A 72,089-nucleotide genomic window follows, 5' to 3' on the forward strand; every position below is an offset into this window, starting at 1 on the left:
TGTATAGCCAAAAGATATGTTCTTCTTTAAAACACTTATCAATGTCAGACCCTGCATAAAAGATTCACATATGTGGTAAAAAGCAATTAAATCAACAGCTGTTTCTTCTCTCACTCATTCTCACTGCCATCTTGTCCTTGATATGATGTAGCTATTGCAACAATACTGTTTTCCAAATGTCATGTTTTAAGGAATTACTTAAGTCAATTATGAACTCTGAAATTCATTTCTTCCTAAAATAACATACCTGTAGCCTTCACTATACAATGCAATGATCCAATAGTTCTTTCTCTATGAAATCTAAGAAATTCTCAGAAATTAGTGTTTCACCTTGTTTCAAAATTAGTCTTTTATGTTGCTTCAAACATGCTGCCTGAATTGATGTATGAGGGATTTCCCATAAGGAAAGCTTTACCTCACATCAACAGGTAATGCCAGGTGCTCATAGCTGGATAATGGACTGATCGTGCCTGTTTAACAAAAAAAGACATATAGAGAATATAACTTTTCTTTTGTTTGTAACTAAGATAAAGAGATATGCACAATATGAAAACTTCAAATGCAGATACTATTTTTAGCACATGAAAACGTGGCAACACTGAGAGCTATGTACAAATGCAGGTTGTGAAATAAAAATGCAAAACAATCAAAAAACCCCTAACACATCCCAATTCATTTTCAAAGAATTCGAATTGCATGCAATCAGAACTTAGTGAAAGTATTTGTATTAGATTTATTTGGTGTTTAGGGGTAGCATTCACTTACTAGTTTAGTTTCCAGAAAAATGCTAGACTATGGAAGGGGGAGTGAGATAATTTTCTCCATTTTCAGATGTGAAAGGAAAAATTTAATTGAAAAAGTCTTGAGAAAAATGTATGGCTAGCTTAAAATATCGATATGTATGGCTTAAAACATAGCTAAGTGTTCATAGTAATCATAAAAAATGGGATATGTGTTCATTGGGATCCTGAGCTGTGAAGGAAAGACTTTAAACATTTGGTTGGTTTTATCTGGACTTTTGGCCCAGTTCATTTTATTAAAAGGATCATTTTGACCAGTCACACTAAAATCTAAATTTGGTTAATAAAATCATTCAATTGCAGAACTTCAGACTCGATGCATCTGTATCTTGAGATGTCTGTATCCTGAACTGCCAAGTTCAGGAACATTTTCAGAATTAATAAATTTCAGTGAAAAGTATGAAAAAAAAAAATTTCCTTGATATAAGAGCCATTGCAGAATAGGCTTGTGGCACTACAAAAAATATTCAGATATGCATGAAGGTCTTCACAGCCCAGCACAGATGTATTTTGCCTACTGGTTAAACAGGAAAGATGTATGAAAGCTGAAGCTCTGCATTCTCAGTGGAGGAAAAAAAATATCAGTAGTTTCAGGGGTGCTTTATACTATAAGGGAGTTCTTTCAAGCATAAGGCAAATTATTACAATCATCATCTAAGAACTGGAAAATATCACAATAAAATTACCCAATTTTATTGCTTCGTTACATCTCTTTTGAGTGTCATTTAAAGACTACTGTTATTTATAATCTGAGTAGTATTCAATGTATTACCTGAAATGCTTTTCCTTGTTTCCTATCTGTCCATTTTCCATAGTGAGCAAATCAATCTGATTTAAATTCTGGGTTGTGCTTCCATGTTGTGCTCTCAGTAAAATGCAGGCAGCTATTTATACTGTAATAAACAGAACAATTTTTTTTCCCCCAATATTTAATGTCATAGCTAAATTGTAAGTTGCATCAAGCAAAGGAAGTATGTTGGTCTACATTAAAAGAAGCTGAAAACGTTCATTTAGATATGTTAAATTTTGCTTTCAATTCCAAAGTATTATAAATTCTCCATAACAGTGCTGAGTTCAGTGAGAGTTTTATATATCTAACTGTAATAGGAATAGCTTACTTACATTATTAAGCCTATCAGAGGTAAATTCAAATTTTCAATTGCTTCTTAAAGAGAGGCCATCAGAAGAAGGTGTCCAGAGGAGGTTTTGCACCATTATTTACTGTGCAATGAAAGAAAATGGTAACTCAGGGACAAAATGTCTCATTTGCTTCACAGAAATAATTTTCAACCATATTGTTATACCTGAGTTCCGATTACAGATTAGTGCCTTTTAGAAGTTTTTATTATGGCAGTAATGAGCCAGCAATTGAATTAAATCTGTAATCAAAAATCAGAAAGTTATGTTATCATAATCAAGATTATACAAATTCTTTCTCCACTGGAACAACAGCCACAGGCCACAGGAAACATGTTTTACAAGGCAACTGAGCATTTTCACTAGTGTGTTCACTGTAAAACCTACTTTACAGTCACTTTCACAAGTGTGAATGAGAGAAAAGACATCGCAAAATAAGGTCCTTTGTTTTCAGACCTATGTTACGTGCTACCACACTTGGTGTTATGTGAAGCCAACATATCGCTTCATTACATAAAAAACAAAAGTACAAATGCAAAGATTTTTACTTCTTTATTAGATTTGGAGTTTATCAGCATTTTCCCAGAAGCAGTCAGAAAACAATGGATTTGACAAGATCAAAGCATTCTGCAGGGATATGCCAATTATGTTGCAACCTTTGAGGAAAATCTACTCATTTTTGGCCACTATGCCCCCCGTCCATCTCCTGGGTGCTTGGCTGCTAAAGCCCTTTATCTAGCCAACTCCTGCATTGCTTAATCTCTTGAGCTCTTTGGGGTTTTTATAAACAGTCTGGCTGGCAGAGTTCTCAGCCACCATTCAAGCTCATAAAGGAGCTGGTAAGGTTTACCAGTTCCCTGGGCAGCTGGAAATCAAGATAATACAACAACAACGATGAACTCTCTAGAGATACTGCCCCACTCTGCAGCCAGCTGGCTCCAGTGTGCCACAGACATGCTACCTCAACAGTCTCTGAAGTCATCTGAGCTACATGGCTAACACGTTCCTTAATAACTCAGCTCTCTTGACGTTCCCAGCAGCTACCTTTCTCAGCTCTTCTCTTCCTGGCGACACTGCTTTCCAGAACCTGTTTTACTAGGGAGTTGGTAAAGCTGTCCATGAGATGGACAAAAATTTGAAAAATGCATTTTAATATTCCTTTTTTTTCTCCTAGAAATCCTGCCTCATACTAATTGTTGTGCTTCTGAAATTTTGTCCCAGTGTTAGATTTGTTATTTAAATGCAAAAAAAGTTCATTGCAAGGCCTTTCCATTCCTCTGGCCATCTGGAGGTTGGCTTTGATCTTGATAATTGTCAAATTTCATTTTTAATTTCATTTTCACCTCACAAATCTCAAATAATGTGCCTGCATTCCAAAATATACTAACACTTTTCCTTGTCCAAAGAATAAGGATCCTGCTGAAACACTGTCATTATCAAAAACAAAGGGGGATGTAGGAGCAAGAATACCAGCATGGTTTAAATAATTAACACATCCTCTACTGAAATTTGCTCCCCACAGTCTGCTTAGTTTGAGAGTTGAAGTGAGCAGTGAAGGAATAGAGGTTAAATGTTCCTAAACTTTCACACCATCTACCATTTCAAAGACTTGACTGTCATATTGGTCATCATTTATACATCTTATTGGTCCACCCTCTAGAGCCATTCATTCTTCCTTTATGTACATAATCGCTGGATTTTCTTTGGGAAACTTGCTTCTTGACATATCGGATGACAACTAGAGGTTCCAAGCTTGCAGTGGAGCTCCAGGATTACACATAATCTTCAGGTGAGGGACACAGTTTATCTTACCTCTGTTATATGCAATGAATATGCAGAGTTCAATCCATCTCACCTAGAGAGCTGAGATCCAAGAATAATGATCATGAGAGGTAATTTCCTAAAATCCTAAAATTTATTGTACAATTGCCAAATTCTATGTAATAGCAACAGGAAAGTAGACACATGAACTACCTATTTGTTTATGCATGTTATAATCACTTTTTGTCTCCTCCAATCCACTGGTTTTGTTTTTTATAACATGCAAACTCTCCAGTCTTGGGCAAGCTGAGCATCAGCCTACTGTATCTTTAATAGATTTTCTGATGGAGCAAAAAGCTCACCTGTTGTAAACAATATCTATTAAAAAGAAGAATCCAGAAATTTAATACTTTGTGAAAACTTGTATGTCAAAAAAAAAAAAAAGCACCTACACATCAGTCTCTTTTCACAACCAAGCACTTTCTCCTTTAAAAAAAATAACGTTTTTAGTCCCGTGTTCTTGATCTATAAAAGTGAACTACTCCTGAAGAGCACATAAAAAAAACCCTCCATTAAATCAGCTTACATAGGAAATGTTAATGTCTTCCAGTGCACATGCATAGCCATATGTAATGTTAACCTCACTTTGAGCAGGGGTTTGGACCGGGTGACCTCCAAAGGTCAGTCCAACCTCCTCTTAATTCTGCATCTTACTGCCAAGAACACACAGTGCATAGCATGTCTGCCATTGCAAAACCAGCCTGCCTGATAGCTTGTGTAATGGGGCCCTTGAAGAAAAAGGGGGGTGAAATGGCCTCTGATCTCCAGACCGAATGATGGGCTGGTAAGAACATTATCAGTCAGGCTCTTCCCCTGTTTCTCTGACAGAAACTGCTGTTATTATCCCAGCAGCAAGAGAGCTGGATGCGTGTCCACACTTCAGTCACCCCATTTCAGTCTATTAACCCCATCCACTGTGAAGAGAGAATTGTGTTAATATGCAAGGTGTGACCAGGGACTCCTGCTGAAATGCAGCAACCTGTCCCACTTTGCCTTTTCTGCTAAGTGGAGGCAACCCTTGTCAGAAAAATAGGGCAGGCAGGAGAAGTAACATTTGAAATTGCTGCAGCTAAATCTGTCAAAGCCTTTTCACAGGTTTTTGAATATAGATAGGAAGGGTAATTTCTAGCCTGCGGTCTCAAAGCCGCATGTTTTCTCATGGTCATCAACTTCTGTATGTGTAATTCCTACTTCTAATATTTTCAGTTATTGCACATGACATTTGCAAGCAGTTCAGTTCCAAGATACACATCTGCCTATAACAGCAGCCACCTGCCCTTTCTCTGGCAGATACTGGCTAGTTTGAGTTCTCCCCCTTTTGATTTATAAATGATTCAGTAATGTACCATAAAAACAACCTTTTAATTACAACTGGTTTTAAAGAATATCGTCTCTCTCAGGCAAAGGGTGTAAGTGTGAGGTTTCATAACACGAAAAAATTCTGCAGGATATTTTTTCATTTTTTCATTAATAATGTCTCTCACAGTACCTAACTCCATTTATTCCAAAGGCACCCAGAAAAACAGATTATGCTACTGACCTAGAGTTTATGGTGAAGCATAGGGAGGAGAGGGTTTTACCAAACAAAAACTTTCTTTTTATGAGCTCTGCTGTAGACTGCCTGTGTCCACCCTCAGAAGACAAGAGCCTCATTTCCAAAGCTTTCAAAAGATGCAATACATATTTCAATGACTCATATTAGTAGAATTTCAACCTGTACATCTACTAAGACTCCTGAGATCCACTACTTTTAGGAGAGAACTTTAATTAAAGCAAAAGACTATGCTGAAGAGTTTCAGGTTTTATTCTGATCTTTATCGCAGGCCTGCAATGATATGGTTCATAAATCTGATGATTTCTTTGTGCCTTGGTTTCTCCCACATGTAAAATTAGATCATTACCTAATGTGCAGGGATGATGAGAACCTTAATTTTTAGAGTCTGTAAGCCACTTTTTGATCTTCATCTAGAAACAGACGTTTATTTTTCCTGTATCTTCACATGCTAAGTCATTCAGATACAGAAAGTCAGATAAATACTGAGTTCCTTCTGCTTTGGGGTGAGTGCAACATTAAAGATAATTTCTTTAGCATGTTCAAAATTTTTTCTCTGCCCTTTCAGCAGCCAAGAAAGCTAATATACCTGGAATTAATTATTAGTTTCAAAGTACATGTGTAGTCAGGACACTTTTACTATCTACATATTTTACAATAGGCACATACTGAAAAACGTAAAAGACATGTATTAGGTGTCACAGAATTGTAGAATTTAAGTTTTAAAAAGTTATATTTCCCTCAAGGATGTAAGGCCAATATATACTTACATTTTTATTGCTGAGTCATATTATCAAAATATATATTTACCGCAATCGTAATTTTTGCTAGTAAGGGTGACTCCCAGAGGCCTTGACTGGATAGGAAGAACTGTGCTAGGGCTACACAGCAAACAGGGGGTCTTGATCCATGTCCTGCATAGCTTAGACTTTAAGATGGCCCAAGTTTATTCTAGAAAGTGGTTTTGTGCTGGTGTAGGACATTGTCTGCATCAGAGACACAAGCAATAGATACAGGGAACTGCTGTGATCTTTCTTCAGTCAGAGATTTAGTAAGTTACTTCCAGGGTTTACAGCATCAATTGTCAGAATACTCTTTTGGAGGACAACGTAAAAGTAAAGTGATGAGCACGGGGAGGTCTGTGTGGAGGTTGTGGAGCCCACTAAGCCTTCTAAGAAAAAAGTATCCTGTCTTACCTCTCTCTATTCTTTTGGTTGAGTCCAACAGTTGATGCCGTCCGTCACTTACTTCCTAAGCAGGAGGAAATATGGTAGAGTGGGAAAAGGAGTAGGGCATCAGCAAGAGGAAATAAAAATTATAATCCTAGTCACAGTCCTGAAACAGGAGAGCAACATCTAAATAGACTAGGAAGAGGACTGAGTTGCAGTAGAGATCTGTGGATTTGTGAGGAGCACATGCAGTATGGAAAGAACTGACTATTCATGGTCTCTTCCCATACAAGTACCAACATCTATCAGATAAAGCTAATGGGAGTCATGCTCAGTACAAGCAAATGTTGTGAAATACTACTTGAAACATTTACAAAATTTATTTGAAATTACTTTAGAAAAAAAATATTTAAGTTGGAACAATTAATTCTAGTGGAAATACCCTATATTTCTGTGAAATGTAATTTAGCCTCTCAAAAATATTACTTAGGAACCTTCAAAAAAAAATTATGCCTGTTTTCATTCCAGTATACACTAGAGACAGTTAAGAGATCAAAATATCATAGAAAACCCAAAGCAAAAGTATACATCTGAGCAGCAAGAAATCAGTGGATTTAATAGTGATTCTAAAAGACCAAACATTAACAGTCTATGTGTCCTTATTTTGGAATGATGTTGTGTGTGGGGGGGTGTAATTCTTTTTGCAGTGTAAACACATATGGCCATTTATATCTTAATACTGAAGAAGTCAGCCTAACATGCTCACAGCAAGATTTCATTTGGGGCACATTTTCCTGGCTGCCTTTGGCCTGTGTTGCACCATGCCAGGAGCACAGTGCAGCACTAGCATTTGCATTACCAGCCACAGGAGACTCACCCTGTTATTACTTGATTTGCCCTTGGTGCTGAGCCAGCCCAAAGGTGCCTGAGATACAAACAAGAGCTGCAAGGGATTTGGATAGGAAAATCAACAAATTCCTCACAGCTACTGGAAGACAGCGTAATCGTGCATCCTTGACGCCGGGCAGGCATAGGAAGGCAGCTAGATCAGCGTACAGCTGACTGAGAAGATGACTCAAAATCCATTTTACACAGTTCTGCTTCACACTCATTATCAAGCTCTGTCTGTGTCATGCTACACTCTGCCAGGAAAAGAAGTCATAGCATCATGACAGCACAGACATATGGGCCTGAAGGGGCCAGACAAACTCTTATGGGCCTTTTGTGTTCCCAGTCACCACTGCTGGAAGTGTCAATTAAGAGGCAAGCAGAAGACAGCAGCAACGTAGGCTGGTGTGGGGGTGGCAGAACAGCAGCAAAAAGGAAAGAGCAGGGGCTGGGAGGCAGGCAGGGGAGCAGCAGGAGCCAGAAGTGGTAAGCCACAGAAGAGGCAAAAGCAGCATCAGGGAAGTTTAGGTACAGCAGTATTAGGAATCCCTAGTGCAGTCCATACCTTTGCACAGGGGCCGAATCTAGTTTATCTTGCTTTTAAAACAAGCTCAAAATAATTTTTTGCATTTAATGTGAAAATATTTACACTGAAATACATGGAAATACTTTAATAATAACAATAATAACAACAACAATAATAAAGACACTATTGCTTTCACTAGGAAACCTGGTTTAGAGCTTAACTGCCCCTTTTGCTAGATTTTCTCCTGGTATCTCAACCAAACTTGTTGGCTTCACATTTAACCTGTTTTTTCATGCCATGTCATCAGTGGGCATTGGAAATGATCAGTTATAATCTCCTTTATAAAGAGCCTTTACATCTTGCACCATACACTTCCTTACTTAACTCTTTTCTAGATTAAATGCAGCTCTGAATCTTACTTTACAGGTCACATCTTCCAACTGTTGATCAGTGTTGTTGCTTCCCCTTTGGATTCTCTACATTTTGTCTATATTCAGTGTTCAGAAGTGAGCCCAATAGTCCAGCTGAGACCCCACCTACACAGAGAAAAGAACATAACTCCCTTCCATGTCTTTATATATGAGAACATCCCAGAATGAAATTACTTCATAAACCATAAAATCTTCAAATCTTTTGCGGTTTAGGACTGATGTTAACCCTGAAACCTCCCAGTCTTTTCTGCCTTTCACATATTTTGGGGCATTTGGTCACTTTTTCTTATGTACAATACTTTTCCCTTTCTGTTACCATATTTCATTGGTTGATATCAGGCATTTTTCCACTGAGTAAAAATCCTGTCACCCACAGTTCTTGAAATCTTCCCTACTCTTTCATTATATCATTCAAAACTTCAGTATAAATACTGAGTAGAACTGTGTTCAAGATAAACCTGACAGAGCTCTGACTTAAAATGCCCTCTCATTTTCACCTCAAAGCACTAATAACGTTCCTTCGACAGCAGTTTTTTAAGCAGTGCACTCACTTTCTGGGAACTAATCAAAGCTATTCCCCATTTGGCATGTGAGCATCAAGAAATACCACATCTTACTGGTTCTCTACATCTACCAGACCAGCAAAGAAGGCAAAAATATAAAGGTGGATTTGACATGTTTTGTTCTTGACAAATCCACAATGACTGTCTCCATCCCTTTATTATCTTCTTGGTGCCTTTACTTAATTGTTTAACCATGTGTTCTGCTATCTCAGTTAAGCTGCCAGACCTGTTACTTTTTTTTTTTTTTTTTTTTTCTTTAAACACAGATACTATGTGAAAGCTTCTCTAGGGCTCTGAGACCTCTTGATCCTCCATAAGCATCTGAAGACAATCACTAATAGTCCAGCAATTGCTGTGGCAACTTTCTTAAGTATTCAGTACCAAATTTCACCTGACCCTGCTGACTGAACATTTCTAACTCATCTAAATATTCTTTAACCTGCCCTTTCTCTCTTCAAGCCTGTGATTCTCTTCCCCTGTTAAAATTAATTGCACCAAAGATCTGATTGCAATTAACCTTGAGACAGTAAATCTTTCAACTTTTGCTATTTCATCACAGCAGACAAAAGCTTTTCCCATCAAATTAAAAAGAAATACGTTGCCTATATAGTACCAGCACCTCAGTAAAGCATTTTCATGATGCACCACCAGGCATTTGTCCTCTGGATAGTCCAAATGCAGTCGTGCTCTTCAATGATGCTGCTGGACTTGCAGGACTGACCCCTCTCTCTGTTGGCTGGTGCTGACTGTTGTGCCAGGACCACACAATGCCTTCACAACTCTCCACAATGACATTTTGCCCCAGCAGACACTTGAAAGGGCAGAGATACCACACACACAGTGTGTTGTAGGGGATTCTTTGCAGCATACGCCTCCCCTGGCAGCACAAACCCTTTCAGAAAGGCCACCAAACCCAGATTTTGTTTCACAAAAAAAGGTATGAGTTTTTATCTCTTTTGTTTTAAAAAGTTGTTTATGTTATTATATAAACACATTCATGCTCTGAACATACCTTTCACTAAGGAAAGGACCCCTGGGGACTTCCTGTCTGAAAGAGAAACAGCACTATCCTTGCAAGACCTTCTGCCATAAGCACACCATAACTCTTCCAGAGAACATTTGGTCAGTATTCTCCTTTTCTTTTCACCCCCATCAGCCATCATGTCCTAAGAGCCTCAGGCTTGCCCTCAGATCTTTCCATCTCCCCGTCTGACTTTTTGCACTCTCCATTCAAAAGAAACTTCTTTCTTTTTCCTCTGTTTCCGAGCTCACAGATTTAGAGGAAGGGTTGAGGACGAGTTTATAAAAACCCATTACAGTCCTAGCTAGAGCTGGATTACTGGAAGACGTTTGATTTTACATTTACAAGGAGGAAGCCTGTAACCTTTTTAACACATTCAGTACAGTATGTTCCCATCTGAGTTACAGAGCACACCCACAGTGCTCCTCTGTAAAACTTTTGCTGCTGAAACTAGTCAAGCAAGACACTCTGTGCATGGAAGTCACTGAAATGGTCTCTGCCACAGCTGTGCTTGTGGTTTCTTCTTTCTGCTGCCCATTGTCTCTCTTGGAGGTGCTATTTATTGATTTGCAGAGCAGACTAGGAAAGGCAACGACACACATCACAGGTGGCAGGGAAGGAGAAACAATGCCAGGCAACCATTACTCTCTCTCATGCAAGAAAGAGAGGTAAGAAGAAATTCAGCTTGCCTCTCACATAGTGATCATAACAGCCAGTTTGGGAAAGGGAGAAAGGAGAGTTATTTTCTGCAAGCAGAGCACTGATTTTTTTTCCTTGAGTATGACTCATGAGTCAGTACCACACTGGGCTGCGTGATAGAAGGGGCATCTGGATCCACCGTGTGACAAAAAGTCACCCGTGGCAGGTCATACTGTTCTAGTGGAGGTCACACCTCCTTCACAACCCCTCTTCATAAACTTAGATGGCAAGCACAGCTGGTCACCAAGGGAACTATCTGAGTGGCAGCTCTATGTAATGGCGGTTTTGGGGTGCAAGCTCCTTGATGGGTGGGATTCAGCAGATCACACAGAAGTGTCTGCATTTTAGCTTGTCACCTTGATCTCACCTTAGGGCAATGGAAAGAAATGAGGAGTCGGAACAAGGAACATTCCCATCCCGATTTAGACATCTAAAATAGGACAGATGAATCATACCCTGAATGCACTTATTTCTCCCCATAGACTATAAAGAGAGACAGTGTGACTAGCTCAGATGCAGATATCTACAGTGCTGATGTTTAAAACTAAAGGAGACAACTCCCATCCAGCAAACTTGAGCCAAGTGTTCTGGCAAAACAGGAGCAGTAGGGAGAGCAAGGGGATCTGACACCTCCATTTAAAAGTCTCCATTTAGGTGTTGGCCTATGTGCATGGAGCATAAGCTCTCACAGCCAGCAGAAATCTCTTGTCAAAGCTAACAGCGGTAATTAGCAGGAGGCTAAACTGGTCATCGTGATGGGCTCAATTCAGCTGCCTCACACAGAGGCACCAGCGCTCTTTGAGGCACCTCAAGACATCCAAGACAGTCAGCAAATTTATCTTCTGTCCTCTGTTCAAGGAATGCAAAAATTTGACCTTATCTAGGCAAAACATCTACCAGCCTAGCTGTCTACTGTAGTGGTGCTCCCAGCACAGTAAACCCTGCACACTGTCACTTACAGCAGGTGAACCATCCTCTCTAGGCAACGAAGTCAAGGATTGAGAACATGCATAGAAACCTGTAAGACTAAGCTAAAAACCAGTGCCTAAGCCTAAGAAACCTGTTTTAAAAATCACTGCAGGCTAATTAATGGTAAAATAGGCTCACCAATAGCCACAGAAGTAAGGAACTGCCTGGGTAATTATGCCCCATGATTTCTTTCCTTCAATCTTTTTTACATGAAATATTACTTTCTTCTTTTCTACACTAATTTAATACATAATACCTTAGTTAATATTGATTTCCACTGTGTGTTTGTCTTTGATTTCTTTTCATTTTCATTACATACTTAGCAATAAACCTAGTCTGCATAATCATTCTCATACTCCTTAAGATCTTTAAAAATTTCATAACAGGTTTAAATATTCCTCTCTGTAATCTTATGAAAAATGATTTCTCTCTGTCTGATCACTATTAAAAATTGATTTCTGTGAAATCTACATTTATCTGTAGCCTCCAATCACACATATACATTACTTGTTTAAACAGCAGAGAAGGCCATTTTTTTTGCCTATATCCCATCTCAGCATAAATGAGGTAAAGAGTAAGGGAAGCAAAATACAGCCAGCAGGAAAAGACATAAAACATTGTATAAATGCAAACATAAAAGCGTGCAGCATGCACCCAGCAGGAAAGGTGAGATGCACAGGACTCTATATTGCCCAGCTCTGTCAATGTCTGTTCTTGTTCCCCGGAGAGCCAGGACAATGTTGAGTGGTTCTGAAAATTCTGTCTTCATCCCTGGTTAGTGATCTCAACAAGTGGGGAAAAGGCATGGGATCAGTGTCGGATTAAGTAAAAAAGTGATCAACTATAATTTACACTCATATCAAAGCGAAGCTGATTCAGAGAAATGTATGCAAAATATTCTCTTCCAGGCTAAGAGGTGAACTAATTGTCCCTTTACACTGTGGCCAGCACACCATCAATTGGACATCATAGAACAGATGAGTTGTTCTGAAGGCAGTCGGATTGAGAATGGCTGGTTTCTCATAGTGTCCACCATTATTATCTGAAGTCTTCAGTGCCAAAAAAGGACAATTTCTAATCAAATCTCTTCCTGCAGTTAGGATTTTGTGTAGTTTGTCTCCAAGATGACTCTTTGGTGTTTAACAACAGATGAGTTCACAGTGCAGCCATTTCCTGAGGAGGGACTGAGAGAAAACTTTATTCATTACCCACTTACATCTTTACACAAAATGTTTAAAAACTTCAGATCCCTGAGACCTTCTGTCACACCTGGTTGAAAATGGCTAAAAGGTTCAAAAGTTATTAGGAAGAAATACAGCATGCAGTCGCATTAGCCTTGTTCTTCAAAAACGGAGCTAACACTGATGATAGGAGCAGCCAGAACCTGAGGCAGGCACTGCTCGATAATGATCTGCAAATGGCACCAGAAAAAGATGATTTGGGCCTGTGTAAAACTGGACAAATGTAAGGCCCACAAACCACCAGAGCATGTATCCCTGGTGTCAGCTAACAGTGGACGTGCCACAGTACAGTCTGGTGTCAGCAAACTCAGTCCCTGATTTATCTGAACTCCAAGGTTGACAGACACCGACTTCTCATCTGTTAACAACCAGCCCATTTTGGTTTAATATAAAATCATGGAGCAGATTTGTCTCATCAGTTAAATTTGTTGATCTTCTATTTACTCTAAAGCAAAACCTGTCTAAACTTAGAGAAGATTCTTCTTAGTTAATAGCATAAACCACATTTTCAAATAATCCATTTTAAATTGCTTATGATTCAAAACAACTGCACAGGCAAATCAATTTCCAAGATAATACTGTATGGAAGATATAATAAAAGTATATAATTAACTTCCCTTGTGAGTCTGAGGAGATGCAAAAGGAAGAGAAGCCTTAAGAAGAAAACTGAGGACACTTTGGAGGCCAGGACAGTAGTCTCAAAGAGTATTATTTAAAAAGAAATGTTATCACTGAGTATTAGACATGGTGTCAACACATCAGCTGTAATGCATTTATGCTTTTGCACTGCAACGTTAAGAGATCCAGAATTTATCTCTCACTTTCAGAAGCTTCTGAATGGTAAGATGTAGCCAAATATCAGCACGAAAAAGGAATTGCCTACATCAAGGTCAACTATACACTCTTCTGCTAATCCACCTGGGGATATTTAGAAGAGATACTGAACTTTACCTAAATAAGTCTCAAGTTACTGTATTAGATTTTTTTAATCTAGAGAAGTGATGCTGGGGAAGAAAAAGGGAATGGGCTTAAATAAAACAAGGTGATATGTATACATGTGGGGCACTTTGTAATAAGGAAGTTAGTATTTTGCATTTTTATACCTTCTTTTATTTTAGCATGTGCTACAAATACAGTGAACTGAACATATTATTCAATTTCCCTCTTCCAAAATGTTTGTCTGTCCTTATCATTCTGTTCATACTAAAGAATGAAAAAGAAACAAAGTTGGATTTGTGGGTCTTTAGAAATGCAACAAATCTTTTCTTCACTAGATGGCACCCGTCTACTCCTATGAATCAATGTTGAGCATGGCAGAAGCGAAGGTTTAATTTTCATAAAATAATATAAAATGATAAAGGCCTTTCTTTATGTTGAATGCTTTTACTGTTTCTTTGTGTTCTGCATCATATCCCTTTCAGGATAAAGTTTCACAACATCTACTTCAACTATTTTACGTTCAATGTTTATGTCACAACCAATTATAGCCCAGAAATTTACATGAGAGATGTATCCGTTACACTGGCTTAGACTTTGAATAACAGTGGTCAGAATAAATTATAAACATCGAAATACATCTCTCTCTCTTTTTCTGAAATAAACATAAATCTAGCTTATATGAAGGTACTGTGCCAAATCCTCAGCATGTATAAATCAATTTGTCTTCTGTGAAGTTGATTGATGCTAGGTGAATTGCACCTGCAATTTAGATGCTGGCCTGCAGAGCACAGCTTGACTTGTTTTCTTTTTCTTAACTCCAAGCCATGATAACTGAACTCATTTTGGCACACTTCTCACTTCTTATTCAAAACTCCCACCTGAGCATTGGAATTAAAATCAGTGTACATCCCTTTGTTATAAATCAAAATAATCTCTTCACAGGGAAGAGAAGAAAGCTGACTAAAGACTGCAGATCTCGGAAATCAGTTGTTCAATACCACATCAGTGGTTGCACTGAATAACATGGTAACCCTGATGTAAGTAGAAGCAAACTACGAACTACTGCTCAGCTCCTTCGTTTTGCCTCTTACTGCCAGTAGATGATAGTATGGTAACACATGTATGGTTCAGCTGCACACCAGACCTTCTGTTGCTGAATTCTTGGCATTATTCACACTTTCATATGTAAAGAATATACAGAAACTCATCAATACTACATAGCTAGCCTTTGAATAGCAGTGCTTAATTATATCCCCAGTGATTTCATACATTAATATACCCAGAGAGTAGTGGATGCCATCATTTGGCCATAGATCCAAACTAGGCTTTATTTAGACACAGACATTACACTAAACTGGTCACCTCCCTCTATTTTTGTAGCTACCCATCCAGAGCTATAGTGAGATGTTTTGACAGAAAGGGCAAGATAATTACATTTCCCTAGCAGGAAGCAGGAGAATGGCTGGAGTTAACATTTACATTCTGCCTCATGGGCATCCCACTCACTGCTGGTTCTGCACATCCACTCACTGCTTCTCCCACCTTTTCCATTTCATGCTCTCCCTCTTGAGAGAACTCCCCTCCTCACCCAATTGAAAAGCGCCAAGCTAGGAGGAAACACACATCCAGAAAAACACCCTGAGCACACAGCTCTCATCCTCTCCACAAACCCTTTCTCTCCCAATTCACATAGTCTGTACTTTCCTAACAGCAAAATTAAAAACAAACTGTTCTTTCTCTCAGCTACTCTGTAATGTAAATAGTCAAAACCCTTTACTGCACATTTTTTTTTCCCTAAGGAAATCTTAAGACTCTGGTTTCTTTTTACCCACAATAACAAGGTCAGTTCTTCTCTCAGTAGGCTGGACTGCCCCTCCCCAACCAGGAATATGCACGCCAGGGAACAGGTGAGTGGCCAGCTCCAGTCCTGCACAACACCTCTCACACCACAGGCAGTTTCACAGACACACTTTAATTTCATTTCCAGCCCTCCCTGGTGGACAAAAAACTGTTGGTCCATAATCTGTGACAGACAGAATGAGTGATGTGGACCTGTTGGCACCACAGGGCAAGGCAAAAATCCAAATCCAGAACCTCCAGTGAAATGAGATTGACCCTTGGAAAAAAACTCATGCGCACATTTATATACAGAGATAAGAGAGCAGAATGCTTGAAAACAAAGGCTAGGGGGAAAGACTCCAGAAGGTGCAAGGGGTAGAGTCATATATAATCAGTGTTTGCATTGTAGGCTAATTTTTTACTCTAGGATTTGATCCAACCACCATCATCACAAGTCACTGAGCTTCCCATAAAAACTAGATCTGGATATAGACCTAGGGGGAACCCTGAATTTCTGTTTTACTGGAAATTTTGTTACTTTGACATCTTTTTGTTTTAATTCAGGATGAAAGTATATTTCTAAGATTTTCATATTTTAAAATGAAAAATGGTTGTATTTGTCCTATCATTTAATGATTGGACACTTGTAATAGTGCATAAACTGCTATTTATATGACATAAATTAATCATTTTCATAATCAGTAAGAATATCTTCTACTTAATATTGGTTGAATTATCTATTGCGTTGAGTTCAGAGTGTTTACAGTGTCATAGCAGTCCCAGAAGGAGAAACTGATTCAAATGTCAAACACTTTCATTATGGCAAACAACAGAACTCTCAAAAATTTCCTATTGGAAATAAGGACATAAAGAATAAAGTAAAATATTTCAAGCATTATACTGAACGCTGTTACTGACAGGTATAAAACATATTAACAGTTATATAAAAATCAAATCTCTTTATGAGTCAAAATGAAACTACAGACTCAGAAATGAAATTCTGATAAAATTGCAGAAGGAAACATCTTTAACACTGTCTACTTCAGAACTTCCTTGTTCATTCTGAAACTTCATCATATTTTACAATGAAAATTGTTTTAATTTCATCTTATTTCACTTTTAATCAAAAACTGTAACAAAAAAAAGTCCAACCAGCTGCTATTTTGTAATGCATATTTGAACTGGCATTTCCTGAGCTTACAAAAAATGAAGCACTCTGTTTTACTTATATGAATAAGGATGCTCTATATTCCATGTATAAATATTAATTTTTTTACAGTTCTCTGTAACATAAGACAGTTTAAAACTCACAGCTAGGGAGAAGTTCTGCTGCTAACCTGCAACCTGTCACAAAACCGTATTTTCAGGGAAAATGTCAACTGTCAGGGCACAGCGAGGACCAGCTACCTGGTCACTGAGGGATGGTGAACCAGGAGCAGAGTAGGATAACAGGGCAGGTGGGAGCAGCACCTTCCAGCAAGGAATCAGGACGCAAAGTGGCAAATCTGGGTGGTGATCAGGGTCCGACATTGTCCAGTGCTCTCCAGGGACATCCACAGTGACACAGGGCTCTCACCAGGAACAGAGCTCCCCTTGGACTCAGTCAGCTAAATGCTTTATCTTTGCCAAGTCATCTCCTAGAAAGGGGATGCACATCTGGCCTTGACATCAGTAATACAGACACACAGCCTTAGCAGCTAAAGGTGTGAAATACAGTTGAAGGAAATATGCATTTTATGTAAAGAAGTCATTCAAGAGCATGAATGGGTGACTGTATAAAAAAAAAATCCACCCTGTTATTGTTGCCTTCTTAAAGTACACCAATATGCTCCTTATTTATTAAGGGCTATGAGGAAATATTTATGAAGTCATCCATCAAAAGTAAAGCATACAGGAACAGTCTGGGAAATCTCAGTGCATGCTTGCCAGACAGACATGTTCAAAAGGCTTCCATGGAGCCCCACAAAATGAGTAATGATATTACTGATTTGATACTACTAGTTTAATTTTTTACTAGAAGAATAGCTCCAAATTCCCCTGAGAGTAATGGAAATCTTACCATGCATGCCAGCAGGTTTTGTGCAGGCTAAGCGCTACATGCACTATTGATCTCCAGTTCCAGCAAGGGTCTACCTAGGGGGGTCAGCAACAGGAGGGTGAAAGAAGTGATGAAGGGCTCATTCATTTCCAATCCCTCCATCATTTCTTGCCCAGTTCCTCAAAGGGGTAAATATCAGATGTGCAGTCTTTGCTCCCTGCAGAACAGCTAGAGACCCTACACACTAGTCTTGTTCCCCTTGCTCAAATGGTGAAATAAGGACTGTTGCAGCCAATATAAAGCACACTGTGACAATATAACTAATTTATTTTCTATCTCATGTATCAAGAGCTGCAAAAATATATCCTGAAGAACATGAAAACTGGGGGAAATAAATGTTTTTTCCATTGTCTTTATTTTTCATCTTAAATTTTAATAGAAATTGAAACTGCTTAAATGCTCTACACATCAAAGCAACATTTATAGACGTGGTGTGACTTCCAGCGAAAATAGGAGCATTTGCCATCTGAAGGAGCTTCCCACCCCCTCAAAAGGCCTCTTTTCAGGTTTCTGAGGAAATCAAACATTACAACAGAGACTTTCAAAACCTGTGTGAAAACTAAATGGTTAGCAACTTCAGCACATACATAATGAGGGAGCTCCAGATATCTATAACTCAGGTTTGGACTGCTTTAATATAGCTACAATGAGTTGACAAAAGTATGTTGGAGATTTAAATGGTTTCTGAGGATTTCTATAGCAGGCAGGAAACAATCATGATATTCAAAAGGTGCTATTCTAAACAAACAAATTGCTCCACTGGAATTGTTACCTCCCTGGAAATTCTCTGAAGAGTCTTTGAATATTAGTGTAGAACTATATTCACATTATTTAATAGATTTCAATATACAGTTGGAAGAATGCCTAACATATATGAATCATACCTACCTTTATTACAAAGAAAGTAAAACAATCAAACATTCATTTCTTAGAGTGATTGCTCTGGAGCTGGGCTGATAATCAAACACTATAGGAATTTGCTACCGGTCTTCAAAATGAATAGCAAACATATATATATATAAAATGGATTCAAATTCAAAGAGTAAATATAGCAAGCAAAATGGTTTGTTTTCTTAGGTATATAATAATAGCATTGTATCAAATATTGTCAGACTCTGTGAATATGAACAGAACTGTATGAGCATTGATTGTTTATATACCATGGCATTGTAGAGTTCATAGGAGTTACTCTTGCCTTGCTGTAGGGATATCTCTGGTACCACATGCCACATCCACTGTGAATATCCTGTAGACCAATCTCCCATAGTGATCAGATACATGATTTGATTACTATGTTATACAAAGGATCATTTCTCCTTAAAAATAATCTTAAAACACTTTGCAAGGTATTCCTGATAAAACACAAAGATTTTGCAGTCATCTTTCCACGCCTAACAGCAAGATAAGATGTCATGCAAATGACTCCTAGGAAGATCCAAAGTAATTCATCATTTCCTTTGTGAAATTATGTTGTTGTTTTTTTAAATATACATCACATTTTCCATCACATGCAATTGCAAATTGGGTACATAAATTATTTGTGCAAAATTACTTATTACTGCTATACACATAATCAGGAAAATTTTGGAAACTTTTGCTGCTTTTCAGAGGGTCATGCTTACAACCTCAGTAAACATGTAAGCAGTTTTCCTACCAAAAGGATCTACTAGTTAAACCATTTTTATGATATTCATTGTCTATTTATGATGTCTGCCTTGAATTGTGGAAGGCTGGTATTCTGTTTGTTTTGTAACAAGATGCACCAAGATCATATTATATGACTGTGAAATGCATTTACTTTAAGAAATTTTTGAGGGCCTGAAATAGTTTGTACACTTAATTATTCTTAAGTAAAGAATTCAGAAAACCAAAATCTTACTTTTACCTTTAGCCAACCCCAAAACACCCATCTGGCGGGGATCCCTCTTTCATTACTAAATTACAAGAACTTTATCCTCCCTCAGCACTAAAACTTAGTTTACTTAAGTGCCTCCTTGTCATACATCTGTGAACAGTGTAATAAAGAAACATTACAAAATTGGTAGGACTCCCAATTTGTTGATTTGCTTTGGCTGTTTTTAAAAAAAATTTGTAACACCTTCACATCCAAAAAACTTACAGTAATATTCGTACTTGTTAATTGGAGTATACAAAATACTTGCCTTGTTGCTGAAATATCCCTGTAGCACTACAAGCAATTAACATTTATAACTACAAGTTTTGCTAAGATAAAAGATTATTAGGAATCTACTTCTTCAGAAATAATCATTCTAACAGGAAGTTCTACCTTCCTGTACAGTCATGCAATCACATTTGTTAACTGTTGTGAGGGCAGAATTTAGCCCCAAAACACATTTTTATCTAAATACATATATATTCCTACAGAAAAAAAACAAGCTACGTCTTATCACTGCTCTTCCCTTCTGAAGGGTAAATACTGATATTTGAAATACCTAAATTGTATTTACAGCTGTACAACACTGATGCCACATACTTGCAAAATATTACTTGTACTCTATAAACATGGGGTAACTTATACAATCAGCTTAGAAACTTTTCTTAAAATAAAGAACAGACAAGCTTAGACATTTTCTTTGTCAAATTCACACACAAAATACATGGTAATATGACACGCAACATCATTCCACCCTCCAGATGCCACCATCTCTACGCAGTCCTCCTCGTCATAGGCATTGTTGGGCTCCCCGCTGCGCCATTTGTTGAAGGTTTGCATGGGTGATCTGTCAGAATAGACAAAATTTCCCTCTTTCTCTAGGTCGTTAATCCCTATGAAAACTCTGGTGAGCCCGGCTTGGTTGATGTACGAGGCAATCAGATTGTTGGCAGTCTCATCCTTGGGCATGCTCAGCGTCCCTCCTCTTCCATGGCAGTAGAGCTGGGCTTCCTTGTATCGTTTCTCTTCCTTCACCAGCAGATATATCTTATTATCTGTCTCACGCACACCAGCAACAGCTGCGGGGGAGGGCAGTGCTGAAAAGTGAGCACTCGCATTTCTATAAACCAAGTTACTGTACACCCCAAAATAGTTTCACAAATCAGATGTGGAACGGTGATGCTCTCTACAAGCAATTACACCGGTAAAGTGAGGCAACAAGAAAGGAAAATATTTATATAAAATTAACCTACCATTTTTTATGAATTTTAGTTCTGTTGTCAGCTGGGCCACTTGGATATCCATCTCACCAATAGCCTTCCTTAGCTGGCTGCACTCACAGGGGATGCCTGAAGTAATACAGACACACCAAAATCAAAAAGCTATCTAATTTCGATCATTTCATTCATTATCTAAACAATTTTATGAAAAGGTCCAGCCTGGAAGCCCTGGAGAGGGCTGTCTTGCAAATATCAGACAGAAACCTAGAGCCTTCACTACCCTGCACCATCATATGGTTCTTATGGGTGTGTGGGCTTATCCAGAACAGCTCAGATCACTTCCCATGAAGCTTCTGCCCTGCATGATTAGTGTCAACCTAACACAGATATTCCCTGCAAAAAAAATATATTTTTTTAAAACTAAAAACATTTGTCAAAATTTCCCATTTTGAGTAAAATTATTCTCTTCAGTCTTCTCCAAAGAGCACTTTTTCCACAGCAAAAATCTGCACAGCACATTGTTCACCTGTTTCTCATGAGGAACATAACACAGAAGATCCAAAAGGCTAATGTTCCAATCATATAATGCACATAATTACCTGCAAAATATAGTTCTGTACTTTTGAAAGTACTTCTTCCAATAAAATAAGACAATAGAAAACCATCTATTAACCCAAATTGATATTGGTTTGACAAGGATAATCTGAATGAGAATACTAAAAGGATAATTGTTACATCTATGAGCTCAAATCTCAAAATGAGGATCAATTAGAGTTTCCAGTTCTGTGTGTAATTATTCAAATCTGCATTTGACTACCCAATTACTCAGCTTAGGTGTCTAAATCAGTTTAAGCACAGGGTACTTACACTGCAAAACTGTGCTTGATGACTATGTATATGGTACTCTGGCTCAAGAATTAAGAGTGACAAATTATGTTCTCATGAGAAAACTGATCAGTGCATGTCTAGTGCACCCTGTCAGGAAGGGATGAATTGGGTAAAATCCTAATCTTCCAGTTTTGTAAGGTTTACACTTCTCATGCTAGGCTTTCACCTTTTTCTCTGGAACATCTGTATTCCTGCTAATGGCCTGCTCCTCTAACAATAATCCATGGAGGGGCAGGAGCTTCCAACCTGTTCTTTCGAGTTGGCTGGAAGCCAGATTGGGATATGCAGAGATGTCCCTTTGTTCTGGTGATGAATGATACAGATGGTCGCACTTCAGCTCTTGCTAGTCTTCTTGGAGCGATCACACCTCTGAGGAGCTCTGAGACATTGTTTCAACAAATACACTACAAGTCTTAAAATTACTGCAGCTTCAATAATTTTTAAATTATTTGAAAATACTGCAGTGCCTATACAGATATTTATTCTTTCATTATTTCCCCCAGTATGTAAACAGACATGGTTTTGGTGATGATGCATGCATCTTGTAAAATCATTTGCATATACAAGAGGCGTCATGGATTACCTGGGTCACCATTAGGACCTGGTGGTCCTATGTCGCCATTATCTCCTTTCTCACCTAAAAACGTGAAAAATGATATAAATTTAAGGCAGCTTTTCTGGTCAATGGTTCATTTAGCACTTATTTTTTCTCTAGTAACATTCAAATGTGGAAAGTAGAAATATGCCCAAATAAAGATTTTTCTGTTCTAGTTGTTCCACAATAAAGGCCAGCCAAAGCTATGAAACTTGGAACACAAACAATATATACCAATATCCATTTTTTTTTAAATCCATGAACTTCACAGCACCAATAAATTCAGATGCCCAGAAACGGTCTGAATATGCTACACTGATGCATAGATTCATATCTAGATGCCTAAGTAAACATTGGTCCAAACGACTTAACCAAAGTCACATAGGAAGGCTATGGGGTAGGCAAGATTAGAATTCAAGTCCTCTGGCTCTTAAAAGTCTGCCAAAATACAGTGCATCTTCCCATCTGCTTCTCTTAACTGTCCACAACTGCGCGATGGTGCACAAAGTTCTTTATTTAGCCTTAAACCAGGATTCTCACCCTGCTTTAAGGCTAAATATACTGCTGTCAGAGAAAAAGGCACCTGGCTGAGAGATCTGTCATCTGGCAGACTACAGTGTGAGAAGCTCTGAGACTTGTTAACTATTCTCCAAGACCCTAAAATTTTCTCAAACGTAAATGATCACAGATTTTTCATCTAAAACACAAATAGGTAAACAATTGAACTAAGCATACCTTTTGAACCAATAGGACCAATTTTTCCATGCCGTCCCATGCTGCCTTTCTGTCCTTTGTCCCCCATTTCTCCTATACATAACAGAAAGACAAAAGACGCAAGGTAGCAATGTAGTCTGATTCATTCAGCTTCTAGCATGCTTGTAATATCAGTTTTTACAATGAGCAAAACCACACTATATGCCCAATATTCACTGAACTTCAGAGGTCCAGCTCACTCCTTGTGAAGAACTTACATATAACAACCTAGACAGTGATTTAATCTTTGCAAAGCAATTGACATTAACGGGGCATGCAGGTGTAAATGAGAACAGATCTTTACTGAGAACCACTGGAAAAGCTTTTGCAAACTTCTCCCAGGTGATCATTCCAGAATCATATTAAAAATGAAGGGTGGCTGCATTCAAACATGGATCAGTGGATTAAAACTATTATGGAATTGAGAAGACCTAAAGGATCCAAGCACAACTGACAGTTTCATCTAATACAATAGCTCCACTGTAGCTGAGGGTTGAATTTGGTCTTAATGATTTATGTAAGAAATATAAACACCACGGAAGCAGTCACATTCTCATTATTTGCTCTTGCACTTGAAGATTACCTTAATGAAAAATTAAAGTTAGTGGAAATCTTACATAGACAAATATACACAAACACATGCACATGTTCATACAAAGTCTGACTCAAACCAGCAATGTTGAATGTTACTAATTTTAAAGACAGTTTTACAGAATATTTCAAAGTGCAGTTGTAGCAAAGGAACCACTAAAAATATCATTTTCCTCGGCTGTGTTTTTACAAATAAAAGGTAATATCCACGTCTTAAGGTCAAATGAAATTGTCAGCAAATCTGCATGAACCAGCCATTGACACCTATCTGTGTCCACCAGGCATACCCAGAAATCTAATGTAATACAGCTTGATTCACTTACTTTGTCTGACTTTGACCTCTTTTCTATTAGTTGTACTTTCCTGTGTGATATAAAGTGAATATTAGAACGGCTTCAGGAGAAACAGAATTTGCACTGGCACAAGCAGTTCCTTTGCCATCACTGTCTTCACAAACCAAGCTGAAGCACGGTTACTAATAAAATGTGTGCCACAGTCCAAGTATTGATGTCATTGATCTGAGCTCCTGCAGAGCTCAGATAATAAAGCAGATAAAAATGTCTGTTACGTCATACTTTTTTTCTGGATGAAATTTCTCAAACATTATGAAAAATAATTATTTTAATGGTGTGAATCTGAGAGAAGAACTTTAGCCTGTAATAGCAAAGCCTTATTCAACCCCATGTCTACAGAACTCATCTACAAGTTTAGGGGATCAACAGTTGAAATTAATAAGTAGTAGTCACCCAATAAATTAAATACAGCAGGCTTACACATGACTGAAGGTTTTGGCTTAAACCAAGCCATTTATAGTCAATAAACTCTATGTGGTGTAAACTTGTCAGATTAGTATTTCTAAATGCTACTTTGGTTCTGGCACTGCTTTAGAGAGGACTCCCTGATTTGTTTTAGGTAGACTTTGAGACCTATGAAATAAGACCTGTCATTTTGTTACACTCACTACGTAGTGAATGTGGCAGTTTGCTTGATGCTGCAGTTTCTACAGCCCAAGGAGCTTCAAGAAATCAATGTACATCTGAGTGTACATTGGTGATACCCTTTCCTGGGTGCAACACCTGAGCAAATCAATGCTCTGCCATCAGATTTAGGCCTCATATATATAGCTTCACTTTCAGAACAGATTCATGGCTTGTCTTAAAGATGCAATCTGTTGGGCTATGAAGTTATAAAGGTACTGATGCCACCATTGGATATTTATCCAATATAGATAGTATATTGAGAGGATATTTCCCTGAAAATCTCTACAGTATCATCTTGTAATGAGTTTATCAAGTTGCTCTGAAAGTGACCTTTTTTGCTTTGGATATTTATGAATTGAGATTACCATAACAGATCATCAGATGTTTGAATGCTTTCTCTTTTCAGGCTGCTACATCTGAAATTCAGTAAACACAAAGACCTAATGCATAAATAAAATATAATATATAAAATTATTTTACTTTCTTTCTCATCAGTACTGACCAGAAAATGAACTGTTTCTCGGTAATAACTAGTAAAAGCTACGTGACCTGCTCAGAAGTGAAAGTGTGTTATCTCAACGAAGACATACATTAAGTCTCCTGTGCTCATTAAAAGAACTGTTTGGATTTGGTTTTCTCTTATAGTGACTAACCCTTGCTTCTACTCCAGGGGCTTGCTTATTCTGCTTCTTCTGCAGAATAAATCACAAGGTTTCAAGAGAAACCTATCTGCCTTGAGGGTTTCAAACGTTTTAACACCTTTTGTAAAGTCCTTTTTAGTGTCTCTATGATTGCCAAAAATGCAGTCTAAAGAGTCTTAATGAAATCAGGAAGTGAGAGCTGGAAAGAAATGAGGACAATGAAAGAAATTAAATCTCCATAGACCAAAAGTAGGAAATCTAACAGAAAGTTTGAATGGAGAATATGAAGCAAGCATCTGTCATCTCTCAGATGAAGGTCGTATACGCTGGAACCAATTATAGAAGACTTAAAGGATTTTGGAAGGAACTAAAGAAAGGGAAATTCTAAATCATCTTCTTGGTGGCCTTTTCAGGCCCACAAACAAGAGAAGAAATAAAACACCAGAGATGAATGGTGGGCCACACAACCAGTGAAAAAATGAGGGCTTTGCCTCTGTGAAACACTATAAATGGTGGCTTCATATATAGTATGGCCAATCTCTTCAGATAGGATTAACTGGAACAGACAAGAAGGTGTAAAACTACTTCAAAAAAACCCAAAGGTGTCAAAAAGACAAATCCAGCAGAAACACAAATTCACCATGTCACAGACAAATTGAACTGAGTCACGTCAAAGGGAAGAGAGCAGTAGTTTACTTTCCAAACTTAAAGATTTGAAGACAAATCAGATGATAGAAATTCTTTGTGATTTGACATACCAGATATCATGGACACCTACCTAACAACAAAAGTAGAAGTGTACCAAACCAGACCAAAGGCCTCTTGACACTAGTGCCATCTTTGACAGCTATCTGCAGAGGATACTTAGAAAAAGAATGCAAGATATAGAGCAAGATTACACTGTCTTTCCCTTAATGTACCTCCTTTGTCTTGCAACAGTCAGTATTCCCAATATAAATATTTAGCCTGACTTAAATGAGAATAGTATTTTTAAAGGATATAATGATGTTATGGTACGGTAGTAACCTACATTCAAGACACCTAACTTCTAAAAATATTGGCAACCAGAAATCAGAAAATTTGGAATACACCAGTAGATTATGGTACTGCTTTATGCTAAATAATCTGAACTATCCACACCACTGAAAGTTTCAGTGGTGACTGCCTAGCAAACAGTGGTTACAAGACAGTTACATCTTATATGAACAAACAGTGGATAATCCCAGGTGGCATTTTATGTAGTTGGGGCAAATTAATTTCACCCAGTATTTGCCACCTGGAAAGTTAGGTTTTTAGTCTAAGCTATTTATCTAAATTCCCTTGTTAGGCAATGGAGAAATAAACATCTCTCAGCAGTGATCCATCCCACTCATGTTAGACAGCTATCTTAATGACAACGTGAAACTTTAAAAGCCTTGCTTAACAAACGGGGGGGGGGGGGGGGGGAAGAAACTATTGTCAATCCATACAGACTAGAAATCAGAAAGGCTAGAAAATTTGTAAAGGAAACTAAAGATAGTAAGAAAAAATCCAAACTAGAAGGCAACAGAAAAGTTTAGAGGATTTTAAAGTACACTCAAAACAAAAGAAATAGAAATATTGTGGCCCGTTCCTGAATGGGGAAGTTTATATAAAGATGCACATAAAGACAGATAACTGCCCTTATGAAACACATATATTGCCAGAATTACATTAACAACATAATACCAAGCTTGTTCAGACCAGTGGTCCCTCTAGCCCAAGACTTTTGAGTCCCACAGTGACAGCAGGAGGAGTGATACAGGGAGATCACACAACCCCAGCCACCATCTGCAGTCCATTGCAGATGGAGTTGCTGAATCAGTCCCTCAGCAGTTCCAGTGAGTGCCTCATAGTTCAGGTACGATAGGATCTGGTGATTCTGTAAAACCTCGACCATATACTCTTCAGACTACTCTGTACAGATGCAAGTCTCAACCTGTCCAGTTTTTCCTTACGAGGCAGCTCCTCCATCACATTTCTGGTTCTCCTCTCTGACCTCTCATGTCCTTCTTGAGAGACAGAGGCCAGAACAACACTCATTACTTGAGACAGTGCATGTCAGGCTTTTATGCAGCAAAATCAGCTGCAAAAATGAGTTTCCCATTTTGTCCTTGATATCTTTTCTGATGACAGGCAGTGTTTTGTTGTCTTTGGGGCTGCTGCTAATGACTTCAGAGCAGTTCTTGAGTTTTAAGTGACAGTTCTGGTTTTTGGCACTGTGTAAGTATGGATTAAATTATGCATTTCTAATGTCCCTAGGCAATACATTTATTTACACTAAAGGCCATCTGCCATCTTTTTGTCCACTCAGTTTAGCATGGGTTTTCTCAAAGTCCTGTTGAGTTCAGGTGGAACTGAAAGACAGTTTTGATTCAGATACCCACTTTAGGAATCTACAACTGTCAATGTCAGGACTTTTATATGGAATCCTGCCTGCAGTACTCCTTAGCGAGCAATAAATTAATGTAAAAGTTGACTCAGAAATGTAAAGGATTGATTGATTACATATTAATGAGCAATCAGTAATACTAAAATATAAATTAAGATATTATTACCTCTCTTTAGAATTTGATTATACAAATGACTGAGCACTCTGGCTCCAATCCAGTTAAATTAATGAGTCTTCTCTCCTGCTTGAGAGGCTATGCCTGTACTAGTAAACTAAATGCCTGGGACTGTTCCCTGCCAGTGGGAACCAGGTGGCCAAGAATGGTACATTCCACAATATGTCTTACTCCTCAAGCCAAGATAATTACTTGCAAGATGCTCATTGTGTTAGCTCCCAGAACGTACCCAAGAATTGCCTGGGAAAGTGTTAGCTGGCAAAGACCAAAATAACTGTGCTAACACTGCAAAGGTAGAGACAGTTAAGTTCCAAGCAAGCCTAAGAATAGTGTGTGACTCTGCTTCACATACTATTATAATTAAGTAAAAATTAAGTACAATGTATAGAGGCTGAAATTAAAATGGTTATGGCTCTAAGAAAATTAAAATGTCCCAAAAAATAAATTTTAAATGTGCTGTTTCCTTGATTATACATTTCAACAGTAAATTCACCCTCTCCTCCTTCTTTTGATTGCCATAAGCAGAATCCATGCTACTCTGAGAATATTCACAGTATTGTATTGTTATTGAAATATCTGTGTGGAATTTGTACACATGGGAGTTATGGCCTCACAAATTGGATCATGACTCAGTTAACTGAGTTCACTCCCAACATGTGAGTGTGCAGTACAACAATCAGTGCAAGCAGAGAAGTTACCATCTATTAACTTCACACCCCAAAACTTGCACTGCAGTACATGCTACTTTCATCTTCATCAGCCGTTGTACTTGATCCAGTACTCTGGGCTTTACATAAGGCCAACAGAGTTTTATATTCTGCTGACATGCTATGCATCATAATTGACCTATACAATTAATTAAAAGCAATGAGGAAAGTAAGTGGAATTTAACCTTAATCAGTGCCCAAAGACATCAGGATGTCTGATGTCACCCTGAAACATCAGGACACCGAGAACCAGATTTATTTCAGGTAAGCACCATAAAGTTTTAACATTTATCAGTTTCGGAACTACCCAAATCTGGAAATATCATGAGGAGGATATGATAAAAACATTTGCAGCACTTTCTAATCTTGAGGTGTTCATTTCAGATCAAATATAACATAAGAAAACCATTTCTTTTGTAAGTTATTTGTTCCCTGATTATTATATACCTAAGGAGTTCAAAGAAACTAAGCACATTTTCTCAAGAAATGAAACAAAGGGGAAAGGAAGAAAAAAAAGAGATTACTGTGATTCTGATCATGGAAATTAACACCAAAAGTAGAAAACTGTAAGTGTTGCAAAAGAATTAATTTCTTCCTCACGTAAATTGCAGAAATAGCAGAAAAATACAATGAAATTTAGCAGTTTCCATCAACAGAAGGAGACAGATATTAGCCCAACAAGACAACAATTATCAGGCTTCAATAGAAACACCAGGAGTCAAACACATGTTAACACAGTGACTGCACTTTAACAGGCTACTGCACAGAAACAGGGCTGCTGTGATCATCCATGTGTGCTCTTCGAAAGGGGCGAATGCAAAGTGAGGCAACAATTTTATCCATCCTTCATTATCCACTAAGCTATGTGTTAAGGACCTGAATCACAGGTCTAAGCTTTACACCAACTGAGATTTTAAAATACTTGTCCAGCACTTTAAAGGATATCAGTGGTATATGGCCATGAAAAGATCAAAAACAAAGCAAAAAGCAAAGCCAATAGCACGTCATGAGTGCATACTACATAATCTGTCCAGGAAAAAGATGATGAACTGATTATTTCTGAGAACAACATTGTGCACAAATTATCAAACTCCAAATGATGCACAGTTCTTACTCCTCTATAAATAAGATGAACAACCAAATATACAAAAGGTGTCAGTGTGTTGGATATTTCGGTGTTAGCAGCTCACATGATTTTTCCCAATAATATTATTATATTTTATTTTTGCCTCAAAGTTCCATCTTCTGGATAACAAATGGGAAAACCCTTGGACTTCTGGAAGAGAATATACAGTTAGGTCACTCTCATTCAGCTTGAGAGTCTAGAAAAGTATTTATGCATGAGCTTAACTTCAGGTCTGGGCACTACACATCGTCTATGGAGGTTAACTAGAGACTGAAAGGTTTTTCTAGGTCAAGACTGGATATCCTTCTGTGTCCTTTCCATATGGTAGAAATTACATCTGTGAAGTCTGTTTGCTTATCCAGTCAATGCTGGGACACTCAGAAAATACACTGAATAGAGTACCATGATGAAATTTGGCACCGTATAGTCCAAATTGTTTTTAAGGTAACAATTTATTTTTCTTTCAAGAAGCATTTGTGGAAAGGAATTGATGAAGATAAATATCTACAAAATGTACAGCATTAATGAAAAGATTAGTTAATTACAATTCATTTTAAACTAGAACTTGTTTGTAGACATTTCTTACTATGCTAAAATAAAGCTGTTTACCAAATACTTCAAGAACATACACGCATCAAATCTGGATGCACAAAGGCAAGCAGAAAAAAATATGTTGCTGCAGAAGTAGTAAGAAATTTTGCCTGTGTTTAATCAGAAAGTGATGCATGGAAAAATACCGATATAGTATGCATTCATATTCAATTTTCTTTCATCTCTTTTCTGTTTCAAGTATGTTTTCTTGCAGTGAATTTTCACTTCAGTGTTTCTTCTCTCAGTCTCATCAGAATTTTGGACTTTTGGAGGTATGGAATACTGGAAAATTATCATTATTATTAATTAAGCATTCCTTATGAGAATGATTTTTCAAATAAATGCAATTTTGCAGTATAAAATATATAAATGAAATGTTACATCATGGATTGGCCTGACTGAAAAAGAGTACTTCCACTTCTCAGATGTTCCAAAGCATTTTGAATTGATTTGACAAAATGCCAAGCTAGAGAAACATGCCTGACAGTGCAATGGGAGAGGCCTTCAAGCTCCCCGTGAGAAAGCAGTATGACCAAGTGCCCACCTCAAACACTTGTACAAAAGCGATCACAGCCTGAGAAATGAACAGGAGGAACTAAGAGTCCATTTAATGACATCAATCACCCAGGTATGATGGGATTGTCAGAACAATAGGATTGCTGTAGCAGATGGATATTGGCTCTTTATGAAGGACAGGTAGAAAGACAAGGCAAGGGTTATGCTCTGCACAGTGAGCACCTTGAACGCATAGAGGTTTGTTTCCTAACAGGCAACTGGACTGTATCTAACAGCATCTTCTGGGAGAGCAGGACCATAAGGAGCAATCAATTCATAACGTTCATCAGGGACAATTATCTAATGCATGTAACTGGGTTTGCAGCTAGAGATGGTAGTCTCCTAGACCTGTTATTCGCTTACCCTCTGACGGTGGATATGACAGTAAGCAGCAGCCTTGGCTGCAGTGACCATGACCACCTTCATGAAATGACAGCTTTCAAGATTCTGAGGGAAGTGAGGAAGGCAAGCAGCAGGATAAAAGCCCCAGACTTCTGGACTTTTGACTTGTTCTGGGAGCTTGTAGGCAGGAACCTACTATGAATTCAGTGCAAAGGGGCCCAGAAAGATCTTCTCAGTCTTAAGGAACAATTACCTTAAATCATAAGAACTATCTATTGCAATGTGCAGGAAAATGAGCAGATATGGCAGATGGCCAGCTTGGCTGAACAGGGAACTGTTGACTGAGACCAAATGCAGAAAGGAAGCATGCAGGATGTGGATACTGGGACAGGCTGCCAAAGAGTACTGCAGAAGTACTCCCTGGGCATGCAGGGATGAAGTGAGTAATGCCAAAGTTCAGCTGGAGTTGAACTGTTATGTGTATGAAGGACAACAAGAAAGACAGTACAGGTAAGCCAGCAGTAAAACAGAGACTGACGGGTGCTCTGCTCCGGAGGAAGGCAACCTAGTAACAAAGGACACAGGAGATGCTAAGGTATTTAGTGCTTTCTTTGCCATGGTCTCTACTGGCAAGGTCTGCCCTCTGGCCTCCCAGGTCTTCATGTCTGTTAGAAAAGATTTGGGGAGGACATGTGTCCTGCTACTAACTGTAGTGGATGACTGAGTTAGGGACTACTTCACGTGCATGTACACAGGCCCATGGCACTGGCCAAAAGGCATTCAAGGGTGCTGAGAGGGCTAGCTGATGCTGTTGCAAGGCTGACAAAGTCTAATAAGTAGCTGATAATGACTGCCATTCCTCAGGAGCCAGTCCATCAGTGACAGGAAGGAAGAAGTGGAAGGATTATCTGTGTGTCAGCAAGAGACCCCAAACTGGCAGGAGTGGTTGATGCACAGGGGGCAGTGCTGCCAGTCACAAGGAACTCGACGAGTTGCAGAAATGTGTTCGCAGGAATATCACGAGTTCAGCCAGACACTATGTTCCTCACCTGCAACACACTGATGAAGGCTGGCCAATGGCTGGCTAAAAAATTCCTTTGCATAAAAAGAATGAGAGAATTGCTCCTCATACAAGAGAAGCAAATGAATCCAGCTGAGAAAGATGGTTTTATTTAGCTTAGAGTATGGAAAGGTAAGGGGGAACCTAATTGCAGTCTTCCACTACCTACAAGTGTTTTGTAGAGAAGATGTAGTCTTCTCTTATCAGAGACACACATCAAAAGGACAAGAGGTAACAATCACAAGTTACAACAAGAAAAATTTCAGTTGGCCCTCAGGAAAAGGTCTTTCTTGATGACACCGGCGAACAGAGCGATCAAAAAGTAAGTGGAAACTTCATCCTTAGAGATTTTCAAAAGTCTGCCGGACAAGACCCTAAGCAATCTGATCTAAATTTGAAGTCTGACCTGTTTCAAGCAGGAGATTGGACTAGATGAGCTCCTTGTGACCTTTTAACCTAAAATTATTCTGTTAGACTTTAACTTCTCTTCATGCCGCATTACCTTGCAAGAGTTGAAATTTCAGTTTCCAGTATTTTTATGAGTTGTCCTTGAAGGGTACATCTCCATAAGGGAAATACACTGACTGAACACATGCACCCCTCATGGGAGTTATAAATTTTTCAGTGCATTGTAGGGGGAAGAGCTCTACCTATGGATTTTGGTCACAGGGAAAACTGCAGGTATCAGACTCCCGTAATTGCCCAAAAGAACTACATAACAGATCATGCGTCATCATAAGAAAGTATAAATTACCACTGTGATTGCTTTGAAAGGAAGTTTGTAAATTCAGTTCAGTAAAACTAACTCCATCGCTCTGATGACAGTAATGTCAAATGTTTAATTTCAGTATTGAAATAAAAGGGATTGACTACTCCTAACGTGAATTTTTCAGAATGTGCATCTCCTGAAAAAATTATGAAGGTCAAATTTCCTCCTTGCTTCAAGAGAAAAACAAATGTGAAAAGACAGAATTTCCTCCAGGATAGAAACGCCACATTTCTCTCAGCTGGGTAACTGAATACTGTTGAGCACCATTCCTCTCAAGAGCTCCAAATATTTTTGAACTATAATACAATGCAAACAGCGTTACCACCATCTTTCCATAAATATTACTGAACTGTGATCCAAAAAATGTGGAATCACTCATGGCCATCTCTGCCTATAATGGCTTACTGCCTTCCCTCAATGGTTTTAATTAAGGTATTGTGAGTGTTCACATTTACAAACAAAAGGAAACAAGAAAATTGAGCCTCATTATTTTTACCCTCTGATCTAATATGAGGTTTTCATTTGCAGAAGGCAAATTATGAAGAAGACATTATGATGCCTTTCTTCGCAAAGATATTTCTAAAAAAATCAAGATTTTTTTTTTCCAAAATGAATCTTTCTGACCAGAAAATATAGTTAGTCTACAAATAAGTGCATAGAGTTGTACTCGTTTTGGCTAGAATAGAGTTCATTTTCTTCATAGTAGCTAGTATGGGGCTATGTTTTGGATTTGTGCTGGAAACAGTGCTGATAACACGGGGATGTTTTAGCTATTGCTGAGCAGTGCTTACACAGCACTGAGGCCTTTTTTGCTTCTCACACCACCTCACCAGCAAGTGGGCTGGAGGTGCACAAGAAGATGGGAGGGGACACAGCCAGGACAGCTGACCAAAGAGATATTCCGTATCATATGACGTCACACTCATCATATAAAGCTGGGGCAAGAAGAAGGAAGGAGGGGACATTGGGAGTTATGGTGTTTGTCTTTCCAAGTCACCGTTACACGTGACGGATCCCCGCTTTCCCAGAGATGGCTGAACACCTGCCTGTACATGGGAAGTGGTGAATGAATTCCTTGTTTTCCTTTGCTCACATGTGCGGCTTTTGCTTTACCTATTAAACTGCCTTTGTCTCAACCCAAGAGTTTTCTCACTTTTACATTTTCAATTCTTTTCCCCATCCCTCTCCAGGGGGGAGTGAGCAAGTGGCTCGGTGAGGCTAAGCTGCCTACTGGGGTTAAAACACAACAACAGTACACAGAAATGCCTAAGTCACCCAGAAAAGGGAGAGAGGCTCCCCATCATCATGGTCTCACGAGAAAAGGCAGCATTTGGTCAGGAATTACTTTCAAAACACCTTTAACAAAGTTACCTTTTTCTCCTGGAGGTCCAACTCTGCCTGGACGACCTGGAGCACCTTTCTCCCCCTTTTCTCCAGCCTCCCCTGTTGATACAAAAGGAAACAAAAAAAAAAAAGAATCATATTAAACCAGAACTATTTTCTGTTGGTGGCAGTGACAAGAGTGCCATTCTCCCCAGTGAAAGTAAAAACCTACTATAACAAGAGGGGAAAAAAATAAAAGATACAATCTCACTTAACAGCTTTACTTGATGCACCAAGAAGAGTTTCCTACAACTGGTGTAGACACTGACAAAACCAAAGTCAGTACATTACTGAAGTCTCATACAATGGGTCTAGTTTCGTGGATGTTACTCATATCATCAACCTCCAAAAAGGCCAACACCACAATTGACTTAAGCAGAAGCTTCAGAATTAGGCCCCAATTCAGCACATAAACTTCTGGGTCTGTGTCCACGAAACACTTTCTAAGTATCTGCTAAGGACATGCTTAAGTCTCAAGTGAAAATGGCTTACTATAAACTCAAATTTAAAAAAAAAAAATTTATGCCATTTGCAGAGGCCTATAGGAACGCATTGCCACATCTGTGATTAAGAGAATAATTCTTAAGCATGAAAGAGTATCTCCTAATCAATATTCTCAGTTATATACTGTGCCTTTTAATCTCTATGGTACAAACCACTTTGCATTGTACTTACCTGCACATAGCTCACGGTACATTATTATATTCAGCATATTTACACATCAGTTTCTGTAAATGTTTGCCTCCCTGGTGCATTTCATTGGAAATCAGGGAATGCTTAGCTTGCTTCATCCCCTACTATTGCACTACTATTGTAGTTTGCCACTGACATAAAATTAAAATCTCTTAAACAAATAGAAGTTTAAAGAATTATTTACATAGCCACCTTTACAAAAAAGATTTATATGAAGGAGAAGAAAGTTCTATGGTTTCCACAGAAAAGAAAATGCCAGGACCTAAAAGCCAGACTTAGCACAGCACACCTGATGCCCCAGCAGTGTATTTCTACAGAGGAGAGTGAGCATTAGCTGCTCTCCAGTAAGATTAAGGGAGCACCACATCAGGAAAGTCAACAGTTATCATGCACCCCCTCAAGCTCTGCTCTCTATCGTAGCTGGCAGTGGTGGTTCAGAGACGGACCATAGAGATGACATGTAAAAACAAGCCACAACACGGCACATTTCAAATACGCAGCCTCCAGCTCGCTCTCTCCTCATTGTAGACATAGGTGGCTGTGAGCTGAACTCAGTGCTCCATCTGTTATATTTTCCTTCTTTGGGCTGCCAGCAGGCTTCAGACCATCTTCCCTGACTTCAGACATGCAAAAATAGGCCATTCTCTGACCTTAATGAGGACAAACTTCACATAATCCCCAGTGAATAATATTGTTAGTATGAAACAGGCTATTATTTGGCACATTTGGGAACGTCACTTTTTTTATTATCAGGTAACCAATAGGCTTTGTATGATTGCCTTTCCTCCCTCAGGGCTGGTTATGAGTTCTTTGCTTCCCAAAGATAAATCCTGACAATGGCTTTTCCCTGCTCTCTGGAGGCTGAGAGCAGGCTATTACAGCCTATTGCTTTACACGTTCTTCAGAGTGAAAGCTGTGCATTAGGGATCAATAAAATAGATCACTCTTGCTACAGGCCATTACACACACCTGCATTTATTCCTATAATAAGATGACACTGCATTCCTTAGTGTGAGTGTTTAAGAAACTTTCCCTGGGAGGAGATTACCCCATTACAGGTCCAGCTACAGACCACTCCGCATTTTTTGTTATCATCTGTTTTACGCAGCAAGACCTTGATGAAGAGGGACTGATCAGAGGTCTAGTTCAACTTTGCCATGTTTAAGTCCCTATTATTGCTGCATGTACCCTGAGCACTGTGCAAGCTGACGAAGCAAAGCCTATGCAGGTGTCATGGTCAACAAAACAGTTTTCTGTCAAGGAATTTCAATCAATTTAACTTATCATCAATAAACACTAACTTTTAACTTTTTATTCCTTAAATTAGGAAAAAACAAACAAATTTAACTTAAAGATACCTCTGCATCCCTTTTCCAGTCTCTACTCCCTGTGCCACACGTTCCACCCAGTCACTTCAGAGCAGGAGGTTGGGATCAGTGCTTTTTCATCCCTACCCAGTTGCTCCGGCATGGCCTCCTCCGCCAGCCACATCCCTCTGCAGTTGTACCTCCTGCTCAATCTCCTCTCCACCCCTTCCCAGATGCCTCCTTGCTCCAACCCTACTGCATGAAAGAATACCTTCTTCCTCAGCGCAAGGCAGCTCTTGCCCACACAGCTGAGACAGGGCAAGATGGTCCACAATGCTCCACAGTGTTTTGATGCTCCACACCCCCAAAAGAAATCTAGCCCTTGTACCAAACAGAGCAGCAGCAGGATCACAGGTATCAGGCACAATCCTAACACTACTGCAGACTGCTTCACTTGTCACCTCCAAGAGAGATCTTTCATAATTCAAATTATATATATCTTACCATTGCTATCAATTTGCCTCCATTTGTGAATTCTTTGGGACAGGATTTGTCTCTGATTATGTTTGCATCCTGCCTACCTTGAGCTGTACCATCTACTGTAATGAAAACAGCACACAAAATATTAACTATGTGAGCTATTAAGCATTCCTTGGCTGGTGATAACTTTCTTCCATTACTCATATTCCCTCTGTGAGTAGATGCATCAAGTGTGGGCGTAAAAAAACTGGGTTTATTTTATTTATGTAGCATCAACTTTTTTATGTATTGTATGCCATTGAGACTATTAAGTCAATTCCTGCTTTAGATTCTAGAAAGGAGACAAAACAAAGTGGCAAACCAAGAATTTAAGATTTGAAGGATTGTTCCATGTTGTTTTTTTCTCCACAATAGTAGTAACTTCAATCTCATAGGTCTATCAAAAGGAATTGGGCTTTAGGAAGAATATGAGTGAGTAATGCAGTGAGGCTTCACCATCCATCCCTTTTTCACACACAACACACTTTTCCCATTATTAATATTGTCAGCTTTCTAAAACACGGATCAGTCTGCTGTCTGGATTCTCAGAGCCACAGCATTTTTCCCTTCTGCATTTCATCTTACTCCTTTATACTGTTGAGGTTATAAAATAAAAAAAAATTAAAAAAAAAAAAAAAAAATCAGTCCCTAAGACCTAAGCTGCTGACCTTAAACTCATTTATGCCTTTTTCTATTCTTGGTGTCTTTACCGGCTTTCTTCATCTTCCATTTCCACCTCCGTTCTCATCTCATCCCCCTTCCGATTCCCCCTTTTATTCCATGGGGTCCTAATTGGCTTTGTGTCATTTTCTTATTTCTTTTTTTTTTTAGTTTCCAGTCTCTCCACTCAGTCTCATTCTTTGTGCCCTTATTTTCTCTTTTCCCTTTATCTCTTCTTGTTCTTCTAAAATTTCTCCATTATGCTCCCCCACTTTTGGATACTTTTCTCTAGTGTCTTCTTCCTTCACCACCCTATTTGGGCTCCACTTTCTGTACCACCTCTTAGGCTTAACCCTCTCTTCCCTTTCACACACTCCATGGTCTCCCTTATTTCTTCCACTTCTTCCCTGTACCTATTTTTCCCAAATCCCGACAGGCTTGTGCCCAGCAGCAGTGCAGGGCTCTGTTCCTCCATCACTGGAGATGTTGCTGGCAGCCCAGCAGAGGAGGAGAAGGGGCAGATCTAAAAGCCTCAGTGAGCAAATCCCACTGCGTGGGAGCCAAAATTTGGGCATGCAGCCACATAAATGCTCAGTTTAAAGGAAGCCTTGGCCACTGAAATGGGTTGGAGTTGTGCCAGTGGGGGACAGCAGTATCTCATTACCAATTCTCTGAGCCAGTCCCCCTGACAGCATAGCTGGAGCACTGATAGCTTTTTAGGGATTTCACATTAACTAGGGCTGTATCAGGCCATTTTGTGCTTCACTGAATTTGTACATCAATCTCTCTCACTTTTGCAAGGCTTACATCTCATGAAGCAGAGTGAAATCATTAACACATGATGGTTTTCAGGCTTCTCTGTTGTTTCCTGGCTCAGGATTGCCTTCTGACAAAGGGCCAGAATACTGCAATATTTATATGTTTTTAAAAACTCAGCTGAATATAATAATAACAACAGTCCTCATTTAAAAATGGTAATCACAGATGTTAATTTTGACTGACTACACAAATAAGGAAACTAAGGCAAAGAAGTTACAAAACTTGTCAAAGCCTGTCAACTTCTTTGACGTGATTTTTCATTTCAAAGCTCCAGTTCCCAGTGCTGACCCTTCAACTGATCTTCTGTGTAACTTTGGACAGCATACATTTGACTTGTGTTCTTTTCTGTAAGTCATATCATCAGCACTATCTTATGCCTCTTTCACAGCAAATATATCACACAAATGAAACAACTTCATTCAAACCTCAGAAGACCTGGATATAGTGCTGTTCCTTCTAACTAGAACATGTGCAGAAGGTGTAAATATTATTAAGGCTACTTACTGAAGGAAAACAAAAAAAAAAAAAAAAAAGAAAGATTTTGGTTCAGATCAGGCATCCAAATCTGCATCTATAGCAATAATAAAAAAAACAGGAGAGCTTTTTTGGTCCTGAAGCCAATTGGCCAAGCACAACCCACATCACTACAGACCAATTCTCTTGCTTCCAGCACAGGGCAGCCACATCCAAACTGGGCAATGTCTGGAGAGGGCAGTTTACACCACAGCCAAATCTGTGGGCAGGCTGCACTCGCAACTTAACTGTATGAATAACTGCAGGACAGAACTGAGTCTTACCATCAACAATTAATTAAGCAGCACAGACACAGCCTACAGTCCATACTGTGGTCCTCAGGCAACTGTAATGCCCAGGTTTGTGCTAGGTAACATCAGAGGCATCAACATTGTTAGGTGAGTTTTGTGTTACTACAATACGTAACTACCAGAAAAACTGTAACATTAGTTGTGCAGTTCTTAAACAATGCTGGGTTTTTTATTGTTAATGATAAACTGGTGATTTTCATGGGGTTTTTTTGTCCTTAGCTAACAGGTATTTCCCCATGCTCACAGGTGTTACACTCCAGTAGAAATACCATAGCCTCTATAAAGGGAATTACTGTTATTGATTGAACAGGGCTGGGATTTCACACCATAATGGATGCTGTTGCTTTAAAATGCTAGTTCTTCCCAGTTGTTGATTTCCTATCTGAGGTACATTTCTTGCTACAAAAAAAAATCAATAATTTATTATGCTGTCTTTTTTTGGGCAATAGTTTGGGGGCATATTTTGTAAAAATGTGACTTTTGTTCACAGAAATTCCAAAAATGTAACTAATTTTTTTAATTCTTCTGAAAGGTACTTGAGGATTTAAAAATCAAGGGAAGGCAAACATAAGACTAGAAAATACAAATATTTTCCATTACATTGCAAAATGTCAATGAAAACCTCTCCCGGTATAAAGTAGGGCCTGATTTTGCAGTTGTTGGGTATGTGTACCAATCCTGAGTATAAACACAGAGAAAGAAACCAGGCAGTGTATCAGAGTAACAAGCACTACTGATCAGAAGCAAGTCTGGGAAACTTTAGCATGCATTCTCTGAACCATGTTTATTTTAACAGGCATCTCATGGGCCTTAAAACTCCATTTTTAAGGAGGCTACAAATGGGACAAATAAGAGGACAACTGAAAGGCACTTTGACTCTGTTAGAAACTGTGCAAATGAGGCTGTTAGAAAGAAAAGATTAGTATTTGAATGACGGAGTAGGCTTCCACATTACCTTTGAGGCCTGGAACAAGAATTTGAACAGAGCAGGACTCCTCTGCAATATGTTGAGGATATCCAGACTTTAGCAGTGACAGGAAGGCAAGGCTAATTAGAGTCACCAAGAAAACCAGATCTCTCTTCATAATGAGCACTTACAGGTCACTGACTCCTAAACAAAAGAATGAATAAACAGTTATAAGAATTCCAAAGACTTTCAACAGTTTTTGAACACATGCAGCATCCTAATACAAATACAATATATTTTTGTGTGCCATAACCCACACAGAATGAGAAGAACATGTGCAGGTCCTCCAAGCAGGTTGTATGTTCCACAGACATACATGAAACATGCAGCAGCACATTCAGCAGCTTGTTTGGGGGTTAGACTGGGTAAAATAAAGCTCAGAAGAAATTTAGTTAACAATTAGGAGATTAAACAATGCTAATAGTATGCAATTCTGTGTTCACAATTTCTCACTGGAGGCAGGGATCTGGAAAGGTCAAAGGAGAAAATACAGTACGCAGCCTTGCACTGAAAGATGTTAGCACTAAGTTGCCACTTAGAGTGCATACTGCTCTAAAGAGGCAATTCAGTAGGTGATGAGACCAACCTAAGGGCCTGAAATTTAACTTCCCATCTACCTGAGCACTGAAATCGTGCCCAGCAAGTTGTCTGATACAATAGCCCTCATGTAACTCATTGAGGGTGGAAGGCAGATAATATTTCACTACATCATGCAATGAAGTTACATGAGAGTCTTTAATAAATCCCCAAAAGATTCACCTCTGAAACATATCCTTGTTTAAGCCTACAAGTAAAATGGCTTGCCTGTTACTAGGATGTGAAGAAATCTCTCAGAAAACAACAGTACAGAAATGGACCTTGTTCGAAAGGACCATCAAAAATCGATATTTAGGGGATCTGTAGAAATACCCTTTGACAAAAGTGTTATTGATGTACTTCTGACATGTTTTTCCAGTTCTTCTTTCACCAAGGCTCTGTACTACACAAATGAGCTGAAAGTCATATCAAGGTTTCAAGAGAAAGTACCTGTATATCATCTTTTATAGCTACAATACAGATGTGTGCGTTTCACATCTAGAGCGAGAAGATTGGGCTGTATTACTCTCCACTCCTTGATTCCCTTCAAAAATAAGCCAAGTAAGATTAGGCACAGGTGTGGGGTCAGTATGTGGGTCTGTACATCTTAACATGTTGGGAATCTAGGAGGACTGATCTGTTATTTTGGGGACAGCCTGAAGGCACAACTGCCCTTTAGCAAGGGCAGGATAATAAGGAGCTTCAGGGTATGAATGAACAGATACCAAAACTTAAGGGATGGAGCAAGAGGAAGGCAGACTGCCCTCTACATGCAGCAAAATTCAGTTTTGCCTATTAAAAAGCCTCACTCTAATTTTCAGTTTCATCAACTCTGATATGTTTAATAGATGTCTTAGCAGCAGAACTGAGTAGATGACTTCGGATTTGGGGGAATAAATTATGCCTCTGAGTTTCTATCCAGTTTGTGCTTCCATTATCCTCTTGGAGATAAATGAGTAGACTGCAGCAGGAGGTCAGATGGGAGCAGATTTTGTCTCCCTCCTCATGGGGATGGAGACATCCTCATGTGGGGATGGCACAGCATGAGTTACAGGAGAGGTGATTCTACCTCACAACACCCTCGCTAGACCATCTGCTGCTACATCCACACTGCAGGGCAGGGGTGCTCCATAACACACCTCCCAGTTCTTGCTGATCATCCAGATTCGGGGCACTTTGAGCCCTTTTTGAGCCAAATCATTTCCCCAGCTTTCCTTCCAAAGGAGAGTGAGGTGCAGCAGGAGGACCATGCCTAAAAAAGGTGGGGTCTGTGCTTGGACCCGAGAAGAGCTCCTGGGTGAAGGGATCTCAATACAGTCATAGTCTAATGGGCTACAGTGAGGCAGGAAAACCTAACGAAAACACTGGTTCTGGCTAATCCTCCCATGGAGCAAGGGAGGAACAAGGACTATCTGGGGATTTTCATAGCCACAACATGCCATGCTCCCATAATGGTACAGGCATGAACTACTTCATAGACAAGCTTTGCCAGACAGAAAGACCCGGGAGAGCATGGACAAAAAAAAAAAAAAAGGAAGTTTCCACTAAGTTGTAATGAAACAGTTTTATTTTCAAGGTCTTTGTTTCAACTTCCTATTACCTTGCGTTTTGTACCCTCACCAACATTCCTGTCAGACTACTAAGTACTAATGTCATTTACAAAGTCTCCTCTCATAGCTTAGGGTGCAGGTTGTGGAGGGACAACACTCACCCATATACAGTATTTTTTTTTTCTCCTTTCAACAGTGCTTAGTTTCCAAAATTTTGCTTATCTTACCACAACTAAGATGACTGCAGCTCATAAATACATGTCTGAATCAGCTTTAAGTATCTAGCTCAGGTATTGCTAGGAGCATAGAAACCCACAAAAGTACAAAACTTGGCTAATCAAATATTTAGGCCATATTAAGTTTTGTCACAATTGCAGCAACATCACTCAAGGCTTCTCAAGAACGCAGGCAAAAATGAATTTTGCCATTCTAGGATGAGGAACCAGAGCTGGAGGAAAAGGCACATCACAAAGGTGGACATAAAGAACAGAAATGGAGGGGGGGGGGGGGGGGGAAGAGTAATGGAAATTTTGATGAAAAGGTTCTAATGCCATAGATAAGCATCAACCAGCGCAGCTCCCCAGGGCTCTGACTGACAAAACCAGCAAGAAACATCCGCTGGTTTCCAGTCCTCTGTTGTCTTGGCCTACTGCCTCCTTTGCCTATGCACAGAGACAGCCCAAACTACTAGAAACAAGGTCAGGCCACTAACCACTTTACAGCTATTTTCCAGGGTTATAGAAACTATTTCACCACAGTCTTGATACAGTTTTGAAGTATCAGATCTCTGCGATAGCACTCTTCTCCCAAATATCCTCATGTGCATACCAAACAAAATACTTCACCTACATTAAACTTGAAGATTCCTAACCCCAGGTTAGAAGGCACTGCATCTTGGTGTACTTTGTGGCTCATGGTATCCACAGTGGATGGTCCTGCCTCTTTCTGTCAAGACTGTAATTCACAACAGTCAGCAAGCAAAAGAGTGAGCAGCAAAAACTACCAAGAGGAAAGGTTGAGGAGAAAGGTGCTTCTCCAGATCTTCCCTTCAAAGGCTTCTAGGGCCAGTCATGGCACTTGAATAGTCAGTGCTGGTAGACTGGGAAGTGAGCGGGTCCATGGCAAGAACAGGTTTTGCAATGTCCTGTTTGGGATCAACGCTCCCTATGTGGGAAAGCAGTGAGTTGTGGCTGCCCCAGACAGCCAGGAGGACATGTCAAAGACTCGTGCCTAGAAGTCTCTTCCAGATACCTGAATGTAAGTGTTTAACCCCCAGCGGTGGCCATCTTTGATGGAGAGGGAGTGGGACCATCCTGGACAACAGCCACACTGATGCTCTGTGGACTGTGCAAAGAGGCCATGGGTCACAGAATCATCTAGGTTGGAAAAGACCTTGAAGATCATCTAGTCCAACCATTAATTTAACTAATTCCTGCCTGACTTAGCCTGCAGATCCCACCCCACAGCCCAGGAGAGCACCTGGCCACCAGCCTGCAGGACATGCTAGGCAGGGCATCCCACCTTTTCTTTGTAGCGGGGGCACCTCAGGATCCAGAAGATCAGACAAAGAGGCTTTAAAGTCAAGTGGTTCGGATACACAGCTAAAAGCCCGGGAATTAGGCAGTTTCAGCATGAGCACCCAGAAGGTGATGATAAGGATTCTCAACAGACAAATCAGAGAGGGGAATGAAATGGCCTGAGATGGAATTGAAATTAAGAGAGTGCTCCAGTCTCTGAATTAGTGAATAAAAAGGCAGCATCACCTCCTCTGGTTGCATTTTATGAGGTTTTAGATGTATCCAGACTACAACTGAAAGATCAAAGCCTCTGGGTACATTAAATATTAATCTGCCTTTGAAAATTGCTACACAGCTCAGAGATGAGACAGAGGCATCAAGCAGCAGAGAACTGTCAGGGCTGCTTGGTGGCTCTGCTCAGCAGTCAGATATGAAGAATTTTCTGGGAAAAACAAAACCTCCAGTGAAGCTTTCATCACATTCCCCACTGTCCGCTGCTGCTGCTGCAGGGCTTACAAGCCTCAAGAGACACAGGGGATACACCTCACCCTAACTCCTGATAGCTCAACTGGCAGAGAAAAATTATTATTGCCAGAAAACAGAGCTTCTTAGTATCAGTCAGGTCACAACACCTGGACCCCTATGAATACTCGGGAAATTACCTTGGTCTGAGAAGAGCCACTGACAGAGGAAATCTCTGAAGAGGTTGCAGATTAAATACTTTATGGAGTCTACAGCTGCAGTAAAGGGACATGGTAGTAGTAGAAATCAAACCAAAAGCACTTTGGATATCACTTTCTCCACCTTTTCCTGCATTAAAAAGAAACCTTCTTTTCTGCAGCTAAATTTGCCTTATATGATTAAAGTGAGAGTTTGAACTCCAGGTATGTGCTACAGCAGTACCTTTCATTTTAAAATCCTGGAAAATTCCTTGCCTTTCTGACCTACTTTCAATTCTTTCAGGGCAAGATTCATAAAGGCATTTAGAAAACTAAATTCCACTGAAACTGGTCCTCAGAAAGATGTGCCAGCCTGTTTTTTCAAACACTATCTTGGCCCTGGTATTTGGAGTATCTTCAGTTTTGGTAAAATCAATGCCAGAGAGAAACCTAGAGATGTTCAGCACTTGTAAAAATATGAGTATTTTCTCACTTTCTATGCAGAGGTCAGGAGTCAAAATATGCAGCACTTACAATAGTGGCCACTAAATCAGCATAAGCTGACAGCTTTGAAAAAAAATGAGAGAAGGAGGAAAAGGCAGCATTTAAACGTTCTTTCCTTTAAAAAAAATATAGCAAAACATCTCTATTCCCATTAGGAATGGAAACATACCAATGCAACTAGCACAATAATTTCAAAACAACTTTTGAGATCTGTCAGCTTTAGGGAATCTGCCTCAGTTGCCAAGAGAGAAGAGGTTTATTAAGCCAAGCTACAAGTGACAAGTCCTTGAGAGGTCATCAGAGAATCCCCAAGGCACCACAGACTTGCTCAAAACTGCTGCAGGAGCGGCCAGGCCAGCTGGCACACAGCACTCCTTGAGCTCCCCCACTCCCCCCCAGCCGTCTATGGAAAGCCAGCAAATGCCTCATGCATGAAGACCCTCTATCTGCCAACGCCTGTTCCACAAGGGCCAGTGGCTTATTGTACAATGTTATTTTGGACCCAGAAGCAGTAACACAGATGATCTGCCTCGTTTAATCTAAATGGCTGAGAAATGCTGAAGGAAAATAATGTTCACTGGCATTAATACTCAGCCTGCCAAGAGCTACAGAGTGGCTGCAATCCTCTGTATAAACCTATGGGACTCCTCTTTGAGCTGCTTTTATTTCACCGAGTTGGTTTCATTCTTATTACAATTTTTAATTATTTTAAAATTATACTTCATTCTCAGGGATCTGATCTGAATTATCTATACTCTGAATTGAGTATGTTCCTGGTGCAGACAGGCACACAGATCTGCAGAGCCACAGCCACATTTGGTGGGTGATTTTCCCAGGCAGGTTTGAGTCAGCGCTACAGACATATCAACAGCTTTCAACAGTTTTCACTCCCCTGACTTTTCAAGTCCTCGTCACCCACATCCTGACACCTCCCAGAACTATCTGGCAGCCTGTGTGTCCTCAGACGCACCGGTAGGCCCTAAACTGCATCCTAACGGATACAACATGTGCCCACCAAATCATGTCACTGAAATGCCAGGCTGTGACACAGACCTCACACTATTTCAAGCCTAGTTAAAAGCAAAAAAAAAAAAAAAAAAAAGTAATTAAGTCCCAGGGCTACAAGGGTAACACCAGGGCCCAGTGCAGATCAGGGATATGTTTCTGGGGGAAGCGGGGGGGAGAGGCAGAAGGGACAAACCTCCGGCACTGTGCATGCAAACTGCTTTTGAGGACTGCAGATTATTCCCTGGAGAAGATGTCTTTCACACTAGAGATGAAATCTGTGTCACTGACCTCTTCTTTCTCCATTACAGCCTTGCTGATCATCCTAACCTACAGATGTTTTGCATAGCTATGCTTTTATTTTATCTAAGCATTTTCTCATTTGTTCTTCCAGCTCCCTCATGAATTACCTTGGGTAATCAAGAGTTCACCATTTAGCTGAAATATAAAAATCAGAATCAATGATAAAGCTGCTTAAACAATGTGTGATCATTTTCATAATGTTGCAGTGCTCTGAAGTTAAATTCTACGTGTTGATTTAAAGGTTAATAAAATAGGCTTGAAAGATTTTTTTTTTAATCCTTAAATGTTAATACCGTACAATTGCAAAAATGAGGACCATAACTGCCGTGACTACAAAGTCTCTGTGAAATCTATGGAGCATGGAGCAGCATAAAGCAGAGACATAACACATTTCAGGTCCTGATGATGCTGAAGAACAGCAAGGTTTACGCAGAGGACAAAAGAGTGAGTCTAAGCTGATAGGAAGCTAACATTACCTAAAAGCCTAACTGATAGGAAGTCATTGGTTACTCCCTAAAGTATACTTAATTCTGGTTCAGTACAGCTATTTCCTCAGCTGATGTTTGTGAGGTGTAAGGGACTATTATTTCTGACTGTACAACGTAGGTGCCCTTGTCATACATAGGAATAGTAGCCTCACTTTTCATCAAGAAGAATGTTTTTAAAAATTGAGACAAAATTCTTACTGATGTAGTTCTGCTAAAGTCATTGAGTTTATGTCAGAATTAACTTACTGTCATCTGTGCTGAAAATATAAAATCAGAGTTTCACTAAGGGTGAGATGAAAATAGTGCCAGTGTTTTCAAAACCTGTAACTAGAGGGAGATGGGACCCATGTGATTTCTTGCCCCAAGTGCCAAATCTCTCACAATAGCTCTATATGGGTTTTTTTAGATAGTAGAGAGTAACACTCAAGGAGAATTTTATCTTTGTGTATCAGTCAGAGATAAAGAGAAATGTAAACAAAATTTCTCCTACGATGTTTTAATCAAAGTCCCTATTAGATGACCATATCTCTGCCATAGCCTCATTTGCATCTACAATTTACAGACATAGTTTGTGGTTTTGGGTGCCATCCTTGATATATGTCAGAACAAATTTTCAGTATTTTTAACCACCTCAAAATCCAAAAAAATGCACAGTTCAAATATAGGTGTGAGTTTTTCTAAAACCTGTGTCTAAATTATCTCAGTTCAGCACCATTCCTATAAAGCTTCTACATGAGAACCTGATGGTATTCCCACACACCCATCTGTAGGAACTAAAACACCAAGGATTCACCAAGAATCAGTGAATGATGTGCAGAATGATGCAGGGTACATTTCTTTACATGGATAAGAAATATTATTACATATTATTTACATATGCATTTGACATCTTATTTCTGAAGCTTTAAGACATCACTTTTCAGTCCTCCATGTCCACAAAGGCTTAGGACTGGCTGCAGAAGTTGGGATATTTGTGCCATATTTAAGTGCTTAAGACCCATTCAACCATTTTAGGCTTTTCACTATGTTCTCACCCTCCAGGTATTTAGAAATTTTCCAAGTGGGCCTAACAGTTGTCATCTTGAGGGCACTGGACAGGCTCCACAGGCAAACATAACCTGAGGAGGGTGGTCTGAGTCCCACAGCTACATTCTTGGAGGTGCAGAGAAGAGGCAAAAAGGTTCTATCAAGGCCCCATCCAATCACCCCAGACATGTCAGCAGTGGCGCATGCCTTTTGCACAACAGAAGTGCCACTCAAGTATTGATCCAAAAGGTGAGAAGTACCAGCTCTAGAACATCCTTAACTTAAAAGGATTTGAATCCACAGCTCCAGTTCCCCAGGAGAGTAATGGACTCAGTAGGTGATATTAGATTACACTAGTCATGTCATATTAAAGGATGGAAAACAAGCTGGGAAGAAGCCTGGGGAAGAAGCCAGCTGAAGCCTAGTGGTAGGACACTAGAATAAAAAGGGCAAAACGAATGTTTTCCCTTCCCTGCTTTCTGTTTTTATGTCTTACAACTGACTCATGTATAAACACATGGACAGGTCAGGAATGCCCAGAGAGAAGACAAAATCAAAGCAAATCAGTTTATGAGGTTAGAGGAAGAGAAAAGACAAGAGAAGAGACATAGGATGTAGACTACTAGTGGGCAAAACACAAAGCAGAAGTGAAAAAACAGAGTCCTGACCAAGGATGTGTGGCAGAGAAAGGACAGAGGGAGAGATGGCACCATCCCAGAGTGCAAGTGGATGGGAGAAAGGTATGCTTTCGGTTACCCCAGCATTCTACTCACTGAGGAGGAGCACAAACACAAAAGAGCAGAAACCGCTTTTGCCCTCATTTTCTCACACATTAGATATGCAACAGCAACATTTAAAGAAGGTTCTAACAATCAAGGGAGGCCACTTGACTGCTGCCCAATCCTTCCCAATGCTGCAAGTATGGCACCTCAAAAAGTGAACCACATGACAGAGCACAGCTGGCATTAGGAGATGCCTATTTAGCAAGACAACTTTGCTTAGATCCAGATCTCACGCTAGCAGATGTTATAAACAGACCCTTGGGTAAGATTTAACCATTCTGGCTTAGGTGCTCAGTCTGAGAAAAACCCCTGAACTCCCTGTGTAATCAAATCAGAGAAAGGCACCTTAACGTGGGAATCCATTTCACCCTAAAACAGGACAGATAATTTACTCTGGAGGTACATACCTATTCATTGGCCCGTATGACTAGCTCAGCCTTGAAGGTATGTAAAGTTACATGAGGGGAGTCCCACCGTTGCTAATTAGCTATGCCAATCTATGGGAGGGCTAACAGCAGCCTGGCTTCCCCACTGCATTCACACATTACCCTCCCCTTCTCTGTACTGTCACCAACCACCAGCTGATCCCATCGTAAGCTAGCACAAGCTGCTATGCCAGCAGAAAGCTATTCTTCTTTTTGTAATGTTATTTTTCAGTTGATTTAGTTCCTTGGTTCCTGCTGAGGGTAAAATGGCCATCATTCCTGTGAAAAATGTTGCCAGCCAGGGAAAGAAATGCCCTTGGCAGCAGCTGAGATAGCCTTTAGCATGTTGTAAAATTGTGCCCTTGCATGCCAGCAGCATACAGAAAACAGAAAGATATGCAAGTGAAAGAATTATAGTGACTACATTCACCAGAAAAAAACCCAGCACATAATTAGAGTGGGAACATTTTAAAAGGAGGAAAGATATGGCAAAATACCAGGCTGCAATGGAAAATAATATCCAGCAAAAGATACAGAGCATCAGAGATACAACAACATGAGGTATTTTGCAATAACATGCAAGCCACCAAGAGTCATGGAAATGATCCAAGAGTGTTATCCTCAAATGACAAGGACATACTTCTCGGAATGATATCCTCAATATAACAAAACACCATGATACATAAGCATGCACGATCAAAATCCTGCATTTGAATTGGGGCAGTGTCAATGCAATTTCAACAGAAGGTTATTTCTATTCTCAGGATGGGGATCTGCAGAGACCAAATAACTCTCTACATGTGATCCTGTGCTGAACCCTTCATATCAGCTCCAATGAGCCTGGGAAAAGGAGGGAACTAAGTTATACTGGTGACACAAAGACCAACAATACCTTCAGAAAAACGGCCAAGCCTCAATGCAAGAGAAAAATCAAGAGTATCAGAGCAAAAAGCAAACCTCACAGGAAATACAGCCACATATCTTCACTGGACAAATGAAGGGTAAACTTGATAACAATAGTACTATTCAATGGCCTTTCACTCTTAGAGCTCTGAAACACCTTTCCAATTACAGATAAGGAAAAAAGACAAAAGGAAGGGGAACCTACCAAAGCAGTTCCCCAGATTACGAGAAAATACATGGTTGGTACATAGAAATGGTTGTAGAAGCAAAATGCAGTGTAAGAAAACCAGGTTTCTATGGGTCTGATGTGACTTAGTAAAAGCACATGCAAAGATACATGATTCCTGCAGATGACTAGACATGTTTTCAGAAATCAAAGTATTCTTACATTAGTATGCTACAGCAGACTTTCACTGATCAGTCTATATTGTTGGCAATAGTCATAATCCTACTTATAAGGTATGCCAAATAGAAGACAGATGAAAGAATACTTTTCAGTGGCCAAACATTTCCCTGAGCAGTTCTTATACATACCACAACACGTGCATTAGAAATCCTTTGCTGTGTACAATGCACTGATGTACAAATATTTTTAAAAATTGAGAAAGAGTACAAGTGATTGCATGAAGGTTTGAGATACTTTTGATAATCTCATCTCATTTAAAAAAAAGAGTTAGTTCAGAAAGAAACAGATAAAATGTGTAGAACATAATCTGCAAACAAGGGTGTTTATCTGAATTCATATAAACTGAAGGTGTTACTCCTCTTATCCATACACCACAATGCTTCTGCTACCAAAAAATTCTTGAGGATGATAACTCTGAATTTTTTGTTAAAGTCCTTCCATTTAACGAACTGCCCTGAGAGATATCTTTATTTTAATAATGTACATTTCTAGGGAAGGATATAACAAGCTATGTTAAGTAAGTGATAACTACTGGCATTTCCACCTGCTTTGATACTCTAACAATAGCAGCAGATGCATCCTTTACACAGCTAGAACATGACTAGAGGTCAGTTGTGCACAAATTAAGAAGCTGCACATCAGCTAAGCAGTGATCACCTGAACCTCAGCATGTATCTGTTCAGCATTTATAGGGAACTTACAGGAACAAAACCTAATGCTACTGCTCTGATTACATAGCTACCAGTAAAAGAAAAGGCTTGAGAAGTGTTAAAGACTACACTGACCTTGTCCTGGTTGAAATCCCAGCATCTGCCAGTTGACTTAAGCAAAGGAAGGACAAACCACAGAAATGAGACTTTCCACAGTACTCTGCTGCCAAAAAGATAACAGAGGAACCAACTCTAAACATATAAAAAACTCCATGTATCCAACACTGTAGTTGCAACATTTAACATCATCTTCCCTAAAATCAAGGAACAATGTGAACGCAATCTGTGCAAACCAAGTCTAAATGGGTAAATGCATGTTTAAACAGAGTTGCTTAGAAGACAGAATAAAAACTATTATGACCAGAACCATTAACAAATCACCTCATAGACCCTGGCATCAAGTGCCAACAGATTTGTTTTACATGAAAGGACACACACACACATTGTTGTAGCTGATATAACTACATCCCTGGGCATATCAAGTTGGCACTGCTTACACAAGTTTGACATACACCATCCAGAAACTAAATTAAGGATTTGCAAGACATGGGATGCCCAGCTGGTCTCTTTTCAGATGGGAGGGTTTCAAGCTGACAGTAAAACTGCTCCAGCATCTATAGAGAGTGCTCTTTTACAACAGTGTACTAAGTTCCCATTATACCCACAGCACTGTGGAAGTAGATATAGCAGTGGGCATGGTCTGCATAAAAATCAATGGTCGTTTAAATCACTTCTGGTATAAACCTATTTACCTAGATCCACAAAACTTGCACAGATAATACAGTTGCCTCCACATACGACACAGACAGTTTAAACTTAAACAGTCCAACCTAAATAATTCTGGAGACGTGATACTCAAGACATGAAGATATTTGGAAACTGGTAGAAATTCTCACATTCTACTTAAGAAGAACGTCACAAGGACTTGTTTAGATAAATCAGGTTCCTCATCACTAGTTCCTCAACAAAACAAGCAAAGTTATCTATGAATGCTCTGTGAAAAAATATGCCTTGTCCTTTCAAGGACTGCCCTTGAAGAGATAGTACAGAAAAATCTCTAATTATCCCTTGAAGAGTTAAGATTTAGGATTATTTAAATGGAGCAGACATAAGGAAATAGCTATGTATGTTGCCAATGGATTTTAAACTAATTTTTAACTACTTAATTATAAATTACTCTTATATGTTCATGCATTCATGAAGGTTTTATATAAAGAAAAAAAGGTTTTATAAAAAAGAAAGTAAAATAGATAGTGACTACAGAGTTTTTGGCCCTCCACAATTACATGAAAGGCAATTCTGACATTACAGTATTAAACAACAAAGGAAGGAAGCCTCCAATAAAGAGGTTTTTCACCATAACATGGCTCTCATTACATCATCTCACCTCATCTCTGCATTGGCTTTAAATTACAAGTTCATTGTACAACTAGAGAGAAACGTTGCAAATGCATCTGTGGATGCTGCTGACAGATCCACCACCCTCCGCAGTGTGCATAAGCAGTGCTTCTCCTGCTCTGTCACGTCCTCAGTATATGTCTCCCTTACATTTCTTGTACATAACTCCACTAACCAGGCAGCCATCAGAGACCTGTTTTCTCATTAACACCATTCTGAGAAGAGAGCTCACTGAGAGACATTTTTCTTTTCCTATGTAATAAGACATTTTTTGCTGTTTCCTGTGCTAGGCCTTCTTTACATTCTTGTCTGGTGTTTTTATTTTGATTGGCTGCAATTGCCATGCCATCTAACATTGCCAGTTCCTTCACATACTAGGGTTTTTTAAAGCTCTTTGCTTTAATTGACCAAAATTAGATGTTCTCTTATAAATCCTTCTCTGATGATAATCCTAAAATTCTACTTACATTAATTAATATCCTTACAAAAAATTCCATGCTTTTCTTGTCTCCCCTTAATTCTGATATAATCAACAGCCTTTGGTGTACAGGATTCATTTAAAGAAAAGTGCTTGTGAAGACTTCTAAAATGGATGCAAGTAATCTTGGAGCCTTCTTTAGTGAAGGTGAACAATTTACGAACAATTCAGACTCTGAGCAGTGCATTCCTTAGCCAGCCAAGCACTACTTCATGTAAACTTCATTGTCCAGCCCTTGCAGCACAGAAACAAGCAGATTGCCCTCAGCATTCAGACCAGACGGAGATCAAATCAATCCCCGGTCCATGGTCTCTTGGAGGCCCACAGACTATTTCTGAGGAGTCCACTAAAGATCAATAACTGCATGCCTATTATCATAAGGTTCAATATCTGCTGAAATCATCATCACCATCAAAGAAGAATTTGGAGGGATCCACAAGTAAGCCTGAAAATCACTCAAACTGAAATTCTTAAGATTGTTCTCTGTGGGATTTTTCATTTTTATGCTTATTCCACAGCTAGTGAATCATACTAACAGGACAAGAAAAAACCCACACAAAAACAAACAAACAAAAAAACCACAAAAAACAAACCCAAAAAAACCAGAGTGAGCCATTCTTAAGACCAAAGACTGGCACTAGGAACCTGAGCACATCTATGGACACAGCTTCATTCTCCACTCAAAAACCAGCCAGAGTTGAAGCAGCTTCTCTTTCCACTCTCCATCCTTTGCCCTCATTCTTCACCCCTAAACCTCCAGATGAGCTGCTTAAGTCAACACTGGCAACACTACCACTGAATCTGTACCTGTGGCCTCTTCCCAAGTCCAAACAAAGCATCCAAAAACCATCTCCTAACAATTCAGCCACCTTAAGAGGCAGGAATTGCCTGTGGTTTTGTCAGAAAACTTACTTGAGTGCCTAAACTTTTCTCACTGCACAGACCAGAAATGGCCAACATCTTGCCTGACGAGAATAGGACGCTATTCACTCACCTAGCCCATTTATGCCCATCAAGGAAACGTGTCCTAACTCCTTCAGTCTCCTCTAAACACACAGTAAGCAGGAAAGTCAGTAGAAAACACAGTCATTCCCTTCCAAAACAGGGTGGGGAGATGTCTCCCTCTTGCAGACTAGCTTCTTATGGGAGTGCTCATGCCAAAGGAATAGACTTCCCTGGACTGTTTAAGCTTTCTCTTCTTTCTTTTCTAAAATCAAGGCAGTTCAACACCAGAAACTGTCTTGGGAGCTGTGGACATAATCTTGGATATTCAGTGCTCCCACTTCCAAATCACTGTGCTGGTGAGTGACAAGGGCACCTTTCCAGCAGATGGGAGGTTGGGGTTTGAAGCAGTGCAATGAGCTGCATGCAGATCGCCTGCTTCCCAAGTAAGTGCTCCCAGTCAGTAGATTATTACATGACAACTGGGTAACAGCAGTCCATTTTTCAAAGAGGACTGTAGGAAACTGGTCTTTCAGAGACAGTTTTCAGTCTCTATGCCTGAAGGACAACTGGGCACACACATTCAAGGCAAGGTTCCAGCTTCTGGAACTGAAGTTCCTGCAGGCACTTGGCACTAAAGGTGGTGAATTTATCCACTCCCACATGCAGCAGAGGGAATCCCGGAGCATCTCCCTCACAAAAGCATTTTCCAGATGGCTGCTGTGGCTATCACACACTTTGCTGGCTGTGGTGAGTCACTTTGTTCAGCACTTAGCTCTCCTCCATTAGCTCCATATAGCATGTAAACACTGCAGATTCTTGGTCTGGGGCCAGGTATCTAACTTGCAGCACTGTGAAACTGTTTATTCATGTCCATGTTTCATTCACATGCTTTACTGTTAGACTAGATGATCTTTAAAGGTCCATTCCATCCCAAACCATTCTATGGTTCAGTGTAAAAGAAAACCAATGTAAACCCTAATCATCTGTCTTACTGCTCTTTTCTGGCCTCCAGAACACGCTATGGACCTCCTAACCAATCTGCTGATAGAGTTTGGAGGAAGCAGTGCCCAGTCACAGCAGCTAAGGATCCTTGGATCCTAATTAACAAAGAAGAGACTGGTCCAGTGATACAAAACTTGAGCAGACCAACTTCCATTCTCTCCTTGACTACAGACAATTTATATAACTACAGGCAAATCGGTCAGGACTTCATTTTTCTGAAGAGGCACTTAGATGGGTAAGATGAGGCCTCATTGGATTTTCAAAACCACCTCTTTTTAAAGCTTCAGACTTCTAGTAGGCTGTTTTCCTCTTGACTTAAGAGTTTGCCTAGCTCTTAAAATCCAGCCATACTCCCTTGCAGCTTTCAGTTCCAAATATATAAAATGGAGCACTTTTAGTGCAAAAGTTGGCAGAAGTACTAACAAAGCTTTAGAAACATTTTTAAATGTTCTCTCCCTTACACAGGTGTTTGCATGGCTAGAAACATCAAACAGCTTGAAGCCTTTCTACTGACATATCAAGTGCTCTTGAAGGGTCCTACTCTCACAGCCCACAAACAGGATGGTTTGTGGCTCATGTGCAAACCAGAAGGAAGTGCTCGAATTTTAAGATGCCGATGGCTAGTTATCAACCAGTAATCTGAGAGGCTTTGCCTACAGTTGACGCCTTACAAGCCCAATCTGTACCTCTTTCACTAGACTATCTTTCCCAAAATACATCCTAACAATGCTCTCATGGGGAAATGAAAATAGCTCAACCCTGACCACACAGCCTTATGGGAAATGTGGTTCAGCGATGAAGTCCAGCCAGTACTGAAGTGCAATGCAAAGCACAAACTACACTTCCCAGGAGACACCATGAGAATATTTTTGGCTAAACTCTTCTGGTTTTCAGCCAAAATACTTTGACAAAAGAACTAAACTACCCCATAGAAGTGACACTTTTCTTTAAAAAGCTACCCTGCCAAAAGCCGTCTTACTTCAAAAGGATTCCGGTTCAAGAGTTTTTGAAGAGCCCTAAAGATCACTAAATAAGAGCTTTAGGAACAACGTAAAAATCACTCAAAAGTGATCAGAAAAAAAAGCCTTCAGCATAACATACAATTTATAAATTACACAGTGCAATTCTCTGCTGGCTCTAAGACTACGCCATGTTTAAAATCCCATTTTGACTATGAATTTAAGTTACATATTCTCTTTCATGTATTAATTGTAGCAATAATTTCATTTTAACAGATACATCTATTAATTTTCTGAAAGACATTACAAACATTTTTAAAAGGAATACTCAGCTTGGAAGTATTACTTCTTGTCTACAACATCTGCATACCTTATTTATGCTGCATCAGTAGCATAGTAAAATTTTAGGGCTATGTCTAATGAGCTGTCACAGATTAACATATCCTAATATTGTTATAAGTCAGATCTTTAAATCAGCATTTGTTTTATATTCTCTGATCACTATAACACCTTAATTGTTCACAATCATGTAAATTATCATATAGATACAAAATACAAAAGATCTCAGCTAGAAAGGGAAACATAGGACAGTAGTTTTTAAATTTACTACATTTCTAAAATTTTTTAATACCCAAAGATCAAAACTGTAGTCTTTGCAGTCCAGAGGCTCTGTTTCATTGTACAGCAAGTGAAGTTGCGTATTTCAGTTCTCCGTAGTGATTTGATTTTGCTAGAAAACAATCCCCCTCCTAAATTTCACTGCCTGTATTGAGCACATATATACGTATGCACAGAGGTCAGAATGGAAACTCACAAGTCCCTTTATGAATCGTATTTTTCCTACCTCGTGTCTGAAAAGCAAGCATGTGGCCTTCTGGTTACTGAAGTAGGACATACTCTCATGTTCCAGCTTATTTAGACCAAAATTTTATATCGTTACACACCCTTAAATTTCATTAAGCATTCCTGTATATTACTACTTACAACGTGATTTGGTTTTCACTGAGTTTGCTCTTAATTATCCAGTGGTGTAATTCCAGCCCTTACTGGACCTTCTGTTATCTGCTTAATTTCTGCAATGTCAGTCTTCATTCCCTGCTTTGCAGCTGTATTAGAAGCTCAGTTTTTAGATTAGAAAACAGCCAGCCATTTAGAAGTATTGGAGAAAAATGCGGAGAAAAGCACTTAGTATTTCCAAAATTAAACTGATGTTTATTATCTGTTAGCAGAAATTACAACCCATTAATGAACTGTGATAACTTTGAATTGTAGGAAAAGTTAAAATTCATATGCTCTTTTGTCTTTCCTTGTTCAAAGGATAGCAAGCTCTTCCAATTGTATTTGTACATTTTAAATACAAATCCCCCACTAAACAGGAATTCAGTGATTTAACCCACATGGGTGTTTCTTAACAGAAAGGTCCAACATTATCTGATAGAACCGAGTGAGCTCTTACTTCCCTTACCTTCCCCTACCATTTGGGGATCATCAGTCATATTCTGCCACTTACAAAGCAGCCCCCTAACAAACATCCAGGCTTTTTCCTCTACTTTCTTCTGAAGAGTGAAAGTATAAAAGTCTCTTACCTTACGGTTGCTGAGAAGATGGGAACTGCTGAATGCTTTGTGCCTGCAGGGACACTGCACAGATGAACCTCATTGCTGCTGTTTACAGAAGTCTGACAGTTTTTAATTTGAAAAGAGGTTGTCTTTTGCTTTTCGACAGTTCAACAAATCAGACAAAACAGTTGCAAGTGTTATCTGTAAACAGCTTCCTGTTTGAAATAGATCAGCTGTCCTGCAGGACAATAATTAGGAAAGAAGTGTGGGAAAGCTGAAGAGGTCCATGATGTAAGCTTTTTATTTTGGGAATGTACTTTTTTGGGAATGCACTCTTACTCTCCCCTCCTCCTCTCTAGCAGAGAACCCCTTTTTAACCATTTACAACTATTCAGCTCTAAGCCATGCATGCACACTGCCCCAGTATAGCACTTTTCTGGCTTTGCTTCAGTGAATATGAGAACACATGAAATGCAGCACTGAATGTGTCTTAGCTGGATAATTAACACACTCTCCCCGTACTGAAATTCTCTCCATTCTTGCAGTTGGCTGTAGCATTATTGACTTGAATAAAACATGCAACTATTTCAGAGCTGAATCTTAACACTCCACAATAACATAAGTGCTAAATTATCCACATGGCAGGTTTATTCATGAAATTTTGAAGGGGGTTTGGGTTTTGTTTTTTAAACACCTTTTGATAGCACTTTCTATGTCTATAGTAAGGGGAAAAAATAAATCCTTCATTATAGCTTCTGAATAGTTGTACAATTACGGTTTTCATCTTAAACAGCTAGACTAGTTTGAGCCCTGGGTAAACCACAGTACTCCACATACATTTGGGCAGGAAAAAACTACAGCCAGCTGATTGTGGGAAGTGTGTTTTGAGAACACCTCCTTTTGTTACAGCAGTCTATACTTCAACAGATATTACTGCCTTCACTCTCAACTTTCAGGGCAAATACAGAGTACTGCTTATGACTGTACTGATTAATACCTTCTAGTGAATAGCTGCTCCATTTGTAAGGCTGTAGCTCTAATAAGCCTCTTCAACAAAAAAGGCTTACAAATCATCTGCCCCCTCTCCTGCTCACACTACTGTTCCCTGCTCCCAGTTTCTTCAGGTAGGGTTTGAGTGGGTCATGGTGTAAGCAAGCACCCAGGGGGATGGAACCTGGGTAACTCCCAGTATGTGACCTCTTAGTGGAAAACAAGAATGGCAGCTAGGGCAGTAAAAGGAAGTTCCTTTGCATCTTCCACAGTCCCAAGACCAAAAAAGTATCAGAACCCCAAAAAGGTCTTAGACTGAGGGACTAGAGAAAGTTGTAATAGGATCCCGTACATGTGTGTTGACTTCTTTACCACTCTTCTGATCTCCTCTTGCGAGAGGTGTAGGTCCGCTCCGTTCAGGATATTGTGCAGTGGTGGGGGCTGCAATACAAGTTGATGACACACAGTGCCGATGCACTTTTCTGCTTTGCTCATATCCTCTCTTCCAGAAAATCTCTTTCCAGACCTGGGGTGTGCAATCTCCTTCCCTACCACAGCTCCTGCTTTGCCAGCCCACACCACTGTCCTGGTTTGAGAAAGTGGCAGGATTTTTGGGTAGCAGGGGAGGGGGCTACAGTGGCAGCCCCCTGTGAGAAGCTTCTCAACGGTCCCCCAGCTCCAAGTCAGACCCACCTTTGCACCAAGGCCAGGCCAAGTAGCTGTGCCTGTGTGATAACATATTTAAGCAGCAGAACCTGGGAGGAGTTGTGAGGAGAAGTTGCAAGGAGAACATCTGTACAAACATGGAGGTCAGTGGAAGGGGGGAGATGAGCCACTGCGGGCAGAGGTGGGGGGAAGAGTAGGTAGAGATACAAGGAACAAAACTGAGACTAGGAAGAAGGGAGGGTAGGAGAAGGTGTTTGCAAGATGTGGTAATATCTCACAGTCCTACTCCATCTGTTATGTGTTGTTGTTAGTGTCTGTATTAAATTTTATGCTCTTTTTTTAATTCTCCTAATGAGTCTGGGTTTTGCCTGTGCCTTAAAAGATAAGAACAGGGAGGGATGATGTCAAGTTTCCCTGGCCTTCTGCTTTCCTCCTTCCCAGCATGGGGGAAAGCAGGAAGTAAGTGGCTGCATGATGCTCAGTTTTCCTCCGAGCAAAAACCATGACAGCAGCACACACTGAGCAGCACTGTAGAGGCAGTCATGCCTCATACTCAGGACTCACCACAGACACCTTCATAAAGGCAGACTCTTCATAAAGGCAGACCTTTCCTAAATGCTAAATGTAGGGCTGGAACCTTACTACCCTCCTCCATTGCTATAAAGTCATGTACTTTAACACACACCAAATGGTCATGAAAAGTTAAGAACTGGTGATCACTTCCAGATTACATCAGTAAAGATAGGACAAAATGCTAGAACATGAATGTAATTGTGTAAGAACCACACAACTCTAATTTGAAAGTTCAGTTTTATGCGTACAAGCACCATTAGTTCAGTGGGAGGAGAAAGCAATTAGCAGGATCGGGCCCTTGCAGCACTCTGTTGGCAGAAACTTGCCAAGAGAACTGTTTCATGTAAAGAATGCAGCAAAGTGACTGCAGTCCAAGACTTTGAAGATCATATTACGATGGCAAAGGCAACGTCTATTTACATACATATCTACTCTCCCTGTAAACACAGGCAAATAACTTTGAGGCCAGAAACAGAATTCAAGGGAGAAAAACTATTTCAGGGAAAGTTAGTAGAAAAGGTAGCATTAAAGACTGGGGAAACAGAAATTAAAAATAAATGACCAGAGTTCAAAAGGAAAGGGCAAACACTACATATGCAGTGAAAGTGTTTTCCCTAGAAGGGAAAATAAGCAAGTATATGGTTTTCTTTCACCTAAGAGAAAGAAAAGGGTACAGTGCCCTTACAGAAAAGCATAAGCATTCTTTGCCCACCCAGAAAGCCAACTGGAAGCTGTGTAGTCACATTAGTGCATCATCTAAATGAGGCTGCTACGTGTAAACTGGAGTGCTGATGCATGGACTACATGGGAGCAGCATAAATTAGCACCAGGTTGCAATAGCTGTTGGCTATTAAACTGAAGTTTCATTATGTTAATATGCCTGTCTGAGAAACTGTAGCACTTCAAGACCTGATTCACAGGTCTTTCAGCCACCCTTGACAGATGGAGAGGGACAGCCTTCAGAGGCTACGGTACCCAGCAAGAGACACCAGCTAGACCAGCTACCTCGTTTGTCTCACAATCCAGTATTCACTCAGCCTTTAAACTCAGGTTAAACACCATGTTGACAACTATAGGTAGAAGTCTTGGATTGAAACCAATCAAAACCACATAGACAAAAGCAAACTGGTTGTAAAAGGCCAAGAACAAGTCTTCCGTTAGAAAACAGGAAAGAATATGTTTATACATTTTGGGAGCCTTCAGGCAAATTTTTCTACTCTTTCCAGTTAGCATTATCTTTTTTGTGTCTATAAGAGGATTAAACATAATACCTATTTAAAAACACAATGGCCATTTAAAAATATTGTTATTCTAAGAAGATGACAAGGCCTTAATTCTCCCCTTGGGTGGACAAAACATCCAACGGTATCAGCAACATTTCCAATCAGATTTTCCCAGGGAATGAAAATTCCCAAAACCCACACTCCGTAATAAATTAGTACCTGAGCATATTTGCTGGAGCTCAGCTTATTGTAGGCTGTCACAAACACTGTTCCAGTTACTGAAAGTAAAGGCTGTCTTGCTAACCATCCCTTAAGTAAGCCTCCCAAGGCAAACTTCCAAAAGAGGCAAGGAGATGCGGCAGATGTACAACTCCTTCACGGCACAGATCTGCATACCAGCATGCTGAGTGCACCCACTCCTCTGCTCCCAAGACAACATAATGATGTGTCCCATTCCCTTTGGCTCCACCTAACTGTAATTGGTTAGCCAAGAAAATAGGAAACAACTTTCTTAAGCATCAAGATACACCTGGTAAACACCAGCCTGCAGAGCTGCCCCTTGTGAAGATACCCATCTGCACCTCATTCCTTTAGCACAGCCCCAGAGGGCAGACAGCACCACTGTACCTCTGTGGACAAGGAGACACTAACAGTTATCCCTACCACCTCTTCTGTGTAATACAAGAAACACATAGTGGGAAAAGTCAGTGCAGAAACAGCAACATGCATTTAACTTTGCAGCTGGGTAAAATCAGGCCTTCATTAGTGGTGTTGCACTCCTGGTTTTTGCGTAAGATTTGAGCAGCCTTCACTGCAGCAGTAGTGCTTTTTCCGTTACTCCCCATCTCTAAAATTGGAATAATCTTTTCAGTGTCTGGCTTTAATTCTATCTTTACTGCTCCAGGGGCAGATCAAAACTGAGCCAGCCATATCAGCACAATATCCAATAATGAAAAACATTAGCTGTTACTCATTTAGCAACACCTAGCAGCAACTGTTTTGTTGCTGAGCCTGAGAATGATTTTCCTGATAAAGAGCAGCAGTAACTGCAGGATAGAGGAGGTGACACCTGAACTTGCAGACTGTAAGAAATCCAACAAACTTTCTCCTCTTGATCACAAGACATAAGATCCTTTACATGTAGCACTCTGTAGGGAACAGAGCACTAGTACAAAGAGATGCTCGTGCCACTTTCTCTTGCTCTCAGCAGAACACAAGTTTTTCACATGAGCACTCTTAAGGCAGGCAGTGAGAGGCACAGCAAAGCCATTTCATTATTATAAAGGGTCAACCATTCACACTGATCAATGCTGCAGTCAGGCCTGTATGGAGGACAGGAAAGCACACTCCCTCAGCCTAACCACAAGACTTCTTTTTATGAGACTTCATGACTTTCTGTAATCAGTATCTTTTTTCTGTCATTCTGATACACCTCTAGAGACCCAGGAAGCACATCCCACAAGGAACAAAAGGTCTAGCTTTTTGGCATTGCTCTGGCTTTTAGATATAACAGAATCAAACTTGGGCCTCCCACTTCCAAAATTTAGGAAAAACAAAAGCATAGGAAATAGATTATTTCAGTGCACAATGCAGGAGTGATAGGATTTCCTTTTAACACTGCTTGATGTGAGGATCACTACATTAAAACTTGCCAGATGTTCCCCCTTACGCTCAAGAGGGCCTGATCAGACATAATGTTATCATGCATCAAATTATCATATTAATACAAGATAGGTCAAGCACTTACCACCCAAAACTTCAAGCAAGTTCTGCGACACTAGAATTGTGACACATCTACACACCTTTTCAAAGAGAAATCAGCAGGGAGTAGTCTTCATCACAGCCAAAAATACCTGGTAACATTTGTGAAAGGATTCATATGGAATAAACAATGAAAGCTCCAATATCAGGTGCAAGTCTCAAGAGCACCTAACATGTAAAGTCCTTGCTTCTCATTTTGGGCTACTACAGAAAAGAATTGGTCTTTTTAATACTCTTCAACATGCGATGGTCTCTTCACATTGACACTACCCATGTACTACTGCTGCACAGGCTCTTGGTACAGAATACCCTGTTGCTTATTCACACAGATCAGCTGATGAAACTCCTGAGGAATCACACATTCAGAGTTCAATTGTGCCAGTGCATGAAAGGTACTGGAAAAGTCTAGCATCATCTCACGTGGAGTCTGTTTAGGTTAAGGTAACATTTGACACCAGTATTCCAGCAGCCTCATTAGCACCTGACCAGATGGTATCAACTGGCTTTCCAGATTGCAGGCATTCACTTGATATGCTTGTCAAGGGACAGAGGGAGTTGTCTGACTCTATCAGTGACACTAACACACAAGGGAGTCCAAGAATAAAGCTAAACTAGGACTAAAGTCTTTTGCAAAGCACAAGGGCTGGTTATTTTTATGCCACAAAAATCCACCTTTACTTGCAGCTTAGTTGATGTAAGCACCATAAATGGCTTTGACAGCATTAGCCTTTCACTCAAAGAATTTGCTTATGGGGCTATCACGGGCGTTTGCATTTCATATAGTTCAAAGGGCTTGCAACAAAAGCCAAGAAAAATCTATAGCCAGCTGGCAATGCCTGGGAACATTTGCAATCTTTACATACAGTTTACTAGATTTCTCCTGCGCTGCTTACCCCCTCCCAGTGCTTCAAAACTAGAAACACTACTGACATTTATTACTATGAAGAGATCAAACCCCAGTTACATTTCACCATGAAATAGGAAATGCTGTCTAGTGAAGCCTGCTGAGCATCACCTCTTCTTGCAGATGTTGCACGGCCCCAGCAGACTTAGCTACCTTTAGTTAGAGGTTGGTAACATCTGGTAAGTCTCCAAACACTCCCCAGACTGCTTCTTCCAACCCACACCAGCAAACATCTATTTGCACAGTCTACCATCTGTGATTGTTGTAGCGGGAAGCTTAGTAACATGTCTGATTTGAGACTAGAATTGAGGGGACTGGGGGGCAAGTGGTGTTTCCAACCTGAGTAATACCAATTCTAGCAATGATAACTTGAATTCTGAAGTTCTGGCACTCCTTCTGCTAGATCTTTTGTGATTAGTCTTCTGTGACTACTCAACTTCCCTTAGAATTAGGTGAGGGGATTCATGACTATGATATACCTATAACTCCTCTCACATAATTCTAAAGGAAGGTGATGAATTAATTTCTGCTGAATCACCCAAAGACAAACAATAAATAGTCAAGGAACAAAGTTGTACTCCAGATACAGAAGTTTGAAAAGGAAAGAAAAAAAGGCCTTAAGGTAAGTCAACTTCTTCAAAGATACAGCCTTTTTAATGCAAACATTCAAGCCTTGTCAGTAAGTAGCAGGAAATCAACTACTAATTGAAACAAGACACTTTTTCCTTGTTCTCTTTGCATGTCTGCCCCAAAAGTAACAGTATATGGTCACCTGTCCTGCCCTACTAAACAGAAGTTATGGTACGACTTTAAAACCTTCATTTTCTCAGCGCAAAGGCAACGCAGAACTTGTTTTAACTTTGTAGTTCTTCACAGCTGAAGAAGTATCAAATGGGAAGCAACCAAAACCACAGTAAACGGGAAAAGTAAGGTACAATCACCCTCAATTAAGTGGCACTTGTCCTTCATCTACTCTCAGGTAGGAAGATGCAAGTTACCAGGAGTTTCAGATAAACAACTTACTCCTAAGTAACACAATAGCCTGTTCAGTACAGTGAAGTACTAAATTCATATAAATTGCTCAGAACATTTACATGCCCAACTCCATGCTCCTCCCTGAGCTAGAAGAAAATGTTACTTGCTGAAAATGTTTCTAAGCACAGATACTCACACATCGACAGTGTAGTGTTTTCAGGACACTACCATGCAACCTTTGGCTCCTGTGGTAACACCAAGTCCTTCCCTGCCTCTCCCCATATAACCAAGCGTGTAATGAACTGTTACAACACCATCTAACAAAAAAACCCCAAACATTCCAGCAGTCATTGCTTCACCCTGGCATATCTATCCCTGCCTTCAGTTATTAGCCATGAGAAAGGTTACCTCAACACTAATACACAGGCATAAAGTTAACATATGGATATGATTCCAGAAATCACAGATTTCTGTAAGAACAATAGCTAAAAAAACTAGTTTTTGTCCAGCAAGGTAGTCAAGCACTCAGAAGCGAAAATGCTTCCCCATTTCATTCTGATAAAGGTGAGAAGTTATAGGACCTGCTTTTAGGTAAGAAGTTGTATGTAATTTTGACACTTAAAAGAGCAAGAAAGTTACCTCAAATTCAAACTACACCTACCCCAACATATTTCCCAAAAATTCAACCCCTTTTGCAGATGTCACTGCTCCATGTTTTAGAGGTTACACCACCTGCTATATAGACTTCTTCCAGTGTCAGAAACAGCTAGGTTTCCAACTGGCATTCTTGTGTGCAAAACTCAGGAGTTCCACTGCTCTACAGTTAATTCTCCACATTCTCCCCAAAAGCTGAATCTCAACATAATTCAGTTTACTTTTCAATGCTAATTCTTTTTGCAGACTGGACTCTTTTGTTCAGAGTTGTGTTGTGACAGTGCCAAGAACAATCTAAGAGGGCTACCATTAAAATGCTGGTGACTTAATAATTTGATACACAAATGTTACTCATCCAGACAGCAGAGAAGTCCCACAAACCAGTTAATCCCCATCTATGTTTAAGGAATTCAAAATTTAAATGAAATTACTCTCTTATATGAATAGTTGTTTATTCAACCATTTTTTGCACTTTACAGCTGGAATTCTGGAAATTCAAACACCACATCTTTGCCTGTGAGCTTCTTGTAGACACCAGAAAATGTTTCCACCTGTGAAGACAAACAATCTTGTTTATACATGCTGTGTAAGGAAGTCTGTATTAACATACTTTTGGGTGAATCTAAACCTGTTCCCACAAAAAAAAAAAAACTAAGCTAAGTGATGGAGGACTTCAGGCTGTACCAAGCACATCTGTTTAAGGTCAAAACTAAGTGTTTCACTTAACAAAACAACCAAACAAAAAGTCCCAACCCACAAATAAACTAACCCCAACAAAATACTGTCTGTTCCCAAGAGGGAACCTATATAGCTACTTTACAATCCAGGAGTTTTGTCAAGTTGAACTAGAGCTCTTTCAAAAGCCTTGCCTCATCCTCCTCCAAACACAAACAGAACCATCAGCACTGCCACAAGCCAAAAGGCAGTCTTCTGCTGTATCACACATAAGCAGCCCCTTAGCCATGTCAGAATGCCACCCCATCCTGCAGGAGAAAGTAAAAGGGCTTTTTTGTTTACCTTGTGTTCAACATTGTTCTGTTGTGCTTTGTCCAAATGGACTTTTATGAGCCTGCTGCCATCCAGTTTTACACGGATTCTCTTGCCCACAATTTCACTTGGGAAGACCAGGTCTTCAAGAATGGCATCGTGCACTGCAGTAAGTGTACGGCTGAAATGCAACATTTGTACCATTAAAACACATCCTCTTGCCAAATATGTTACAGTATGACAATACAACACATTTTCAAAGGTCATGCAAAAATAAAAGCTGAAATTGTACACTGAGTGCAGAATCTTAAGTGACTGCATGAGGGGAAAAAAGTCAGTAGTCAGGTTTCTGACCTTTTAGATCACGTGTTGCTTTGCAGCAACATCCCTGAAACATTCTTTAAAATTTTTTCTTAAATATATATAAATAAATCAGAACCAAGTTGTCCCATCTGATATTTTGCCAGAGACACTCACTGGAATAGTTTAAGTGTGCAAGTATCTTCAGCTACACAGAGTAGGTAGGGTCATAGAAGACCCAGTTTTGAAAACACTGCCGAGTTCAAACCACGACACTAGTAAGATTTCCAGCTTCCCTATCTGCAGTTTCAAGGCAGTATAACTAGTAACTAAGACCTGTATCTACAGCAGCATTTCAAACGTGAAAAGACTGGGATAGCTAAAGGAGACAAACATCAATCACACTGCTATGCTTCTCAGTATGTTATCAGTTTTACCACAGTACTAGCCTGATCTAGTCTCAGGCTGAGAAAGGGACAGTCCTGCACACACACATCCTGAAAGTGTCAGCATGCTAATCACAGATGCCAACTTCTCTACCCACTGTGCAATACTAGTTTTAATACAACACACAGAGTCCTCCAAAGGCAGGACTGCAGCTAGATGATTACTATAAACTGCACTTTTAAAAATCCATGCCTGAAGATTTCAAAATACAGTAACAAGATATGACACCGGTATAAATAATACTGGGGCTTGGAGAAGTTACAGGAACATGTCATAAAGAGGACAAACTTTTAAGACATGGACTACATAATACAGTAGACTTCGTAAGATAGTGTAAGTATCTTACTAAGATACAATAAGATACTATGTCATGATATGGTAAGATAGAGAACAGTTTAGAGGCACTGACATCCACACAGACATAGTAGTGTTGCATTTCTAGCAATAAAGAGACTAGATGAAAGCGTGGAGGCCATTTAAAACATATTACTATACTACTGCTATTAAATTCATACCCAAAGGGACTGCTCATTACCTACACCCCTCCTCAGCCACTCTCTCCCTCCCTGCATCCCTTCAGTATGCCAGCCCTGCCTTCTGTACAGTCTAACATGGGATGTGGATGCAGCTCTCCCTACAGCTTAAAAAAATAATTCTTGTCAGCACACTGTGGTAACAGAGACAGCAGGTTCAGGTTTCTTAAGCCAGTATTGCCGGCTAAATGTTGGCGCCAGCTGTAGCTGAAAATACAGATGAAGTTCTAAGAAACACAACACAGTACCCAAAGATGAGCTTTTTACTGCACCCTTCAGTGGTCAAATGACAGATACTATTTCAAGTGGTAAGAGAAAGGACAAGAACACCCAATCATCTGAATGACTTCTCAAAAACTCAGCTAAACATTACTTGGCTAAACTACCAAGTCACAAAAGGCTGTCACAGTGAATCAATATTATTTACTTACCTTCTGGGTCGCTTTTGCTTGTTTTTTGTGCGGCTTTTTCTTGTTGGCTTGGGCAGAATCCTCCTCTGTTAAGGCGGAAAAAAAACCAAACTAATTTCTCAGTATCTGCTGTTCATAAACAAATAAAAAAAAAGAACACCACCACATGCGCTTTCTTTTTTTCCCACTAGAAACAGATACATGAAACATCGAAAAGGGAGACTTAAGTATGCCCAAAGCTACATCAGCATTAGAACTTGATATTGCTCACAGAAGCTGGAGTACTGGCTTTATTTCTCATCTACCGATCCTGTGTTCGGTGCATGAAATAAAAGATTTGTATTTGTTGCCCCCCTCCCCCATTAATACAACCAGACTGGTTTATGGTGTCATATTAGCAATCTGAGCACAGATTCTTTGGGAACAGAAATCTCAAAGAATTTTACAATTTCTGTTAGACTGAGCTTCTGGTGCAGAGTAGTAAGCTATCTCAGTCCCACAGATAGCTAGGTGACATGTGAGACTGAAATGCTAGCATGAATAACGAGACATATTACACAATCCAGACCAAACCCTGGCTTAAATGTCATATGGTCCGAAGGCAGCATCTAAAGGTATATGTATCAGCAGAACTTATTTTCTACTTTCCTATCTGCAAGGGTAGATGTTTTAAAATATTGAGTTTTAAATGCAGTTGTAGCCATCTGCATTATTTTCCACCAAAACATCACAGCTTCTCTATGACTCTATTTATGACGGGGCTACTGTAATCCAAACTGGTTCACATCATATTCAAAAGCAACATTTCACCTACAGCAGAACTGCACACATTCCCTTCTGAAATATGGATTACTAAATTGGTAGGGAATTCTCAAGCACTTAGTTTAAGCGAGCCAGAAGCACTTCATTAAAAGAAGTCTTCTTGCCCACAAAGATTCAGGGTAAGGTGTTCTGGCTATTAAAGTTATCTTACAAAGAAGAATTTTCACTAAAAAGAGCTTCAGTCTAAGAACTAAGTGTCAACTCTGCACACCAGTCTCCAGAGTTTGTCTACCCCTCAGCACTGCCCAGAAGGTCCTCCATCACCTTTTCATGGCTTAGCCCCTTCCATAAACTCAAAGAAAGAAAACTTGAGTCAGGTTTTTTTCTTCCTCTACTATTAACTTGAATTTTAAGTGCTTAGATTATGTAAGTGTAGTAAAGCTCCTATTAATATTTGCTCTTTTACTATCAAGTTTTGCTTCTCAAACTTCTGCAGGAGTAAAAGAGACCAGAATGAGAAAGTTTTATCTTCCTCCAAAAAGCTTCACATCCCACCAAGTTTACATAATCTTGGGTGCTAGCTGAAATAATTTTAGTTTACATCCACAACAGGATTTTCATAACATTTCCTGCTGGTACAAAAATACATCACTGTTACCTTGAACTGACAAGACAAGAAGGGTAGTGCAGCACTGGACCAGGTTATCCAGAGAGACTGCGGTACCTCTGTTCTTGGGTGTTTTCAAGACTCAACCAGAGAAAACCATGGCTGACCTGATCTAATGATGGCAACAGTCCCACTTCATGCATGAGACTAGACTAGATTACCTCCAGGAATCCCTTCAAATCAACATTTTCATGATTTTAAGTGTTCTACCTGAGCAATGAACACCACATGCTTTCCACTGAATTTCTTCTCCAGCTCACGAACTAGCCGCACTTGAATCTTCTGGAAGGATTTCAGCTGAGGAACTGGTACGAAGATAATGATGGCTTTTCTGCCACCACCCACTTCAATTTCCTAAAATGCAAGTAGAAAGTAAACATTGTTTAAGGGTCAAGAAGCAATATTCTGTTTGATCATGAATCCCCTGAACATAGATATTTGATAGTCTTGCTTACAACTTTGCAGCAGGAGAGGTAAAACAGGGAAAAAAAAAGAGAGCAGTACGGGTTTTAAATGCTTTTAAGTGCATAAGCATTAAAGAGAAAAACCTCTGTCAGACCACTTGTTTTGCTGTAAAGGAGTGACTGAGCAATAAATCACACCATTCCTTTCAGAGTCACATCCTCTGAATAGCAAAGCTCATTCTTTCTGCAGGGATTCAGACACTAGAATCCTAACTATACTGAATGCTTATCATCATATCTGCAGTAGTACTTATATGCCAATACAAAGTTTCATAAATTACTTGTTTCTAATGCAAACTCTAGGCAAAGTTTACAGTAACAGATCTCTTATATTTGAGCTACTACTTCAGGGAAATCATCTTTGTCCATCACTTCCCAAGGCCTGCATCACTACTGAAACAAAGTATTTCCTTCCACTCCAAATGCTAGCACATTTATGTCACACCAACATGGATTACTTTCCCCCTGGTTTGTTTCTTCAACAGTTGATCAAAACCATAGAAGTTTGTATAGGCTTACAAGGCGCTTCTCTCATGAACCTAACTGCAGGGACATCACCATTCTCCAACAGAACGGAAAGCTGAACTGTTTTACACCAGCTACATTCCCGCATGAGGTAACTCAGATGCCCGCAAAAGTTTTCTCACAAATAAAACCAAGTAGCTAAGTAAACAACAGACACTTCAAAACTCCTCATTGAGAACAGTATGCATTGCTGTACTTCAGCAGTGAAACAGTTCTTCTGAAGGCCCCTGAACTCATACACCAAGTAGACCTCTGCATTCCCTGACTCTTTAACTTAACTCTAAGCAGTCATACATCCATGTCTGTAATCGGTGAGCCTAGGCAAAAACCAAAGAGCAACCTACTGAAGTTTGGTTTCAGAACTAGCTTCAGAAGTTCCAATCCAGTCTTCAAGACTGACAAATTCTAACACTAATTTTTTTCCCCCTTTTCCACTAATTTTCCCTCCCCCTTTTCTTCCTTAAGGTTTCATTCTATAAACTAAAACTATAATTTACAGTCAGGCTAAACTACGTGATCAAGTCAAGTCTATCACCTCAACCCTTCTCCTATCTATTACTTGGTCCATAAAAGATGGTTTATAACAAACTGATTTTACAAAGAGTATTACAGTATACATTCCTGACAAAGATTCTGTATAGCCTACACTGACAGCCAATATCCAGAGAGACCTCAGTTTCAGATCTCAAGCCCAGTTTGCGGAGACAGAAAGTAGACTATCATTTTTAAACATGTTTAAACACCAAATTGTTAATTCAAGTTTTTTCAATTACTTTTCAGATCAGTTACTAAAAACCCCAAACTATTACAGAATCCTATGTGTTAACAGCAAATAATAGAAGATAAGCCACAACAGCATACAGTAAAACAATCACAGGCTGTAAGAAGCATCTAAAGGCACCATTCATCTAGTATGTTAACAGTCACAAAAACACAAGAGCAAGTAACCAATCAATTCTTTGTGGGAAAGGTCTAACCTACCTTAGCTGCTGTGATGTTCAACTCCCGCAGCTGAGCCTTTAAGTCAGAGTTCATTTCCAACTCCAGCAGAGCCTAGAAAAGTGAATTACAGAAGAATCCATCAACATACAGTTCAATTCATAACAACTCTTGAGACCAAAGTCTGTCCACAGTGCCAGAGAGCTGCTGCATACATTTTACCACAGCCAGTATCAAAGATTTAACTTCCCCTAAGTCACACTGACATGCAACAAGTTCCAACTGGTGGGAACGCAGGCTGACTGCCCCAGTTCCTAAGTAAAACTAGGAAAGAGTACACATTTAGACAGCATCAGCCTGGAAGTTGAAGCTCTAGACACCTGTCACAACACTGCCTCCGTAACTTGCAGTCGATTACCAAACAGCAGAATAGAAAAACACATACCTGGGATATACCAGACTCGAACTCATCTGGCTTCTCGCCATTAGGCTTCACAATCTTTGCGCTAGAGCTGAACATGGCCTTTCTGTAACGCAAAAGAACGTCTCAGTTGTCACTGGAAGATATCTTCTGCTACAAGCACTGCAGGACTCTGCCATCCGGCTACTCAGCCGCATGCTTCAAGGCAAAGCCAGGGAGAGCCCCACAGGCCACGCAAGCCCCATCACGCCGCTCCAGGGGATGCCGACCACAGCACAGGGAAACCGTCCTGCGGAACAAGGGGCCTGCCCATCTCGGCGTCCCGCGTGTGCGCTAAGGCGCCCGCAGCTGCGAGTCCCCTGGAGCACCGAGGCGGGTGCCCGGCCGCTTACGGAGTCCCACGTGCCGCCGGGCGGGCGGGCAGTCCTTCCCGGCCCGCGGGGCTCCGCGCCCGGTACCGGTCCCGGCTCCCTCCTCCCGCCCGGCGGCCTGCTGCTCCGCCGCAGCGGCCTCCCTCGGGGCGCCGCCGGG

General features: G+C 39.8%; 2 protein-coding genes across 5 annotated transcripts in view; both read right to left on the minus strand.

The window, feature by feature from the left end:
• Window positions 1-18,041: 18,041 nt before the first annotated feature.
• COLEC11 (collectin subfamily member 11) lies at window positions 18,042-57,545 on the minus strand. 4 transcript variants are annotated; one of them, XM_074922257.1, is made up of 8 exons: window positions 57,385-57,397; window positions 51,092-51,179; window positions 40,151-40,306; window positions 34,362-34,433; window positions 23,026-23,097; window positions 22,279-22,332; window positions 20,841-20,936; window positions 18,042-20,684 (listed from the first exon to the last, which is right to left on the minus strand). In XM_074922257.1, the coding sequence occupies exons 3-8, from the start codon at window positions 40,278-40,280 to the stop codon at window positions 20,275-20,277; spliced, it is 834 nt and encodes a 277-aa protein (XP_074778358.1). In that variant the 5' UTR covers window positions 40,281-40,306; window positions 51,092-51,179; window positions 57,385-57,397; the 3' UTR covers window positions 18,042-20,274. The 4 variants fall into 4 exon arrangements, with proteins under 4 accessions (XP_074778358.1, XP_074778373.1, XP_074778348.1 ...); XM_074922272.1 differs by lacking the exon at window positions 51,092-51,179 and having other exon boundaries at window positions 18,042-20,666; window positions 57,385-57,545; XM_074922247.1 differs by lacking the exon at window positions 51,092-51,179 and having other exon boundaries at window positions 57,385-57,545.
• A 7,980-nt stretch (window positions 57,546-65,525) lies between these two features.
• Window positions 65,526-72,089, minus strand: part of RPS7 (ribosomal protein S7) — a 6,844-nt gene continuing 280 nt past the window's right edge. Inside the window, exons 2-7 of the mRNA XM_074922284.1 lie at window positions 71,583-71,664; window positions 71,180-71,251; window positions 69,420-69,563; window positions 67,802-67,866; window positions 66,121-66,271; window positions 65,526-65,654 (exon numbers count right to left, since the gene is read on the minus strand). Of these exons, the coding sequence (XP_074778385.1) occupies window positions 65,577-65,654; window positions 66,121-66,271; window positions 67,802-67,866; window positions 69,420-69,563; window positions 71,180-71,251; window positions 71,583-71,657 (585 nt within the window). The 5' untranslated portion in view covers window positions 71,658-71,664 and the 3' untranslated portion in view covers window positions 65,526-65,576. The remainder of the gene's footprint in view (window positions 65,655-66,120; window positions 66,272-67,801; window positions 67,867-69,419; window positions 69,564-71,179; window positions 71,252-71,582; window positions 71,665-72,089) is intronic.

The sequence above is a fragment of the Athene noctua genome, chromosome 1, assembly GCF_965140245.1.
Source record: "Athene noctua chromosome 1, bAthNoc1.hap1.1, whole genome shotgun sequence".
Taxonomy (NCBI): domain Eukaryota; kingdom Metazoa; phylum Chordata; class Aves; order Strigiformes; family Strigidae; genus Athene; species Athene noctua.

Bases quoted from the DNA above. Each gene is read 5' to 3' on its own strand.
- COLEC11 (XM_074922247.1), bottom strand. From the start codon at position 40,280: ATGAAGAGAGATCTGGTTTTCTTGGTGACTCTAATTAGCCTTGCCTTC. The intron at 34,434-40,150 runs GTAATGTGGAAG...TTGTATCAACAG, and splicing joins TCTTGTTCCAGGCCTCAAAG to GGGAGGCTGGAGAAAAGGGG. The intron at 23,098-34,361 runs GTAACTTTGTTA...TGTTATGTATAG, and splicing joins TGGACCTCCAGGAGAAAAAG to GAGAAATGGGGGACAAAGGA.